Here is a 72,089-nt window from a genome sequence, read left to right as displayed (position 1 = left end):
TCCATCACCAACTCCTGGAGTTGCTCATACTCATGTCCATTGAGTGGTGATGCCATCCAACCATCTCATCCTCTGTCATCCCCTTCTCCTCCTGCCTTCAATCTTTCCCAGCACAGGGTCTTTTCCAATGAGTCAGTTCTTCGCATCAGGTGGCCAAAGTATTGGAGTTTCAGCTTCAGCTTCAGTCCTTCCAATGAACACCCAGGACTGATCTCCCTTAGAATGGACTGGTTGGATCTCCTTGCAGTCCAAGTGACTCTCAAGAGTCTTCTCCAACACCACAGTTCAAAAGCATCAATTCTTTGGCACTCAGCTTTCTTCATAGTCCAACTCTCACTTCCATACATGACTACTGGAAAAACCATAGCTTTGACTAGACAGACTTTTGTTGGCAAAGTAACGTATCTCCTTTTTTAATATGCTGTCTAGGTTGGTCATAGCTTTTCTTCCAAGGAGAAAGGGTCTTTCAATTTCATGGCTGAAATCACCATCTGCAGTGACTTTGGAGCCCCACCCCCACCACCAAAATAAAGTCTATCACTGTTTCCATTGTTTCTCCATCTATTTTCAATGAAGTGATGGGACCGGATGCCATGATTTTTGTTTTTTGAATGTTGATTTTTAAGCCAACTTTTTCACTCTCCTCTTTCACTTTCATCAAGAGGCTCTTTAGTTCTTCTTCACTTTCTGCCATAAGAGTGGTGTCACCTGCATATCTGAGGTTATTGATTTTCTCCCCTGCAATCTTGATTCCAGCTTGTGCTTCATTCAGCCCAGCATTTCTCATGATGTACTCTGCATATAAGTTAAATAAGCAGGGTGACAATATACAGCCCTGACGTATCCCTCTCCCGATTTTGAAACACCCATTGTTCCACGTCCAGTTCTAACTGCTGCTTCTTGACTTGCATACAGGTTTCTCAGGATGCAGGTCAGGTGGTCTGATATTCCTGTCTCTTTCAGAATTTTCCACATTTTGTTTTGATCCATAAAGTCAAAGGCTTTGACATAGTCAAAAATTAGAAGTAGATGTTTTCCTGGAACTCTTGTTTTTTCGATGATAAAACAGATGTTAGCAATTTAATCTCTGGTTCCTCTGCCTTTTCTAAAACCAGCTTGAACATCTGGAAGCTCTCGGTTTATGTACCATTGTAGCCTGGCTTGGAGAATTTTGAGCATTATGTTGCTAGCATGTGAGATAAGTGCAATTGTGCAGTAGTTTGAACATTTTTGGCATTGCCTTTCTTTGGGATTGGGAGGAAGACTGACCTTTACCAGTCCTGTGGCCACTGCTGAGTTTTCCAAATTTGCTGGCATATTGAGTGCAGCACTTTGAAACATTATCTTTTAGGATTTGAACTAGCTCAACTGGAATTCCATCACCTCCACTAGCTTTGTTGGTAGTGATTCTTCCTAAGGCCCACTTGACTTTGCATGCCAGGATGTCTGGCTCTAGGTGAGTGATCACAGCATCATGGTTATCTGGGTCATGAAGATCTTTTTTGTATAGTTCTTCCATGTATTCTTGCCACCTCTTCTTAATACCTTCTGCTTCTGTTAGGTCTATACCATTTCTCTCCTTTATTGTGCCCTTCTTTGCAGGAAATGTTCCCTTGATATCTCTAATTTTTTTGAAGAGATCTCTAGTCTTTCCCATCTATTGTTCCCCCCCCCCCACCATTTCTTTGCATTGATCACCGAGGAAGGCTTTCTTATCTCTCTGTGCTATTCATTGTAACTCTGCATTCAAATGGCTATATCTTTCCTTTTCTCTTGGTCCCCCTTCCTCCCCTCCCCACACCCATTATAAGCTCTTACAGCAACCTGGACCTCTCCTGAGTACGAGCTCTCTCAACAGGAACACAGTCCTTGCATGATTATTTGTCTCCAGACCAGGGTCTGGAGTACTGACCTGGAAGCCCTGTGAGGCAGGGAGAGACTGTGTGTGTCCCAGGATGGCACACACTCAGCATGCTCAGAAGGAAGCCACGGCCCCAGAGGTGGAGCTGAGGCCATGGAAGGGGACCAGGTATGTCCGTGGGCTCCTCAGTTAGGCCTGGGCTGTGATCCCAAAGCCAGCACATCTGTTTTCTAGCTGTAAGTGGGATCCCATTTCCTTCTTCAGGTGATCTTCCTGATCCAGGGATTGAGCACGCATGTCTTGCATTGGTGGTGTTCTTTACCACTGTGCCGAGGAAGCCCTGAAAGTCACTAGATATATAAATAAACAGGTATATTATGACCATGGTTTTGAAAACAGTATTGTAAAGATGTCAATTCTTCTCAAATTAACCTATGGATTTCAGGCAGTTCTCACTGAGAACTGTTGTTGCTGCTGCTATTGTTGAATTTTTGGAGTTAATTCTAAAGTTTTCCTGAAGTGCAAAGAATAATCACTTTCTTGAAGAAAAAGAATATGATTGTTGTGAACTTGTTCTAACAGATATTACGACTCCTTATTGCATTGTATTAGAACAAGTTGAGATACATAGACAAAAGAAATAGCAGAGAGTTTAGAAACAGATCCAATCATATGCAACAGAGATAGTGCTTCAGTTAGGAAAAAAAATGATGGACTTTCAGTTTATTGTGCTGGGGTAACTGAATATTTTTCAAGATGAACAGAAATTATAACCAGCCTCTGATAGCATTTTTGCATTTGTAGAAAAGTCAAATGCAGGTGATTTAAAGTTAAGATTTTAGAATATCCAAGAGGAGAATATAATTATGTACTTGATATATAGAAATAATTCTTTGTTAAGATGTGGAAACCCCTAACCATTACTTTCACTATATTAAAATTAAGAATTTCTTTACATAAAAAGAATAAAGACAATTACTGAGAAAAAGTTGCAGTGTATATTATCAATAAAATACTTATATTCATAATATATTTTCTTACAAATTAATGAGGAAAACTAGACATTTCAATAGAAAAGTGGGTAAAAGGCTTGTATAGAGACTTCACATAAAGGAAATATAAGTGGTCAGTGGTCAAATATAAAGCTGATCAATCTCATTTTTTATTAAAAAAATACAAATTAAAGTCATAACTAGACATCTGAACTACCAGAGGAAGACATGAAATTTAAAAAAATTGTGGAACAAGAATCTAAAATATAGGGCTTTATGGTAAATATTTTGGGTAAGAGTATGACATGGTTAAGAAAAGTTATAAGATGGTTATTCCCTTCCTAATATATTCCCTAGAGAATCTCCTGCATGTTTGTATCAGGAGATAACTGTAAAATATTTTATACTGTTAAGGTTTAAAAACAACTTCAAACTGAGAGCAACACAAATGTTCATCAACAGGAAAATGGATTAAAAAATTGTGGCATACTCATAGACTGGGATGTCATATAGCAATGAAATTGGATGTACAGCTAGATGTAATAATGACCAAACCTGACAAATATAACGATAAACAAGAGAAGTAATTTAATAGTATGCATAATAGTATTTCAATTAAAGTTAAAAAGCACAAAACAAACAACATTATTAAAAGCAAAGAATAATTTTTTAAAAGTAAGAACACTGGCCATCTCCAGGCAGGAGGAGGAAGGCCATGATAGAGCAGACCAAGATGTTGTCAATGTTCTATTTCTTCAATTGATTAAAACAGGTATTTGTATTAATAACATAGCTTATACTGTACAAACAATTTAAAAAATATATGTCAAAGAGCTGTGTTCATAAAAATTACAAACCAAAAGCATGGCAGTGACTCAAATGTAAAATGTAGAGTTAATATATGATATGGAAATTCTACTCCTAGGCGTATAAACAAGAGAAATGAGAACACATGGCCACAAAAAGACTTACACACAAATATTTATAGTAGCATTATTAAAAATAGCTCCAAAGTAGAAGAAACTCAAATATGGATCAACTGATTAAATGGTAAATGTGGTATATTCATACAATAGAATATTATTCAGTAATTGAAATACATGACATACTGATATATGCTATAATTCAGATACATCTTGAAAAATTATGCTAAGGAAGGTAAACCAGTCAAAAAAAAAAAAAACAAGGCCACAGATTGTATGATTCCACATTTATTAAATGTTCAGACTAGATCCTCTACAGGGACAGAAAATCAATTTTTTTTTCTAGGCTCAAGAGACTGGAACAGAGAGATGAGGAGTGATTGCTGAAGGCTACTAAGTTTGCTTTTTGTGATGATTAAAGTATTCTTAGACTGTAAGGATGGCAGCATAGATCCATGATATACTTAAAAGGACTGAATTATACATTTTAAATGGGTGAATCATATGGTATGTGACTCTCAATATAGCTGTTAGAAAAAATGGCCCCCAAATTAGGATAAAGAAGTAGAAGGTACTGGAAAACAGATTGTGGTTCAATATATTTAAAAAAGCTATGGAAATAAATTCCTAGCTGAGGGAATCATCTGCCTGTTTATATGCTGAGTTCTTCCTCACTCCAGATGTTTAAACCTAGATATGATACAGTGTAATTGGATTTTATAATTAATATTGTCAGAACAAATCAATTCCTTTGTGGGATGAGATAGGACTGAAATATATGAATAGAATAGTTAATAAAATATGGAAAGACTATGTGGTCTTTATTAAATTGCATTTGAATCAATTGTCTTTTTAAAAACTTAAGTTATAATGGCCATATTAATATAACATATTATATCATGACTCATCTATTTTATAAACTTGTATCTTTTTGGCCCCATTCACTCTTTTCACCCACCCCACCCCTTCCCCTCTGGCAACCACCAATCTGTTCTCTATATATGAGTTTGGTTTTTGTTTTGTTTTGTTTTTCTTATTTTTTAGATTCCACACATAAGTGAGACCATAGAGCATTTGTTTTTTCAGCCTTATTTCACTTATCATAATGATCTCAAGGTCCATCCATGTTGTTACAGATTTCATTCTTTTTTTATGTCTAAATAATACTCCAGTGTGTGTGTGTGTGTCTATGACATTGTCTTTATCCATTCCCTCATTGATGAACACTCAGGTTATCTCCATATTTTGACTACTGTAAATAATGCTGCAATGAACATGTGGGTGTATATATCTTTTTGAATTAATGTGAAATAAGCCATTTAAACCGTTTGGCTCAGTACTTAACATATGGTATGGGCTCTATAAACATTTATTTTAAAAGCCCAAACAAAAACATATGGCTCTGTCATCAAAATGGGTAGCTTTCAAGCAAAGTTTTAGAAATGCAGTGGAGAGTTAGGAAAGAAAACTGGATTTTATCAGAAGAATGTTTGTGGGATTTATTTATATTTACTTTGATCACAGCGCAATTTTCCTCCTTCCAGCTATCCAACTTGTCCTCAGCTCAGGAGGTGTAGAGGTTGGACTGGCAAACAGGGATTTCTAGGCATGAATAAACATGTCACTTCACATATGTCCCTTGAGGCCAAGGATGCATCTGTTTAGTGGACTGGCAGAAGACAAAAGAATACTGTTTTGCATATTTATCAGAACACATTGCTGTCTTTCTATGGACATATGTAGAACCTTATAGAGCATTATACAGATTAAAGTCTTGAAATAACTGATGGAATCTGTCATTTTATTCTTGATGCTTAAAGAACATCCTGGCAAGATAAATCCAACAAAATAGTGAATATTTCAGCTTCACTGCTCATACTAAAACTGTAAAAACATGAGTAAGTCCTATCTTGGATGCCTGTATACCTTAAATTTTATTCTTGGATTCCTACAACAGATTTTGGCTTTTTGCTGACGAGCAGTCATAATCTGACTTCTGAATTTATAGCTTGGGTGAATGTACAACTCTCATATTCAGATCCTAGTTCAACAATGTTTTCATTGATCTTCAAGTTGAAATAAATTTGAGTTTTAGAGACTAAAGTAATGGTTATGTTAATAAATAGTTGTGATGTCTAGTGATATATTTCTAATTTTTGAAATTTTTGTTACATTCTAAAAATGTGCACAGGGAACAAAATATTTTTAGAATAGCAATAGGCCTCTATCTTTTTAATTGCTTTATTCTGACACTGAAATATATAATTTAAGTATAAAGAAAGCCACCAAGGTTTATAAATATCTTAAAGGATTTCTTCCTTATTATATCTTGCTATAAAAGCATTTATCTCCTCTCATTATTAAAACTGAGCTGTTCAAAAGAGGTAAACACCTATCTACAGAATTTCGTTCTTCTTTTCAGCCTCCACATTCAATAGCTGAGTTCAGGTTCTCAGAATTGCTTATCTTCTTCCCAACCAGTTATCTAGTTTATTTATTTTTTTCTTCTCTCTAGCCTTTGTATTAATATTACTTTCCCTTAAATCTTCTCAACCATCATATATATGGCCATTATCAGAGTGTTTCTGATATAATTCTACCAATTCTGTAAGAAAAAGATGAGAGATTTTTTTTTTAATGGTTGCTTTCTCTCACTACCAAAACCAAAATTAATTTATTTCTTATATGTGTTACTTTGCACTAAAGTACTTTCCTTAAATTTAGCATGTACTGTATGATCTTTCAGTTTAAAAAAATGCATGTGTTGTTCCATGTTGTTAAATTGAGAGCTCTTTGAAAATGAGATTGTGTCTATTTTTTAAAATATATCATCCAAGCTTACCATGATCCTGGTTCCTTGGATGTGAAATGAAATAAATGTATTAGAGATGAAGAGAGGTAAGCAATTTTTGCCAACCAAGGTCCGTCTAGTCAAGGCTATGGTTTTTCCCGTGGTCATGTATGGATGTGAGAGTTGGACTGTGAAGAAAGCTGATCGCCCAAGAATTGATGCTTTTGAATTGTGGTGCTGGAGAAGACTCTTGAGAGTCCCTTGGACTGCAAGGAGATCCAACTAGTTCATTCTAGAGAAGATCAATCCTGGGTGTTCATTGGAAGGACTTATGCTAAAGCTGAAACTCCAATACTTTGGCCACCTCATGCGACAAGTTGACTCATTGGAAAAGACTCTGATGCTGGGAGCGATTGGGGGTAGGAGGAGATGGGGACGAGAGAGAATGAGATGGCTGGATGGCATCACCGACTCTGTGGACGTGAGTTTGAGTGAACTCCGGGAGTCGGTGATGGACAGGGAGGCCTGGCGTGCTGTGGTTCATGGGGTCGCTAAGAGTCAGACACGACTGAGCGACTGAACTGAACTGAACTGAACTGAAAGCAATTTTTAACATATATTAAAGATAAAGCTGTGGAAACTGCTGATGGGTTAGATGTAATGTGAGAGAAACAAATCAAGATAAATGCTTTGTTTCTGTCTTAGAAAACCAGAACTATTTAGTGAGATGTAGAAGCATAAGAAATATTGCATTTATGTGTGTATATGTGTGTGAATGTGTGAATCAAAAACTCTGTTTTGTAAACGTTAAGGGAGCAGTTAATAAGGAATGAAATGTACATTTGAAAGTCATTAAGTTACAGTTAATATTTATTAAAAAAATTTTTTTTATTTATTTTTATTGGAGGCTAATTATTTTACAATATTATATTGGTTGGTTTTGCCATACATTAACATGAATCCACCCCGGGTGTACATGAGTTCCCCCTCCTGAACCCCCCTCCCACCTCCCTCCTCCCTTTATCCTCCCTCTGGGTCATCCCTGCACACCAGCCCCGAGCATCCTGTAACATGCATCGACCCTGAACTGGTGATTTGTTTCACATATGACAACATACATTTCAATGCCATTCTCCCAAGTCATCCCACCCTCACCCTCTCCCACAGAGTCCCAAAGACTGTTCTATACATCTGTGTCTCTATTGCTGTCTCGTATACAGGGTTATCATTTGCATCTTTCTAAATTCCATATATATGAGTTAGTATACTGTACTGGTGTTTTTCTTTCTGGCTTACTTCACTCTGTATAATAGGCTCCAGTTTCATCCACCTCATTACAACTGATTCAAATGCATTCTTTTTAATGGCTGAGTAATACTCCATTGTGTATATGTACTGTTGCTGCTGCTGCTTCTAAGTCACTTCAATCGTGTCCGACTCTGTGTGACTCCATAGACGGCAGTCCACCAGGCTCCCCCGTCCCTGGGATTCTCCAGGCAAGAACACTGGAGTGTCTTGCCATTTCCTTCTCCAATGCATGAAAGTGAAAAGGGAAAGTGAAGTCGCTCAGTCGTGTCCGACTTGGTGACCCCATGAACTGCAGCCTACCAGGCTCCTCTGTCCATGGGATTTTTCCAGGCAAGAGTACTGGAGTGGGTTGCCATTTCCTTCAGCTTTCTTATCCATTCATCTGCAGATGGACATCTAGGTTGTTTCCATGTCCTGGCTATTATAAACAGTGCTGCAATGAACATTGGAGTACATGTGTCTCTTTCAATTCTGGTTTCCTCGGTGTGTATGCCCAGGAGTGCGATTGCTGGATCATATGGCAGTTCTATTTCAAGTTTTTTGAGGAATCTCCACACTGTTCTCCATAGTGGCTGTACTACTTTGCATTCCCACCAACAGTGTAAGAGGGTTCCCTTTTCTCCACACCCTCTCCAGCATTTATTGCATGTAGACTTTTGGATAGCAGCCATTCTGACTGGTGTGAAATGGTATCTCATTGTGGTTTTGATTTGCATCTCTCTGATTATGAGGGATGTTGAGCATTTTTTCATGTGTTTGTTAGCCATCTTAATGTCTTCTTTGGAGAAATGTCTGTTTAGTTCTTTGGCCCATTTTTTGATTGGGTCATTTATTTTTCTGGAATTGAGCTGCAAGAGCTGCTTGTATAATTTGGAGATTAATCCTTTATCAGTTGTTTCATTTGCTATTATTTTCTCCCATTCTGAAGGCTGTCTTTTCACCTTGCTTATAGTTTCCTTTGCTGTGCAGAAGCTTTTGATTTTAATTAGGTCCTATTTGTTTATTTTTGCTTTTATTTCCAATATTCTGGGAGGTGGGTCTTGGAGGATCCTGCTGTGATTTATGTCGGAGAGTGTTTTGCCTACGTTCTCCTCTAGGAGTTTTATAGAATCTGGTCTTACATTTAGCTCTCTAATCCATTTTGAGTTTATTTTGGTGTATGGTGTTAGGAAGTGTTCTAGTTTCATTCTTTTACAAGTGGCTGACCAGTTTTCCCAGCACCACTTGTTAAAGAGACTGTCTTTTCTCCATTTTATTTTCTTGCCTCCTTTGTCAAAGATAAGGTGTCCATAGGTGCGTGGATTTATCTCTGGGCTTTCTATTTTGTTCCATTGATCTATATTTCTGTCTTTATGCCAGTACCATACTGTCTTGATGACTGTGGCTTTGTAGTAGAGCCTGAAGTCCGGCAGGTTAATTCCTCCAGTTCCATTCTTCTTCCTCAAGATTGCTTTGGCTATTCGAGGTTTTTTGTATTTCCATAAAAATTGTGAGATTATATGTTCTAGTTCTGTGAAAAATAGAGTTAATATTTAAATGCCATTGGAATGGGGATGGGGAAACAGTGGAAACAGTGACAGACTTTATTTTTTGGGCTCCAAGATCACTGCAGATGGCGATCGCAGCCATGAAATTAAAAGATGCTTGCTCCTCAGAAGAAAAGTTATGACCAACCTAGAGAGCATATTAAAAAGCAGACACATTACTTTGCCAACAAAGATCCATCTTATTAAAGCTACGGTTTCTCCACTAGTCATGTATGGATGTGAGAGCTGGATTATAAAGAAAGCTGAGTGCCGAAGAATTGATGCTTTTGAACTATGGTGTTGGAGGAGACTCTTAAGAGTCCCTTGAACTGCAAGGAGACCCAACCAGTCCATCCTAAAGGAAATTAGTCCTGAATAGTCATTAGAAGGATTGATGCTGAAGCTAAAACTCCAATAGTTTGGCCACCTGATGCAAAGAACTGACTCATTGGAAAAGACCCCAATGCTGGGAAAGATTGAAGGCAGGAGAAGGGGGTAACAGAGGATGAGATGATTGGATGGCATCACCGACGCAATGGACATGAGTTTGAGTAAACTCTGGGAGTTGGTGATGGACAGGGAGGCCTGGTGTGCTGCAGTCCATGGAGTCGCACAGTCGGACACGACTAAGTGACTGAACTGAAATGGAGTGGTAGAGATAAAGTAGGAATATATTATACATACAGAAGAAAAGTTTGCTCAGAAATAATCTTAGGGATTCTTCAGCATTAAAAAGGAAGAAGTTGAGCAACTGAAAGAAAGAGACTAAGAAAAAGGAGTCAATAAAATGGGAGTTGATACGAAGAGCAAGATATCTCAGAAACTGGTAGGTAGTATCATTGTGAATAGCTGTCTACCCCCTTCCTTATAAAAGGATTAGTCATCTCTCAATTCAGTTCAGTTCAGTCGCTCAGTCGTGTCCGACTCTTAGCGACCCCATGAATCACAGCACGCCAGGCCTCCCTGTCCATCACCAACTCCCAGAGTTCACTCAGACTCATGTCCATCGAGTCGGTGATGCCATCCAGCCATCTCATTCTCTGTCGTCCCCTTCTCCTCCCACCCTCAATCCCTCCCACCTTCAGAGTTTTTCCAGTGAGTCAACTCGTTGCATGAAGTGGCCAAAGTATTGCAGTTTCAGCTTTAGCATCAGTCCTTCCAATGAACACCCAGGATTGATCTCCTTTAGAATGGACTGGTTGGATCTCCTTGCAGTCCAAGGGACTCTCAAGAGTCTTCTCCAGCACCACAGTTCAAAAGCATCAATTCTTCGTCGATAAGCTTTCTTCACAGTCCAACATTCACATCCATACATGACCACGGGAAAAACCATAGCCTTGAATAGACGGACCTTGGTTGGCAAAGTAATGTCTCTGCTTTTTAATATGCTATCAAGGTTGGTCATAACTTTCCTTCCAAGGAGTAAACGTCTCTTAATTTCATGGTTGCTGTCAGCATCCACAATGATTTTGGAGTCACCAAAAATAAAGTCTGACACTGTTTCCACTGTTTCCCCATCTATTTCCATGAAGTGATGGGACCAGATGCCATAATCTTCGTTTTCTGAATGTTGAGCTTCAAGCCAAAGTTTTCACACTCCTCTTTCACTTTCATCAAGAGGCTTTTTAGTTCCTCTTCACTTTCTGCCATAAAGGTGGTGTCATCTGCATATGTGAGGTTATTGATATTTGTCCTGGCAATCTTGATTCCAGCTTGTGCTTCTTCCAGCCCAGCATTCCTCATGATGCACTCTGCATAGAAGTTAAACAAGCAGGGTGACAATATACAGCCTTGACGTACTCCTTTTCCTATTTGGAACCAGTCTGTTGTTCCATGTCCAGTTCTAACTGTTGCTTCCTGACCTGCATACAGGTTCCCAAGAGGCAGGTCAGGTGGTCTGGTATTCCTATCTCTTTCAGAATGTTCCACAGTTTATTGTGATCCACACAGTCAAAGGCTTTGGCATAGTCAATGAAGCAGAAATAGATGTTTTTCTTGAACTCTCTTGTTTTCTCCACGATCCAGCAGATGTTGGCAATTTGATCTCTGGTGCCTCTGCCTTTTCTAAAACCTGCTTGAACATCTGGAAGTTCAGAGTTCACATATTGCTGAAGCCTGGCTTGGAGAATTTTGAGTATGCCTTTACTAGCGTGTGAGATGAGTGCAATTGTGCAGTAGTTTGAGCATTCTTTGGCATTGCCTTTCTTTGGGATTGGAATGAAGACTGACCTTTTCTAGTCCTGTGGCCACTGCTGAGTTTTCCAAATTTGCTGGCATATTGAGTGCAGCACTTTCACAGCATCATCTTTCAGGATTTGAAATAGCTCAACTGGAATTCCATCACCTCCACTAGCTTTGTTTGTAGTCATTCTTTCTAAGACCCACTTGACTTCACATTCCAAGATGTCTGGCTCTAGGTGAGTGATCATGCCATCGTGATTATCTTGGTCGTGAAGATCTTTTTTGTACAGTTATTCTGTGTATTCTTGCCACCTCTTCTTAAAATCTTCTGCTTCTGTTAGGTCTATACCATTTCTGTCCTTAATTGAGCCCATCTTTGCATGAAATGTTCCCCTGGTATCTCTAATTTTCTTGAAGTGATCTCTTGCTTTTCCTATTCTATTGTTTTCCTCTATTTCTTTGCATTGATGCCTGAGGAAGGCTTTCTTATCTCTCCTTGCTATTCTTTGGAACTCTGCATTCAGATGCTTATATCTTTCCTTTTCTCCTTTGCTTTTCACTTCTCTTCTTTTCACAGCTATTTGTAAGGCCTCCTCAGACAGCCATTTTGCTTTTTTATGTTTCTTTTCCATGGGGATGGTCTTGGTCCCTGTCTCCTGTACAATGTCATGAACCTCTGTCCAGAGTTCATCAGGCACTCTATCAGATCTAGTCCCTTAAATCTATTTCTCACTTCCACTGTATAATCATAAGGGATTTGATTTAGGTCATATCTGAATGCTCTAGTGGTTTTCCCCACTTTCTTCAATTTAAGTCTGAACTTGGCAATAAGGAGTTCATGATCTGAGCCACAGTCAGCTCCTCGTCTTGTTTTTGCTAACTGTATAGAGCTTCTCCATCTTTGGCTGCAAGGAATAGAATCAATCTGATTTTGGTGTTGACCATCCGGTGGTGTCCATGTGTAGAGTCTTCTCTTGTGTTGTTGGAAGAGGGTGTTTGCTATGACCAGTGCATTCTTTTGGCAAAACTCTATTAGCCTTTGCCCTGCTTCATTCCGTGCTCCAAGGCCAAATTTGCCTGTTACCCCAGGTGTTCTTGACTTCCTATTTTTGCATTCCAGTCCCCTATAATGAAAAGGACATCTTTTTTAGGTGTTAGTTCTAAAAGGTCTTGTAAGTTTTCATTGAACCGTTCAACTTCGGCCTCTTCGGTGTTACTGCTTGGGGCATAGGCTTGGATTACTGTAATATTGAATGGTTTGCCTTGGAAACGAACAGAGATCATTCTGTCGTTTTTAAGATTGCATCCAAGTACTGCATTTCGGACTCTTTTCTTGACCATGATGGCTACTCCATTTCTTCTAAGGGATTCCTGCCCACAGTAGTAGATATAATGGTCATATGAGTTAAATTCACCCATTCTAGTCCATATTAGTTCACTGATTCCTAGAATGTCTACGTTCACTCTTGCCATCTCCTGTTTGACCACTTCCAATTTGCCTTTATTCGTGGACCTAACATTCCAGGTTCTTATGCAATATTGCTCTTTACAGCATCGGACCTTGCTTCTATCACCAGTCACATCCACAACTGGGTATTGGTTTTGCTTTGGCTCCATCCCTTCATTCTTTCTGGATTTGTTTCTCCACTGATCTCCAGTAGCACACTGGGCACCTACCGACCTGGGGAATGCCTCCTTCAGTATCCTATCATTTCATCTTTTGATATTGTTCATGGGGTTCTCAAGGCAAGTATACTGAAGTGGTTCGCCATTCCCTTCTCCAGTAGACCACATTCTGTCATACCTCTCCACCATGACCTGCCTGTCTTGGGTGGCCCCACACGGCATGGCTTAGTTTCATTGAGTTAGACAGGGCTGTGGTCCATGTGATCAGATTGACTAGTTTTCTGTGATTATGGTTTCAGTGTGTCTGCCCTCTGATGCCCCCTCACAATACCTACCATCTTATTTGGTTTTCTCTGTCTAGTAAAGGCTATGGTTTTCCCAGTGATCATGTATGGATGTGAGAGTTGGACTGTGAAGAAAGCTGATTGCCGAAGAATTGATGCTGTTGAACTGTGGTGCTGGAGAAGACTCTTGAGAGTCCCTTGGACTGCAAGGAGATACAACCAGTCCATTCTAAAGGAGATCAATCCTGGGTGTTCACTGGAAGGACTGATGCTAAAGCTGAAACTCCAATACTTTGGCCACCTCATGCGACAAGTTGACTCACTGGAAAAGACTCTGATGCTGGGAAGGATCCAGGGCTGGAGGAGAAGGGGACGACAGAGAATGAGATGGCTGGATGGCATCACTGACTCGATGGGCATGAGTTTGAGTGAACTCTGGGAGTTGTTGATGGACAGGGAGGCCTGCCGTGCTGTGATTCATGGGGTCGCAAAGAGTCGGACACAACTGAGTGACTGTACTGAAGTGAACTACCTTGGTCATGGGATATCTCTTCACAGCTCTTCCAGCAAAGCGCAGCTGCTGCACCTTACCTTGGACAAGGGGTATCTTCTCAAGGCCACCCCTCTGACCTTGAATGTGGAGTAGCTCCTCCTGGCCCTCCTGCGCCCCATGCTGCCACCACCTCTTGGCCGCCGCCCCTGACCTCGGGCTTGGGGTAGCTCTTCTCGGCCACACTTCTGCGCGTGGTCGGTTGCGCCAGAGCCGGCAGCGCATCTGCACAGTGTCATCTCTACCTCTTGCCATACAAGTCTTGGAGAAGGATCCTTTCACCCTGTACTACTTTGGACTCAGTCATTTGACTTAATTGGCAAATAGGTGTGAGTAGAGGTGATGTATCCACTGTGTCCAAGGAGAAGATTTAGAAGCAGTGCAAGTTTCTACCTGGTCTTCTGTTCTTCAGTCCTCAGACAGGGGAAGGGTATGTCCCAGAAAGAACCTGATCCCTTGATCTGGGTCCCAGAGGGAGAAAACACATGTAGCAGACATGAACTCAAAGTACAACTTTGAGCAGAATCACAGGTTGCAATGCATAGAAGCTGACAGGTAACTAGAATCAAAAATAGTTACTTGTTTTCTTAAATCAATGAAATTTTGCAACATAGCTTAGTATAATGCAACCAAAACAGACTAATATAGAAACAAAGCAAATTTTCAAGGTACATCAGTGATCAATTAAGCTGAATATTATGAAACTGTGTAAAATAGGTATATACTGAAAGGTGTTTGTTAGATATACAACATGAAGCTTTGTTGTGACCTTATAAAGTTTGATTGAAAGGGCGTCAAAAGTGAGCAAAAAGTAAGGAAGAGAAAATGGTGAATGTAAACATTTTCAGACAGTTTGTACGGCAATGAATCTAAAAAGAGAGGTGGTAACTGTGCATGGATGTATGTCAGGGAATGTTTGTTTAAAGACAGGCGATAGTACAGCATGTATGTTGAAGGCAACAGTTAGTGTAGAAGAAAACTGGCAACAAGGAGAAGGAGAGCAGATAGAGGAGGAGAGAAGATAACCTCAGAAGTGAAATCATGAGAACATTAGAGGTCATATGTTCAGAAGCGTAGGGGAAGAACTGGCCTTTAATAAAAGGATGGGCTTTTGGAACAAAGGAAAAAAGTCAGCTGCTTATGCTGTAAGTATTGCTGCGGAAGGCTGATGGATTGGAGTGGGAATGTAGGGGAGTTCTTGCTTGAAGACTGTGAAAGATGTGTTTGTTGGTTGAAAGTGAGGCAGTAAAGGAAGGTGTGAGCAGAGACGGGACAGGACACGATTGCCATCTCCAGAGTGGGAAAGCAGACTCACTAGGAAAAAAGAGTAGGATGACTAGGCAAAGTTGAATGTCTATTTGAGGTTTAGGATCATGACTTTAAAGTGAAACTACTCAGCCCAGGCATGTGCCTTTCTCAGCAACACTGAGCTTCTTGATTTGGCAGTTTGGAGAAGGCAGATACCTGGGCTCAGTCAAAAATATGGAGTTTTGCCAGATGTGTATGCTCATGGGAGGGAAGAATGTCTTCAAGAAGAGATCATAATTATGATCAAGAGATATAAGCTTAGTAAGGAATGAAAGGGAGAATGAAGTGACAGATAATGGAATTGAAGAGGAGTGAATGGACTGCAGGTCTCAATGAATAATTAGTGCCTGTGGAGTCTATATGATGTTGGACACTAAATGAATAATTGGAAATGAAAATGAACTGCTACTGTTGGAGGTTAATGATGTTAGATAGGAAGTATCACAGGTCTAGACAATGTTTTCTTGGACACCAATTAGGATGTGACTCGCTGTGGTAAAAACATTAAAAAAATACACAAATAATAAAAATAAATGAATAACCTTTCTTCTACTCCTAAATTGTGTAGAATGCTGATAATGGGCAGGGAAATTCAGCCACAAAGTATTTTAGATTAAAGAATAAGTGGGCTGCAGCTTTACAAAAGAGGCCAGATGTGACTTTGGAGACTATAATCAAACAAAAAAAGGCCTTTCTTTGAAATCAACTGAAAAAAGATTTAGTACAACAAGTTTGCATCTTGAGAATGTGTATAATCATATTCAAAGGATAAACCTACAGAAGAGACATTTATTTTGCTACAACTTTATGAAGAGGATCAACAGACCTTTAGAAAAGGTAATTAGCCAAATTTTATGTTTTCTCAAAAAAAACAAAACAAAACAAAAAACCAAAACACAATATGAGTGAAAACATCGGATCTAGGGATATATTTTCTGAATAACTTGAACCACTGTATAACTACTATTATAATAGCATCTGATCTCTTTCTCTCATAAAAATCTCAAGAACAAACATGAATAGAAAGCAACTTTCTAACAATTATTGTTAAAAAGTTAAGATACTTAACATCCTATTGCTATTTTCTTAGTTTATTTTTTAAATATATTTTTGTACTTTTAAAAATATATTTTTGGATTTTTGTACAATCTTTTGCCATTTAGCAATATTTTTCTACCAAGGTTTTGGGTTCCTCAATCCTGATATCTCCTATTATGGTTTAAAAAAATTAATGCTAATGTATTTTCAGAAGCCTCATTTGGAATTTGAGCTATAGTTACTATTCACAGCTGTGTGTGGGGTGGAGGGGAAAGGCTGCCAGGTCATATACAGGATACTCAGGTTAATTTGAATTTCAGATAAAATTTGAATTTCAAATATTGCCTGGAACATACTTAGACTCAAAAAGTATTTATTGTTTATCTAAAATGCAAATGTATCTAGGTGTCCTGTATTCTTACTTGCTAAATCTGACAGGCCTAAATGGAAGGAATGCCAACAACCTCTCCCCTTCCTGTCCCTCTCAGTGCTGTTTCACTAAGAGATATGACCAGTGTATCTTAGGACACTCCAGAGTTGCTGTATAAAAAGTTCTGAGTATAGAAGCCATCTTACAAGTGGACTGACACACAATTAAAATGCCAACCAAAGACAAACGGAGAGAAGAAAGTAAACCAATGGGTTGTAATGTGTGATTCAGAGTCCAGGCCCGCAGGGTCAGTCAGGACTGGGTCATATCATGGCTCAGAATTTCACTCTCATGACCTGTGTCTCTGAGAGATTCAGTTTTATCACCAGGTAAAATGGAGATGATAATATAAAACTTTTAGAGTTTTTGCAAGGATTAAGTATGGTTATATCTACAAAACACCTACTACAGCGCCTAGCACACATTGTATCATCGACTGTTAACCAATGATTACTTTCTAGTAACAGCTTTTACAAATTCTACTGTGAGACAGAAACTTATAACAACAACGTGTTCTGCTCAGAGTGAACAGATTAGCTTCAGTGTTGCTTGCCCACTGTATATTTCTGTTTAATCATCAGATTTTAAATTACATCTATGTGTAATAGCCACTGATTTAGCTATTAATATGTATCTACCTATATGAAGTCTCATATTATAAACAAATAAATAAATCATAAATATTTATAAACATGAAATTTGGTAAATCAGTAGAATTATCTCTATTAATTCTTTATTCATATTCTGATGACTTATCCATTAATTAGACTGATAGCTATTAAAGTGATAAGAAGCTGATCAGTTCAGTTCAGTTCAGTACTCAGTCGTGTCCGACTCTTTGCAACCCCATGAATCACAGCACGCCAGGCCTCCCTGTCCATCAACAACTCCCGGAGTACACTCAAACTCATGTCCATTGAGTTGGTGATGCCATCCAGTCATCTCATCCTCTGTTGTCCCCTTCTCCTCCTGCCCCCAATCCCTCCCAGCATCAGAGTCTTTTCCAGTGAGTCAACTCTTCTCATGAGGTGGCCAAAGTATTGGAGTTTCAGCTTTAGCATCAGTCCTTCCAGTGAACACCCAGGATTGATCTCCTTTAGAATGGACTGGTTGTATCTCCTTGCAGTCCAAGGGACTCTCAAGAGTCTTCTCCAACACCACAGTTCAAAAGCATCAACTCTTCGGTGATCAGCTTTCTTTACAGTCCAACTCTCACATCCATACATGACCACTGGAAAAACCATAGCCTTGACTAGATGGACCTTGGTTGGCAAAGCAATGTCTCTGCTTTGTAATATGCTATCTAGGTTGGTCATAACTTTCCTTCCAAGGAGTAAGCATCTTTTAATTTCATGGCTGCAATCAGCATCTGCAGTGATTTTGGAGCCCCCCAAAAATAAAGTCTGACACTGTTTCCCCATTTATTTCCCATGAAGTGATGGGACCAGTTGCCATGATCTTAGTTTTCTGAATGTTGAGCTTCAAGCCAACTTTTTCACCCTCCTCTTTCACTTTCATCAAGAGGATGTGACTGGTGATAGAGGTAAGGTCCCATGCTGTAAAGAGCAATATTGCATAGGAACCTGGAATGTTAGGTCCATGAATCAAGGCAAATTGGAAGTGGTCAAACAGGAGATGGCAAGAGTGAACGTAGACATTCTAGGAATCAGTGAACTAAAATGGACTGCAATGGGTGAATTTAAATCAGATGACCATTGTATCTACTACTGTGGGGAGAAATCCCTTAGAAGAAATGGAGTAGCCATCATGGTCAACAAAAGAGTCCGAAATGCAGTACTTGGATGCAATCTCAAAAACGACAGAGTGATCTCTGTTTGTTTCCAAGGTAAACCATTCAATATCATAGTAATCCATGCCCTAACCAGTAATGCTGAAGAAGCCGAAGTTGAACGGTTCTATGAAGACCTACAAGACCTTTTAGAACTAACACCCAAAAAAGATGTCCTTTACTCAGAGTAAACTGTGGAGAATTCTGAAAGAGATGGGAATACCAGACCACCTGACCTGCCTCTTGAGAAACCTGTATGCAGGTCAGGAAGCAACAGTTAGAACTGTACATGGAACAACAGACCGGTTCCAAATAGGAAAAGGAGTGCGTCAAGGCTGTATATTGTCACCTTGCTTATTTAACTTATATGCAGAGTACATCATGAGGAACGCTGGGCTGGAAGAAGCACAAGCTGGAATCAAGATTGCCGGGAGAAATATCAATAATCTCAGATATGCTGATGACACTACTCTTATGGCAGAAAGTGAAGAGGAACTCAAAATCCTCTTGATGAAAGTGAAAGAGGAGAGTGAAAAGTTTGTCTTGAAGCTCAACATTCAGAAAACTAAGATCATGGCATCTGGTCCCATCACTTCATGGGAAATAGATGGAAAAACAGTGGAAACAGTGTTAGACTTTATATTTGTGGGCTCCAAAATCACTGCAGATGCTGATTGCAGCCAGGAAATTAAAAGAGGCTTACTCCTTGGAAGGAAAGTTATGACCAACCTTGATTATATATTAAAAAGCAGAGACATTGCTTTGCCAACCAAGGTCCGTCTAGTCAAGGCTATGGTTTTTCCCGCGGTCATGTATGGATGTGAGAGTTGGACTGTGAAGAAAGTTGATCGCCGAAGAATTGATGCTTTTGAACTGTGGTGTTGGAGAAGACTCTTGAGAGTCCCTTGTACCGCAAGGAGATCCAACCAGTCCATTCTAAGGGAGATTGATCCTGGGTGTTCATTGGAAGGACTGATGCTAAAGCTGAAACCGCAATACTTTTGCCACCTCATGCGACGAGTTGACTCACTGGAGAAGACCCTGAAGCTGGGAAAGGTTGGGGGTGGGAGGAGAAGGGGACGACCGAGGATGAGATGGCTGGATGGCATCACCAACTCGATGGACATGAGTTTGAGTGAACTCCGGGAGTTGGTGATGGACAGGGAGGCCTGGCGTGCTGTGATTCATGGGGTCGTGGAGAGTCGGACACGACTGAGCGACTGAACTGAACTGAACTGAACTGAACATTATAGGGGACTGGAATGCAAAAGTAGGAAGTCAAGAAACACCTGGAGTAACAGGCAAATTTGACCTTGGAGCAAGGAATGAAGCAGGGCAAAGGCTAATAGAGTTTTGTCAATAGAGTGCACTGGTCATAGCAAACACCCTCTTCCAACAACACAAGAGAAGACTCTACACATGGACATCACCAGATGGTCCACACCTAAATCAGATTGATTATATTCTTTGCAGCCAAAGATGGAGAAGCTCTACACAGTTAGCAAAAACAAGACCAGGAGCTGACTGTGGCTCAGATCATGAACTCCTTATTGCCAAATTCAAACTTAAATTGAAGAAGCTTCTAGTGTGTCTAATTAGATGTGGAAAGGTATTAAACTGGGCTCAACATAACTTTTCCCACTAGTGTTCATTACTGTTAATGTGTTAAACTATATTTGATACATATATTCTCAAAAAGGTTTACAGAGGCGGTCAATTCTAAAAATCTTGGGGAAAGAACAAATGTGCTCAGCAAAAGTGATGTAGAAGCTGGTGTATATAACCAGATAAATGAAAGTTACACAAATGTCTAAAATATTTTTATTGATATTGCCTTCTAACAGTCATGATTGAATGACCTTCACATTCTCTTTTGTTGGGAATGCAAATGAGTAGGCTAAAATACATTATAAACTCTTCAGACGCAATTTTTAGCACCGTGGGATTTTAGAATGATGGAACCTTTGAAGTGATATTGGTGGGGAAATGCTCTGAAAACCAGTACCTGTATTAACACATTTAATAAAAATAATTTTTAAAATTTCTAAAATAGTGTGCAGTATTAGAACCACCAGTCCATTCTAAAGGAGATCAATCCAAGGTGTTCATTGGAAGGACTGATGCTAAAGCTAAAACTCCAATACTTTGGCCACCTCATGTGATGAGTTGACTCTCTGGAAAAGACTCTGATGCTGGGAGGGATTGGGGGCAGGAGGAGAAGGGGACAACAGAGAATGAGATGGCTGAATGGCATCACCGACTCAATGGACATGAGTTTGAGTGAACTCCGGGAGTTGGTGATGGACAGGGAGGCCTGGCATGCTGTGATTCATGGGGTCTCAAAGAGTCAGACACGACTGAGAGACTGAACTGAACTGAACTGAATTAATAAGGAAAGAATGTCCTTTTCTCTATCCTGTGATCCTTTGGCCAAATCCCAACTAATGTTGAACTTTTTTATTGTCATTCAAAATGCCAATTCATAGTTAATTGTTGCCATTTCACCCTCAGTTCTATTTGGCATTGTCAGAGAAATTATTTAAAAGTATTGAAATTCAAGATGCCTGGGGATTAAGTAGAAGAACAAATAATTTCAGTACTCTGTAGGATTTTGCAATTTCTGGCAGATGTTATTTCTAAAAGATGCATTGCTCTAATTGGATATTTTCATTTTAACTGATTTTACAGCTGATTTTGCCCAGTATATTAAATTCTTGAAGAACAAAATATTCTGTTCTCTTGGAAAAAAATAAACCTAATTGAAGTAATGGGCTATTGGATCCATCAGGCTACTTTGTTGTTACGGTAGCTTTAGGTTTTAAAAATAAAAATTAAGATGTGCTGTAAGTTTTGAGAACAATTTTACTATGAAAATTTTATCTCCTATGATGCTTAGAATACAATGTACCTGTCTTTAATGTAACACACTTAATTCCATCGGGCAGACATACTCATGAGATTTCTATTTGCAGACAAGAAACCAGAAAAAAAGAAAGAATATTTGCCAGGATTTAACTAAAATATCAAAGCATATGAAACTTTAAAAATATATATATAATTCCCAGAAAATGTAAGACTGCCATAGAGTGTTGTTTTCAAAACAGATAATTCTTTAATTTGAAAATAATCATAAAATTTTGCCTAGTGTTGAAAGGTACAAGATCTTAAAATCTGCATCTGCTTGTCAAAGATTCCCATCTGAACTAATGGAACATTATGACAGACTATTAAAAAACATTTTCTTAAGCTAATCTGAATTAATTTTAGAGGCATCAAGTTTTTTTTTTTTTTTTAATCAGGTTTCTTTAATTCTCTGCAATTGAAAACTTACCTTTTATTTTTATTCCTTCTGAATTAACTATAATGTCACCTCTTCATGAAGATGCACCTCAGAAGCATTCTGCACAATGCCTAACATTTACTAAAGAGGTCAAAAATTCTATATTTTATGAAAATCTCAACTATCGTCAACTGTCAAGATGATGTATTTAGTAAGTATTAGCAATAGGTCAAATTCCCTTTTAAGTTTCTAAGAGCACATTAATGAATAAATCACAGTTCTTATTCTCATGAAGTTTATGACTTAAGGGGGTAAAAAGCAATTCACCAATTCATGAGCCATTTTAATATAAAATGAGGTGTGATACAGAAATTAGGAGATTTGTAGAATTTTGTGGGAGAAAAAGGCAACTGTTTTAACCTCAAGGGACCATAGGATGTTCCCCAGAGGAGGCAATTTATACTCTGATTTCTAAAATACAATTCAGTTCAGTTCAGTCACTCAGTCGTGTCCAACTCTCTGCGACCCCATGAATCACAGCACGCCAGGCCTCCCTGTCTCTCACCAACTCCCGGAGTACACTCAAACTCATGTCCACAGAGTCGGTGATGCCATCCAGCCATTTCATTCTCCGTCGTCCCCTTCTCCTCCCACCCCCAACCTTTCCCAGCATCAGAGTCTTTTCCAGTGAGTCAACTCGCCGCATGAGGTGGCCAAAGTATTGCAGTTTCAGCTTTAGCATCAGTCCCTCCAATGAACACCCAGGATTGATCTCCTTTAGAATGGACTAGTTGGATCTCCTTGCAGTATAAGGGACTCTCAAAAGTCTTCTCCAACACCACAGTTCAAAAGCATCAATTCTTCGGTGATCAGCTTTCTTCACAGTCCAACTCTCACATCCATACATGACCACGGGAAAAACCATAGCCTTGACTAGACTGACCTTGGTTGGCAAATTAAGAGAAAGGAAAATGGTGTCAATGGAGGCTTGTTAGAAGAAAGAAGCACTTCAGTGAGGAGCTCTCAAGGTGCCTTAACAACTTTACTGCCATATTGGAGTTAATGCTAAATTGTGCCTGTGGAGAGACTATTCATGGGTTTTTTACATTTCTGTACCTCTTGTGAGCAGACACACTGACTGCCGTTTTCCTAGACTATCTTTTCCTGAATGTATGTAAAGTGAACAGCTTTGCAAGATGGACATAGCATTTTCTTCTTGGAGCAAAGGCAGGTTTGTTTATTATTCACTATAGTACTCTCTCCTTCTGAACAAGTCAGACTCACTTACTGCCCATGATCAAAGATTCAAGGTCCTTAAACTTAGGATTTCTCTTCTGTGCAATCTACTTGATGGGTAGGCATCACATGGCCTCCTTCATATTCCTCTTTGGGAATCCAGGCTCAGAGAACTGGCTCAAATGCTGTTACTTTCATCCCTGCCATTTTTGTAGTTATAAAATTCTTTGTCTGTGAATAGAAATCTTGTGTCTTATGTTCAGCATTTATGAAACTGGCAGGCAAACTCATTAGTTAGCAAGTAAGGTAAATTTCAGGTCAATAAAAGTCAAAATCTTAAACTCTTTAAAATAATTAGAAAATAGTTTCTATTTTTCTCCTCAGACATAAATGGAGAAAAAGAAGATTCTGTAACTCTGTTAGTAGGTGAGTGGTTGCTAATTCATTATATGATGATTATGGTGGTTAGAACATAATGATTTTTTTTAGGTAAACAAGTGTTGGTGGTTTAGTCGCTAGGTTGTGTCTGACTCTTGTGATCCCATAGACGGTAGCCTGCCAGGTTCCTCTGTCTATGGGATTCGCCAGGCAATAATACTGGAGTAATTTGCCATTTCCTTCTCCAGGGGAACTTCCTGACCCAGAGATTGATCCCAGGCCTCCTGCACTGCAGTCAGATTCTTTACCAACTGAGCTACCAGGGAAGCCCTTGTTATTAAATGAAAAACACTCCTATTTGTTCAAAGTTTAATAAACATATTTTTTGCTATAAAATGTTTTTTTTTAAATAGATGGACTGTTTTTGGAAAAAGTGATGGGAATTATTATGAAATAAATGGGAACAATTATTATTGTAACTAAAAAATGTCTTTCTGTTCTGATACTCTTAAGATGAATTGTCAGAAATATTGTCTATAAAATACTTAATAGAAATGAGAATTATTGTAGAAAATATGGCTTAACAGCATATTCATCGACTTGTGTCTGTTGTTATCTGTTATGTACTAAGCACTATTCTAGATATGAGGGACACAGAAATGACTATGAGACAAATCATTGCTCTCCTGGAGCCATAGTCTCACTGAGGGAGAAAGATAATAAGGAAGTAGACAGTTGTATATATAATATACCCAGCAGTGATTAATGCTATGAGTAAAGATAAACAGACAGAGGATGAAATGGCTGGATGGCATCACCGACTCAATGGACATGAGTTTGAGTGAACTCTGGGAATTGGTGATGGACAAGGAGGCCTGGCGTGCTGTGATTCATGGGGTCACAAAGAGTCGGACACGACTGAGAATGAACTGAACTGAACTGAAAGATAAAGCATGTTTAATATGGAGAGAATGATAGTAGGAAAGTGTCATTTTTTAAATAGAACAGTCAGAGAGGGCCCCTATGATGAGGTAACATTTGGGCAGAGAACTTTATTAATGTTTCATAATTCTCAGAATACAGACCTTTCACCTCCTTGGTCAGATTTATCCCTAATTATTTTTTTGATGCAATTTTAAGAGATTGTTTTTGCTTTCCTTTCTGATATTTCATTGTTAGTGTAAAGAAATATAACAGATTCCTGATATAAATCTTGTATCCTTCTACCTTGCAGAATTCATTTATCAGTTCTAGTAATTCTTGTGTGGAGTACTAAGAGTTTTCTATATAGTGTGTCTCTGCATATAATGACAACTTTACCTCTTCCCTTCTAATTTAGATAGCTTTTATTTCTTTTTATTGAATGACAAAAGACTTTAAACATCTGATTACACTGTAATCAATAAACAAACTTGGTTACAATAACTAGAATTATGACTGATTATAATCTTTCCTTAAAAACCTTAATCTGTGGCAAAAATCAAGAAGCAAGTAATTGTGAACTGTTTACCATACCCGCATTTCCTGATTGGAAAACTTCTGTTTCACCTTCCTCTCCTAAGAATACAAAGGTATGTAAACTTAGACCTGCCCAGCAATTAATGTTCCAATATTTTATCCTGTTTGAACTGACCCAGTTAGTCAATGAGTTCTCTTCATTTAACTTGGTTTGGTTTCAAGTTAAAATCTGAGGAGACTATTATATTTACTTATAATAAATACAGTTTCCTATGGAGTTTATCTCAAATAATGATCAAAATTCTTCAAGTCAGGCTTCAACAATACGTGAACCATGAACTTCCAGATGTTCAAGCTGGATTTAGAAAAGCCAGAGGAACCAGAGGTCAAATTGCCAACATCCATGAGATCTTTGAAAAAGCAGGAGAGTTCCAGAAAAACATCTATTTCTGCTTTATTGACTATGCCAAAGCCTTTGACTGCGTGGATCACAATAAACACAGTGGAAAATTCTGAAAGAGATAGGAATATCAGACCACCTGACCTGCCTCTTGAGAAACCTATATGCAGGTCAGGAAGCAACAGTTAGAATTGGACAGGGAACAGCAGACTGGTTCCAAATAGGAACAAAAGTACGCCAAGGCTGTATATTGTCACCTTGCTTATTTAATTTATATGCAGAGTACATCATGAGAAATGCTGGGCTGGATGAAGCACAAGCTGGAATCAAGGTTACTGGGAGAAATATCATTAATCTCAGATATGCAGATGATACCACCCTTATGGCAGAAAGTGAAGAAGAACTAAAGAGCCTCTTGATGAATGTGAAAGTAGAGAGTGAAACAGTTGGCTTAAAACTCAACATTCAAAATATGAAGATCATGGCATCTGGTCCCATTAAGTCAGTCAGTCAGTTCAGTCACTCAGTCGTGTCCGACTCTTTGCGACCCCATGAATCACAGCACGCCAGGCCTCCCTGTCCATCACCAACTCCGAGTTCACTCAAACTCATGTCCATCGAGTCGGTGATGACATCCAGCCATCTCATTCTCTGTCATCCCTGTCTCCTCCTGCCCCCAATCCCTCCCAGCATCAGAGTCTTTTCCAGTGAGTCAACTCGTCGCATGAGGTGGCCAAAGTATTGCAGTTTCAGCTTTAGCATCAGTCCTTCCAATGAACACCCAGGATTGATCTCCTTTAGAATGGACTGGTTGGATCTCCTTGCAGTCCAAGGGACTCTCAAGAGTCTTCTCCAACACCACAGTTCAAAAGCGTCGATTCTTTGGCAATCAGCTTTCTTCACAGTCCAACTCTCACATCCATACATGACCATGGGAAAAACCATAGCCTAGACTAGATGGTCTTGGTCCCTGTCTCCTGTACAATGTCACGAACCTCCGTCCAGAGTTCATCAGGCACTCTATCTATCAGATCTTGTCCCTTAAATCTATTTCTCACTTCCACTGTATAATCATAAGGGATTTGATTGAGGTCATATCTGAATGGTCTAGTGGTTTTTCCTACTTTCTTCAATTTAAGTCTGAATTTCACAATAAGGAGTTCATGATCTGAGCCACAGTCAGCTCCTCGTCTTGTTTTCGCTAACTGTATACCGCTTCTCCATCTTTGGCTGCAAAGAATAGAATCAGTCTGATTTCGGTGTTGACCATCTGGTGATGTCCATGTGTAGAGTCTTCTCTTGTGTTGTTGGAAGAGGGTGTTTGCTATGACCAGTGCATTCTCTTGACAAAACTCTACTAGCCTTTGCCCTGCTTCATTCCGTGCTCCAAGGCCAAATTTGCCAGTTACTCCAGGTGTTTCTTGACTTCCTACTTTTGCATTCCAGTCCCCTATAATGAAAAGGACATCTGTTTTGGGTGTTAGTTCTAAAAGGTCTTGTAGGTCTTCATAGAACCGATTAACTTTGGCTTCTTCAGCATTACTGGTTTGGGCATAGGCCTGGATTACTGTAATACTGAATGGTTTGCCTTGGAAACAAACAGAAATCATTCTGTCATTTTTAAGATTGCATCCAAGTACTGCATTTCGGACTCTTTTGTTGACCATGATGGCTACTCCATTTCTTCTAACGGATTCCTGCCTACAGTAGTAGATATAATGGTCATCCGAGCTAAATTCACCCATTCCAGTCCATTTTAATTCACTGATTCCTAGAATGTCGACGTTCACTCTTGCCATCTCCCGTTTGACCACTTCCAATTTGCCTTGATTCATGGACCTAACATTCCAGGTTCCTATGCAATATTGCTCTTTACAGCATGGGACCTTGCTTCTATCACTGGTCACAAAGATCATGGCATCTGGTCCCATCACTTCATGGGAAATAGATGGAAAAACAGTGGAAACAGTGTCAGACTTTATATTTTTGGGCTCCAAACTCACTGCAGATGCTGATTGCAGCCATGAAATTAAAAGACGCTTGCTCCTTGGAAGGAAAGTTATGACCAACCTTGATAGTATATTAAAAAGCAGAGACATTACTTTGCCAACCAAGGTCCGTCTAGTCAAGGCTATGGTTTTTCCCATGGTCATGTATGGATGTGAGAGTTGGACTGTGAAGAAAGCTGATCACCGAAGAATTGATGCTTTTGAACTGTGGTGTTGGAGAAGACTCTTGAGAGTCCCTTATACTGCAAGGAGATCCAACCAGTCCATTCTAAAGGAGATCAATCCTGGATGTTCATTGGAGGGACTGATGCTAAAGCTGAAACTGCAATACTTTGGCCACCTCATGTGACGAGTTGACTCACTGGAAAAGACTCTGATAGTGGGAAAGGTTGGGGGCGGGAGGAGAAGGGGACGACAGACAATGAGATGGCTGGATGGCATCACCGAGTCTGTGGACATGAGCTTGAGTGTACTCCGGGAGTTGGTGATGGACAGGGAGGCCTGGCGTGCTTGATTCATAGGGTCGCGGAGAGTCGGACACGACTGAGAGACTGAACTGAACTGAACTGACTAGATGGACCTTTGTTGGCAAAGTAATGTCTCTGCTTTTTAATATGCTATCTAGGTTGGTCATAACTTTTCTTCCAAGGAGCAGGCGTCTTTTAATTTCATTGCTGCAATCACCATCTGCAGTGATTTTGGAGCCCCCCTCCCCCAAATAAAATCTGTCACTGTTTCCATTGTTTCCCCATCTATTTGCCATGGAGTTCTTGTAGGAAGGGGACCGCTTCCAGGGCCCGAAACTGGGCTCTTGTCTAACACTCAGAAATGAATTGTCTGAGGAGACACATATGCTGACAAAGCAAGAGATTTTATAGGGAAAGGGCACCCGGGTGGAGAGCAGTAGGATAAGGGAACCCAGGAGAACTGCTCTGCCAGGTGGCTCACAGTCTCTGGTTTTATGGTGATGGGATTAGTTTCCGGGTTGTCCTTAGCCAGTCATTCTGTCAGAGCCCTTCCTGGTGGTGCACGCCTTGTTCAGCCAAGATTGATGCCAGAGAGAAGGATTCTGCGAGGTGGTAGGACATGTGTTGTCTCCTTTTGACCTTTCCCAAACTCTTCTGGTTGGTGGAGGCTTATTAGTTCCCTGTTCCTTACCAGGACCTCCTGTCGTAAAACAACTCGTGCAAATGGTTACTATGTAGCCTGGCCAGGGTGGGTGGTTTCAATCAGCATGTTTCCCCTAACAACTCCCCCCTGAGAGACTTCATACTCAAGATACTTCTTGGGAATTGGGGCGGAGGTCTCTTTCTTCTGTAACTCCTTCCTTCTGTGCATGGGTATAGGGCTGCCTAGCAGAGCAGAAGTCTCTGTCTACCTAATCTAAGTCAAGGTATTTTTTTGCCTGAAACCAGCATTCACCCTGGTAATGACAGCAATTTAGTTTGAAACTGTTGGCTCCTCTCAGAGATGAAATAGAAAAGGGCAAAACAGGAAACCTAACAGGATGGTCATCACTGGTCCCCAGGAACAGGAGGAAACATTTGGGGTGAGGGCTGCAGGGTTTGTGACTGTTTTTTATTTTTTTGATTGGTTGGTGGTGAAGCAACAGAGCTATGCTCCAGGAATCTTGTGTTTATTCTGAAGTCACCATCCTCCACCTGGGTAGGGGCTCCAGTTCTGTAGAGGAACTCAAAGACATTGCTATGCATATTTCTTTGAGTAGGAACCAGGAGCCCTTCTCAAGGCTTTACCACCATTTGATTGTTTCTCCTCTGTTTCTGTATCCCCTCCCTTCCCTGATTACCACTTGTTTGAAACCACCCACTGGAACTCAGGGAAGGTCAAGGAGGCTGAATGAAGCCTATATCCTACAGATAAGAAATGGAGAACACACAGCAGATCTGTACTCCAGAGCCCCAAAGAGTCCTCAGTTCAGTTCAGTTCAGTCACTCAGTCGTGTCCGACTCTTTGCGACCCCATGAATCACAACACGCCAGGCCTCCCTGTCCATCACCAACACCCGGAGCTCACTCAAACTCATGTCCATTGAGTCGGTGATGTCATCCAGCCATCTCATTCTCTGTCGTTCCCGTCTCCTCCAAACCCCAATCCCTCCTAGCATCAGAGTCTTTTCCAGTGAGTCAACTCTTCGCATGAGGTGGCCAAAGTATTGCAGTTTCAGCTTTAGCATCAGTCCTTCCAATGAACACCCAGGATTGATCTCCTTTAGAATGGACTGGTTGGATCTCCTTGCAGTCCAAGGGACTCTCAAAAATCTTCTCCAGCACCACAGTTCAAAACCATCAATTCTTCTGCGATCAGCTTTCTTCACAGTTCAACCCGCACATCCATACATGACCATGGGAAAAACCGTAGCCTTGACTAGACAGACCTTGGTTGGCAAAGTAATGTCTCTGCTTTTTAATATGCTATTTAGGTTGGTCATAACTTTCCTTCCAAGGAGTAAGCGTCTTTTAATTTCCTGGCTGCAATCAGCATCTGCAGTGATTTTGGAGCCCAAAAATATAAAGTCTGACACTGTTTCCACTGTTTCCCCATCTATTTCCCATGAAGTGATGGGACCAGATGCCATGATCTTCGTTTTCTGAATGTTGAGCTTCAAGCCAACATTTTCACTCTCCTCTTTCACTTTCATCAAGAGGCCTTTGAGTTCCTCTTCACTTTCTGCCATAAGGGTGGTGTCATCTGCATATCTGAGACAGAGGAACCAGAGATCAAATTGCCAACATCCGCTGGATCATGGAGAAAGCAAGAGAGTTCCAGAAAAACATATATTTCTGCTTCATTGACTATGCTAAAGCCTTTGACTGTGTGGATCACAATAAACTGGAACATTCTGAAAGAGATGGGAATACCAGACCACCTGATCTGCCTCTTGAGAAACCTGTATGCAGGTCAGGAAGCAACAGTTAGAACTGGACATGGAACAACAGACTGGTTTCAAATAGGAAAAGGAGTACGTCAGGCTGTATATTGTCACCCTGCTTATTTAACTTATATGCAGAGTACATCAGGAGGAACGCTGGGCTGGAAGAAGCACAAGCTGGAATCAAGATTGCTGGGAGAAATATCAATAACCTCAGATATGCAGATGATACCACAGAGTCCTGCTCAGTTTTAATTTAGGGAACTGGGCAACTATGACTGTGATAACTTCCTGTCAAAATGGGGCATAGGACTGCCTCAGCTTGGAGAAGAGACAGTGAAGTGGAAGTATTCCTGAGTTCCAAGTTAGATCTGAGCCTTTTATGATTAAAATCTCAATCCCTTGGTCTGCCATTTTGTTATAACAGACCCAATTAGAAGTAGCTGGAGGAGGGATAACTGGAATTTTTTTTTTTAATGTTAACATTTTATTTTCTAAACACATTGGGGACATCTTTTCATATTGTTACAAATTCTTCCACCATATTATTTTACATTTTAATCATTGTTCTGTTTTCCATTATGTGCCTATATGGTCACTTATTTAACCAGTCTCATTGTATCAGTTTCTTCTAGGAGCCATTTCAAAGTGTCAAAGACTTGGTGGCTTAGAACAAAAGACCTGTATTTTCTCACAATTTTGGAGGCCAGAAGTCTGAAATCGAGGACTGATTCCTTCTTGGGGATTTAAAATGAGAATCTGTTCCATGCATGTCTCTCTGATAGATTCTGGTGGCTGCAGGCAGTCCCTGGGATTCCTTGGCTTGTGGCAGCAGAACCCCAATCTCTGCCTCTGTCACAACATGGCTTTCTTCCCTGTGTGTCTCTGTGCCTCTCTCTTCTCCTCTTCTCGTGAGGACACCAGTCATATAGGATGAAGGATCTCTACTCTTCCCACATCATCTTAACTTAGCTAATTCTATCAGTGCTTACCAAGTCCAAATTCATATTCTGCAGTTTAAAGAGTTAGAACTTCAGCTTATCTTTTTGGGGGAGAGAAATCAATCACACTGGTGGGCTTTTAAAGCTCATTTGCTTTACTTTTTCATTTTGCTATCACTAATGTCTCAAATTTTTGAACACATCTATGATTATTTTCTTTTTTTTTTTAATTGGAGACTAATTACTTTACAACATTATATTGGTTGGTTTTGCCATACACTGACATGAATCTGCCCTGGGTGTACATGTGTTCCCATCTTGAACCCCCCTCCTCCTCCCTCCCCATCCCATCCCTCTGGGTCATCCCAATGCACCAGCCCCGAGCATCCTGTCTCATGCATTGAACCTGGACTGGTGATTCATTTCACATATGATAATGTACATGTTTCAATGCCATTCTCCCAAATCATCCCACCCTCGCCCTCTCCCACAGAGTCCAAAAGACTGTTCTATACACCTGTGTCTCTTTTGCTGTCTCGTATACAGGGTTATCGTTATCATCTTTCTAAATTCCATATATATGTGTTAGTATACTGTATTGGTGTTTTTCTTTCTGGCTTACTTCACTCTATATAATAGGCTCCAGTTTCATCCACCTCATTAAAACTGACAAAATAAATCTCATTTCTTTTTAGAAGAATAGGCCTGAAACCCAGTCTGGACCTGGCACTTCAGGGAGATTTGTAGCCAGGTAGCCAGTTGCCTAGTTTTATAAAAAGTAAGATTGCAGTTACAAGCTTCCAGCGGACAATTGTTTTGAGAATGGTGGCATCTAAGCCTGACATGACTCAGAAAACTCAAGTGTTTAGCAATGCAACGTCTAATCTGAAATTACACCCATAGTATCACCTAGTTATTTCCCAGGATGTCTGAACCATAGCTACTCTATTTTGACTTTTAATTGTAAAATTTTCTTTAATAGCCAAAGTTGCTGTTGCTAAGTCACTTCAGTCGTGTCCGACTCTGTGCGACCCCATAGATGGCAGCCTACCAGGCTCCCCTGTCCCTGGGATTCTCCAGGCAAGAACACTGGCAGATGTCACCATTAATGACGTCAGTGCTTCTCTAGGTATGAGAAGATGCAAGAATTGGAACTCGTAAAATCTTCTCCTGAAAAGATCTAATTATCTGAAGGCCTGTTCTGCCAGTTTTTCCCAGAGCACAGAGTGCCTCATTCCTGATTTTCACCCTGAACTCCTTTCAGGGGCGTTGAAAGTCAGCAGTTGCGGTGGCCATGATTTAATCTCTATAGATGTAGATGGCAAGTGTCAGTCTTCAGTTGGCAGAGCCCCTTTTTGCTCATAAACTTGACCATGATTTTGAGGGGGCATTTCATGACCATTTTATCCCATGGTGCTGAGAATGTCCATTCTCAGGTTTGGCAAAGATTTTGTTGACAGGCCACTCAATGTGCTGTTACTGGACTAGGCCATAAAACAGTATCCAGAATCCTCTGGACCACCTGTCTTACTAGCCTCTTGGTCCAGGAAAATATTCCCTCTTGTTGCTTCTTCCCATATCTAGAGTTACACTGTTACTATCATCGACCTCATATGCGACTATATATTATTCTATTAGAGGCCTCAGACACACATTTGACAGTGTAAGAAACAGCAATTTTGTAAAACAGATGAAATACAAATAACATAGCCAGCAGTATTAGTAAAATCACAAGTAAGACTTAAGAGCTTCCATTAGATGTAGCCCAGTATATCTCAGGTCATCTGACATAGTCTACTCTGTAGAATCTTTATCTTCCAGGGAAATTATATATTAGCACCTATAAGGCATATAGCCCAGTTTTCTGGTGATACTAGACTGATTGTCCTTAGTATGATTTAATTTTTTCCAACACTGAGGAGACTTTAAACCTAAATTACCATAGCCTGGTGTTATCTATATAAATCCATCCCATAACTGTGGGAGATGTTTTCCTCCTTTGCTGAAACTTTTCTTGTTGCTCTGATTGAGCTTGAGTAATAGAAAAAGGCTCAAATTTATGGCCAGAGTCAGAGCAGGCATTATTAATTGGCCCAGTGAGGGGATCCCATCTAGAAATATCACAGTGACCTGAATATGACTATAATTATTTTTTAAGTAAATTTTCTCAGGGCCAACAGGTTAGAGTCTTGTAGTAGAGAAATACACCAGGGTAACCCAGAACTATACACAGGTAATTTGCCACAAACCCAACAATTGGATTGACTTCTAAAACTAGCATAGGATCATGCCTATGATAGAAAAGCATTTGATTTATATGCAAAGTTGTAAGAAGTCAAGAAAACATTATAAATGATCATACCAATCAGGTCCAGCATCTTGGGCAAGCTGTCTACCTCTGATGTCACCTTCTCATCCTGGTGTAGTGTAGTTTCTCCTCTGTTTGAGCCTCATTTTAAGGTGAGATTAGGTCAGCTGTCTTCGCTATAGGCCAATCCAGTGTAGGGGCTTTGGAAGTGGGAATTAATCTAAGAGTTAATTTCCCTTCAGTTTCATTGTGCATGAGCTAGTTAAGAGTACCTGATAAAAAAGTCCTTCCATTCAGGTTGGAGACAGTCCCTTAAATTGTGTCTTTTTCCAGTCCTGGTTGCAGGGCATGAGGCATCTGATCTTCATCCAAAGATAGATTACTGAGATAAGCTCAGAAACAAACTTAGGGTGTTCTTTAAGAATTCAATTAAATTTTACATTAATATCACATAATAGCAAAGAACTATCCAAGAAATGAGTCTTATTACCTCCATTGGTAGACCTTCATTAATAAACTTGGCTTTAACATTTATTGAAACATCTTTTTCTCCCTAAAATTACCCTCATTTTTATCAAATATAACCAAATTAAGGCTAGCTTGTTTGCAAAATAGGTCTGTTCTCACTAATTTTGGTCTGATGATTTATATAACCATAATTGATCATAGATTTTTTTATTTTGCTGAAACATTTATAGAATCTCAGACTGAACTTTTTAAAATAAAACAGAGCTGGGAAACTCACACCAAAGGCTTATCACAGATTTTGCCTAAAATATCTAGGTGAATTCTTCCCTTTTTAAGGTCTCAAAAATTCCTTGAGATTTTTGTACCTGTTAGTGAGATAACATTCCTAGCTCATTTGATAAACTTACTGGAAACCTAAGAGTTTCAAATTTCTGGAGGAGTCAGATAGAGAAAAAATATAATTGTTTTGTTTATAACATATAATTACCAAATTATTTCCATAATTAGTTTGAGAGGAAGGTTTTCCCTACTTCCAGAAAACACAAGATTCAAACCTGTAATTTTTCAGATAGAAGCCATGAAAGTTATAAGCATATTTGCTGGTTCATTCAGTGTTTTGTTAACTTTTGTGATGTCATTGGGTTTTTCATTAGAATACCAGGACATATCAAAATGTTAAGAACTCCAAATAATTTATAGGATATCTGTATTAGTAATTTTACCATACATTATAACATAAGCGGATTATCTTTTTCATGTAATTTAACCAACCAAATGAACAGTTTAATATCTCTCTTTGGGATGTTTCAGGGACCCTCTGAAGCACCCCAAAGTTAGCTAGAGGTCAAAGGAACTTCAAAAGAATTCGATTTAGGAAGTTTTATCGAAAAGATCAATTAAAAGCGTTTAGAACATTTGGTAAGATTTAGTCAATGTTGAAGGGTGTATCATTTAGCTTGTTGATATGTCACAATGGGCATAAACACCAAGGCTCCAAGGTCTTGTGAAAGTCAGCTCTGCCATCTTGGACCTAGTTGGCTCTAACCAGTTTTCTTATGGCTGTGTCATTCCTAACAAAATCCATTTAACTAACATCTTGGAATGCGAAGTCAAGTGGGCCTTAGAGAGCATCACTACAAATAAAACTAGTGGAGGTGATGGAATTCCAATTGAGCTATTTCAAATCCTGAAAGATGATGCTGTGAAAGTGCCGCACTCAATATGCCAGCAAATTTGGAAAAATCAGCAGTGGCCTCAGGACTGGAAAAGGTCAGTCTTCATTCCAATCCCAAAGAAAGGCAATGCCAAGGAATGCTCAAACTACCGCACAATTGCACTCATCTCACATGCTGGTAAAGTCATGCTCAAAATTCTCCAAGCCAGGCTTCAGCAATATGTGAACCGTGAACTCCCAGATGTTCAAGCAGGTTTTAGAAAAGGCAGAGGCACCAGATTTCAAGTTGCCAACATCCACTGGATCATGGAGAAAGCAAGCGAGTTCCAGAAAAACATCTATTTCTGCTTCATTGACTATGCCAAGGCCTTTGACTGTGTGGATCACAATAAACTGTGGAACATTCTGAAAGAGATGGGAATCCCAGACCACCTGACCTGCCTCTTGAGAAACCTGTATGCAGGTCAGGAAGCAACAGTTAGAACTGGACATGGAACAACACATTGGTTCCAAATAAGAAAAGGAGTACGTCAAGGTTGTATATTGTCACCCTGCTTATTTAACTTATATTCAGAGTACATCATGAGGAACACTGGGCTGGAAGAAGCACAAGCTGGAATCAAGATTGCTGGGAGAAATATCAATAACCTCAGATATGCAGATGACACCACCCTTACGGCAGAAAGTGAAGAGGAACTCAAAGGCCTCTTGATGAAAGTGAAAGAGGAGAGTGAAAAGGTTGGCTTGAAGCTTAACATTCAGAAAACGAAGATCATGGCATCTGGTCCCATCACTTCATGGGAAATAGATGGGGAAACAGTTGAAACAGTGTCAGACTTTATTTTTTTGGGCTCCAAAATCACTGCGGATGCTGATTACAGCCATGAAATTAAAAGACACTTACTCCTTGGAAGGAAAGTTATGACCAGCCTAGATAGCATATTAAAAAGCAGAGTCATTACTTTGTCAACCAAGGTCCGTCTAGTCAAGGCTATGGTTTTTCCCGTGGTCATGTATGGATGTGAGAGTTGGACTGTGAAGAAAGCTGATCGCCCAAGAATTGTTGTTTTTGACCTGTGGTGCTGGAGAAGACTCTTGAGAGTCCCTTGGATTGCAAGGAGATCCAACCAGTCCATTCTAGAGGAGATCAATCCTGGGTGTTCATTGGAAGGACTGATGCTAAAGCTGAAACTGCAATACTTTGGCCACCTCATGCGACGAGTTGACTCACTGGAAAAGACTCTGATGCAGGGAGCGATTGGGGGTAGGAGGTGATGGGGACGACAGAGAATGAGGTGGCTGGAAGACATCACCGACTCGATGGACATGAGTTTGAGTGAACTCCGGGAGTTGGTGATGGACAGGGAGGCCTGGCATGCTGTGGTTCATGGGGTCGCTAAGAGTCGGACACGACTGAGCGACTGAACTGAACTCAACTGAACTGAAGGTAAGAGAAACCCAAATAAGATGGTAGGTATTGCGAGGGGGCATCAGAGGGCAGACACACTGAAACCGTAATTACAGAAAACTAGTTATATGATCACACGGACCACAGCCTTGTCTAACTCAATGAAACTAAGCCATGCCATGTGGGGCCACCCAAGATGGGCGGGTCATGGTGGAGAGGTCTGACAGAATGTGGCCACTGGAGAAGGGAATGGCAAACCACTTCAGTATACTTGCCTTGAGAACCCCATGAACAGTATGAAAAGGCAAAATGATAGGATACTGAAAGAGGAATTCCCCAGGCCGGTAGGTGCCCAGTATGCTGCTGGAGATCAGTGGAGAAGTAACTCCAGAAAGAATGAAGGGATGGAGCCAAAGCAAAAACAATACCCGGTTGTGGATGTGACTGGTGATAGAAGCAAGGTCCAATGCTGTAAAGAGCAATATTGCATTGGAATGTGGAATGTTAGGTCCATGAATCAAGACAAATTGGAAGTGGTCAAACAGGAGATGGCAAGAGTGAACGTAGACATTCTAGGAATCAGTGAACTAAAATGGACTGCAGTGGGTGAATTTAACTCAGATGACCATTATATCTGATTTCGGTGTTGACCATCTGGTGATGTCCATGTGTATCCATCTACTACTGTGGGCAGGAATCCCTTAGAAGAAATAGAGTAGCCATCAGGGTCAACAAAAGACTCCGAAATGCAGTACTTGGATGCAATCTTAAAAACGACAGAATGATTTCTTTTCGTTTCCAAGGCAAACCATTCAATATTACAGTACTATGCCCCAACCAGTAACGCTGAAGAAGCTGAAGTTGAATGGTTCTATGAAGACCTGCAAGACCTTTTAGGACTAACACCCAAAAAAGATGTCGTTTTCATTATAGGGGACTGGAATGCAAAAGTAGGAAGTCAAGAAACACCTGGAGTAACAGGCAAATTTGGCCTTGGAGTATGGAATGAAGCAGGGCAAAGCTAATAGAGTTCTGCCAAGAGAATGCACTGGTCATAGCAAACACCCTCTTCCAACAACACAAGGGAAGACTCTACACATGGACATCACCAGATGGTCCACACCGAAATCAGATTGATTATATTCTTTGCAGCCAAAGATGGAGAAGCTCTATACAGTTAGCAAAAACAAGACTGGGAGCTGACTGTGGCTCAGATCATGAACTCCTTATTGTAATACATTCTGTTCAGTTTAGTTCAGTTCAGTTCAGTTCAGTCGCTCAGTCGTGTCCGACTCTCCACGACCCCATAAATCACAGCACGCCAGGCCTCCCTGTCCATCACCAACTCCCGGAGTTCACTCAAACTCATGTCCACAGAGTCGTTGATGCCATCCAGCCATCTCATTCTCTGTCGTCCCCTTCTCCTCCCGCTCCCAACCTTTCCCAGCATCAGAGTCTTTTAAAGAGTCAACTCGTCCCATGAGGTGGCCAAAGTATTGCAGTTTCAGCTTCAGCATCAGTCCTTCCAATGAACACCCAGGATTGATCTCCTTTAGAATGGACTGGTTGGATCTCCTTGCAGTACATTGCCATATGCTAAATGACACATGACAGTTTAAAGGCCATCATAAAAGGCCAAAATGTAGGCAGCAGCCCAATTTCTGGAAATTCTTGCTCCTCCTCCATAATAGATATTTATCCTATTCATTAGCATATGAAGTTACCCAGCCTATAAAAACTAACCCCCACAGCCCAGGGCCACTCTCACCTTCTGAGACAGACTACATTCTGCCATAATGTACGTCTCCAAATATAAGTTACTTACTTATATTAAACATAAGTTGCTTTCACTTTACTGTGGCTCTCTCAAGGACCCTCACTTGGCAGCCTGTCCCAGGGACTCATTCAAGACTCGAGACATGCCTGTTCCCTTGTGTCCCATTTTTCTGCAGCACTTACTTCCTGACAACTCAGTGCTCACAGAAGTTTCCTCAATCTCCTAGCTGGCTTCACCAACTGTTGGGCTGCACATTGCAGGCCTGCAAGCTCTGAACTTGTACTTCAGTCTAGAAAGATATCCAATTTCTAGACTGAAGAAAGAGCCCAGAGTCAGCAACATCAATGGTTTAATGGATTGTGGCGGGGGGGGCTTACTTGCTTGAAGAAAGGTCTGGAGTAACATCCCACCATGTGGCAAGAAAGATGTGGCATCAGTGTTCACTGTCAAGGGAGGGGAGATCACCTGTTATAGCAGAAATTGACATCAGGAGAAGGAAACAGCAATCCACTCCAGTATTTTTGTTTGGCAAATCCCATGGAAGAGGAGCCTGGTGGGCTACAGTCTATGGGGTTGCAAAGAGTCAGACACAACTGAATGACTTTTACTTCACTTCGCTTACCTCATTCGTTACCAGAGAAACCAGCAGAGCAGCATGCCCCTCACTGCCCTCATGATAAGCTATAATAGTGGAGATACTCTGATCTAAAGCAAGAATGATCGTTAGCTGGAGACAGGGCAAGTGTGTAGGAAGCAAACAGTGAAGTTATTTAGTGGTTTATAGTTTTATTTTTTTCTTGGTAAAATTTTAGGAACTAACAACTAAGTCAGGTTGACATAAGTGATCTGCAGTCTCTTCTAAGTCATAGTGACACAGATGCCTTCAATTCTTAGTTCTTAATTGCTGTCATTCATCATCCAAGGCTGGAGGATAGATCATTATTTTATGGGAAAACAATTGGTCCAGTTCTATACCATCTTTTTGTAAAGTCACGGCAAGTTGCTGGTGGTAGTTATTTCAACTACTACACATATTAGGTTTTCTTGTTCTTTTTGTAAGATGATCAGTTTTGTGGATCACTTAATGGATGGTGAGTGTAAAATAGGGTGTAAGGTGTTGGAGTGAACTGTGCCACTCAGACAAATATTAGAGGTATGATTTTAGAGTTTGTAGACTTTTAACCCTAAATATGAGAGTGCTTAAAGTAAACCAAGAAAACAAATCCCAGTTTCATTCTGAAGAGCCTACACAACCAGATATGAAGATCTTAGCCAAGTCAATTACTTTAGTGATTTCTTCGTTGGTTTTTCAGATCGTCTTGGTAATTTTAAATGCCTCATAAAGTCTGTAGAGATGAAAGTACAACAATTTATTTTTCCCCCTCAAATGGCATTTCAACAACCTCAAGAGGCCAATATTCTGTCTAGGGCTCTTCTGTTCTAAATCGTCATATTTCCAATCTCATGTACTTTCTAGTGAGATTGTCTAGCTCCATGGCAGGTAGGAGCTTCTTCATATTCTGTGTCTCCTTTAAAGCATGAAATGCAAACTGCTGATGACAGAACAGAGTTATCTGGAATTTCTATTGAATGATAAGTTTGAACTTCAAACTGAGGCCCAGTTTGTTTTCTTTTCTCCTTCTTGTACCACGTTAAGAAGTGAGCTCTTTTTCAAAGAAGGAGAAATAGTGAGTCAAAATGGATCCTGCATTATGTCAGAGATCACTTTACTGAGACAACTAGACCATGTCTAGTTTTTTGAAAGTAGCCAACAGGTTGTTGTTTTTATTATTATCACTATATATTTAATATCAGGTTTGAAGTCTATCCAATGATGTGGTCTTGGGTAAAATATCCCTAAGGGGTATCTCAATTTCATTGCATGGTCTCAGCCCCATTAAGAAGTAGTTGGGTGCTAGGCAGAAGATTATGGGCTTCCCAAGAACCCACCTGCCAATGCAAGAGACATGATACTTGGGTTCAATCCCTGGGTTGGGAAGATCCCCCAGAGAAGGGAACAACTGCCCATTTCAGTATTCTTGCCTGGAAAATCTCATGGACAGAGGAGTCTGGCAGGCTACAGTCCATGGGGTTGCAAAGAGTCGAATATGACTGAAGCGACATAGCATACACAGATTATAAAGTGGAGACATGATTGAATAGGTAAATGGTTAGATCTGATAGGGAAACAGACTTATATAATAATCCTTTTTTGTAAGGTCTATAAATGTGATAGAGGTAAAACACAAGCCATCTATTTCCTGTTTTCTTTCTGAAGCAAATAGTGAAAGTTTGGTTACAGAGTTCTTTTATTACAAATGAATCTTGAGTGTTGTTTCAGTGGAAGCAGAAAGCAGAAATATCTTCCTTTATAGATATGTGGGCTCCCTGGTGGCTCAGACAGTAAAGCGTTTGCCCGCAATGCGGGAGACCTGGGTTCGATCCCTGGGTCAGGAAGATCCCCAGGAGAAGGAAATGACAACCCACGCCAGTACTCTTCCCTGGAAAATTCCATGGACGGAGGAGCCTGGTAGGCTACAGCCCATGGGGTCTCAGAGAGTCGGACACGACTGAACGACTTCCCTAAGGAATGTTGTGGCTGGTTTGATCTTCTATACAGACCACTAAAACTTTCTCCATAGTAGAAAGTCTGCTGGCTTTCTTATCATTCTTATCTTATCATAGGTATTTTATGATGGGGTTTTACATTTTTTAATTTATTTATGGGACTATTATGTTATCTATTAGATTAAAAAATCACACAGTTGAGTCCAATTACTGACGAAAACAATGGTGTTTTTACAAGGGATTTATACTTAAGGGAACTGGTTGGCACTCAGAGATAAATGTACAACAATCCAACAGTCAGTTTAATTGTACATTTTTTTTGAATCATGAAAAGAGTACAACCAGGGATTGGACTCACACCAAAGAGTATATGAGGATTCAAAAAGAAATGTGAAGTGTAGAGTCTATAAATATTAAGCTTAAGGAAAAAGAAAACACATTTTTGTAAAAATCTAAAACCTTATTACAGTAGAGGATTGAAATCATTCAGGAAGATAAAGAAGAGAGACATGAAGATTAAAGTAAGGCAATCTGTAGCCTTGGTGGATTGCATTTTGTTCTGCAGGTTTTGGTTAAATGTTGTCTTCATCCTACAGTTTGTTCCTTGGTATGAAGCCTTATATTGATGAAATCTCCTTCTTATGACTATCTCCTTCTGAAGTATTCTCAAATCACTCTTTGGAATGGCAGTCCAGATATTGAAATATGATGGAGCCAAAGCAAAAACAACACCCAGCTGTGGATGCGACTGGTGATAGAAGCAAGGTCCAATGCTGTAAAGAGCAATACTGCATAGGAACCTGGAATCAAGGCAAATGGAAGTGTTAAAGCAGGAGATGGCAAGAGTGAATGTTGACATTATAGGAATCAGCGAATTAAAATGGTCTAGAATGGGTGAATTTAACTCAGATGACCATTATATCTACTACTGTGGGCGGGAATCCCTTAGAAGAAATGGAGTAGCCATCATAGTCAACAAAAGAGTCCAAAATGCAGTACTTGGATGCAATCTCATAAACGACAGAATAATCTCTGTTCGTTTCGAAGCAAACCATTCAATATCATGGTAACCCAAATTTTTGCCCCTACCAGTAACGCTGAAGAAGCTGAAGTTGAATGGTTCTATGAAGACCTACAAGATCTTTTAGAACTAACACCCCAAAAAAGATATCCTTTTCATTATGGGGGACTGGAATGCAAAGGTAGGAATTCAAGAAACACCTGGAGTAACAGGCAAATTTGGCCTTGGAGTAAGGAATGAAGCAGAGCAAAAGCTAATAGAGTTTTGCCAAGAGAATGCACTGGTCATAACAAACACCCTCTTCCAAAACACAAGAGAAGACTCTACACATGGATATCACCAGATAGCAAACACCAAAATCAGATTGATTATATTCTTGGAGCCAATGATGAAGAAACTCTATACAGTTAGCAGAAACAAGACTGGGAGCTGACTGTGGCTCAGATCATGAACTCCTTATTGCCAAGTTCAGACTTAAATTGAAGAAAGTAGGGAAAACCACTAGGCTATTCAAATATGATCTAAATCAAATCCCTTATGATTATACAGTGGAAGTGAGAAATAGACTTAAGGGACTAGATCTGACAGGGTGTCTGATGAACTCTGGATGGAGGTTCGTGACTTTGTACAGGAGACAGGGATCAAGACCATTCCCATGGAAAAGAAATGCAAAAAAGCAAAATGGCTGTCTGAGGAGGCCTTACAAATAGCTGTGAAAAGAAGAGAAGCAAAAAACAAAGGAGGAAAGGAAAGATATACCCATTTGAATACAGTGTTCCAAAGAATAGCAAGAAGAGATAAGAAAGTCTTCCTCAGCAATCAATGAAAAGAATAGAGGAAAACAATAGAATCGGAAAGACTAGAGATCTCTTCAAGAAAATTAGAGATACCAAGGGAACATTTTATAAGATGGGCTCAATAAAGGACAGAAATGGTGTGGACCTAACAGAAACAGAAGATATTAAGAAAAGGTGGCAAGAATGTACAGAAGAACTGTACAAAAAAGATCTTCACGACCAAGATAATCACGATTGCATGATCACTCACCTAGAGCCAGACATTTTGGAATGTGAAGTCAAGTGGGCCTTAGGAAGCATCACTATGAACAAAACCAGTGGCGGTGATGGAATTCCAGTTGAACTGTTTCAAATCCTGAAAGATGATGCTGTGAAAGTGCTGCACTCAATATGCCAGCAAATTTGGAAAACTCAGGAGTAGAAAGGCAATGCCAAGGAATGCTCAAACTACCTCAGAATTGCACTCATCTCAAACACTAGTAAAGTCATGCTCAAAATTCTCCAAGCCAGGCTTCAGCAATACCTGAACCGTGAACTTCCAGATGTTCAAGCTGGTTTTAGAAAGGCGGAGGAACCAGAGATCAAATTGCCAACATCCACTGGATTGTTGTAAAAGCAAGAGAGTTCCAGAAAAGCATCTATTTCTGCTTCATTGACTATGCCAAAGCCTTTGGCTGTGTGGATCACAATAAACTGTGGAACATTCTGAAAGGGATGGGAATACCAGACCACCTGACCTGCCTCTTGAGAAACCTGTATGCAGGTCAGGAAGCAACAGTTAGAACTGGCCATGGAACAACAGACTGGTTTTAAATAGAAAAAGGAGTACGTCAAGGCTGTATATTGTCACCCTGCTTATTTAACTTCTATGCAGAGTACATCATGAGAAACGCTGGGCTGGAAGAAGCACAAGCTGAAATTAAGATTGCCAGGAATAATACTGATAACCTCAGATATGCAGGTGACACCACCCTTATGGCAGAAAGTGAAGAGGAACTAAAAAACCTCTTGATCAAAGTGAAAGAGGGGAGTGAAAAAGTTGGCTTAAAGCTCAACATTCAGAAAACAAAGATCATGGCATCTGGTCCCATCACTTCATGGCAAAAAGATGGGAAAACAGTGGAAACAGTGGCTGACTTTATTTTCTGGGCTCCAAAATCAATGCAGATGCTGATTGCAGCCATGAAATTAAAAGACACTTACTCCTTGGAAGGAAAGTTATGACCAACCTAGATAGCATATTAAAAAGCAGAGACATTACTTTGGCAACAAATGTGCATTTAGTCAAGGCCATGGTTTTTCTGTAGTCGTGTATGGATGTGAGAGTTGGACTATAAAGAATGCTGAGCACCAAAGAGTTGATGCTTTTGAACTGTGGTGTTGGAGAAGACTCTTGAGAGTCCCTTTGACTGCAAGGATATCCAACCAGTCCATCCTAAAGGAGATCAGTCCTGGGTGTTCATTGGAAGGACTGATGTTGAAGCTGAAACTCCAAAACTTTGGCCACCTGTTGGGAAGAGCTGACTCATTTGAAAAAGACCCTGATATGGAAAAAGATTGAAGGCAGGAGGAGAAGGAGACAACAGAGGATGAGACGGTTGGATGGCATCACTGACTCAATGGACATGAGTTTGGGTGAACTCTGGGAGTTGGTGATGAACAGGGAGGCCTGGCGTGCTGCGGTCTCAAACAGTTGGAGACAACTGAGCAACTGAACTGAACTGAACATCTATAGCCATTTATTTTATTATTTTTAAGTCATTTTTATTTTGGAATACATCATGTTGGTGGCAATGATATTAAAAAAATATATGTATAATGAAAACTTATAATCTTGTTGTTTCATTCAAAAAGTTGATGCTGCTGCTGCTAAGTCACTTCAGTTGTGTCCAACTCTGTGGGACCCCATAGATGGCAGCCCACCAGGTTTCAGTGTCTTTTGGAATCTCCAGGCAAGAACACTGGAGTGGGTTGGCATTTCCTTCTCCAATGGGCGAAAATGAAAAGTGAAAGTGAAGTTGCTCATTGCCTTCTCTGAAAAAGTTGATGAGGAATTTGTAAATCAAACAAAATTTTGGTGAACATTTATTATTCACTATGAAGACCATAATGATATACAATCTTCTAAAGAAGCATAAATCATTACCTATTTTGAAACCTACCAGATATTTATGGCCTGTGGAGGACACATTTACGTTAAATCATTACTATCTCAAGTTAATTTTGCTCATTCTTAATCGTTCAGTTCAGTTCAGTCACTCAGTCGTGTCCGACTCTTTGCGACCCCATGAATCACAGCACTCCAGGCCTCCCTGTCCATCACCAACTCCCGGAGTTCACCCAAACTCACACCCATCGAGTCAGTGATGCCATCCAGCCATCTCATTCTCTGTTGTCTCCTTCTCCTCCTACCTCCAATCCCTCCCAGCATCAGAGTCTTTCCAGTGAATCAACTCATCTTATGAGGTGGCCAAAGTATTGTAGTTTCAGCTTTAGCATCAGTCCTTCCAATGAACACCCAGGATTGATATCCTTTAGGATGGACTGGTTGGATCTCCTTGCAGTCCAAGGGACTCTCAAGAGTCTTCTCCAGCACCATAGTTCAAAAACATCAATTCTTCAGCACTCAGCTTTCTTCACAGTCCAACTCTCACATTCATACATGACCATGGGAAAAACCATAGCCTTGACTAATCATAGATTTTCTTTTTCATGTACAAAAAATGGCATGATAGGCTTTAGTGAATTGGATCCATTAGCAACAGAGGAATTTAGCCAATAAATGATGCCAGTTATACCAAAATGTCATTTGACACTTAAAATAGGAAATCAATTAAAGTTTTATAATGGTTTGCTTTTAAACAAAATACTCTTTTCATGGAATCAAAGTAAATCTTTGGAATCTCATCCTGCAAAAGGAGATATATTTAGCGTTATTAAATTGCTACTGTAAATTAAGTCTAAAAGTTAAGAACTAAGTTTAAAGCTTTTGGGTTGATAATGCTAGTAAAAGCATATGGGTATAGTACAGTGTTGTTATAAGAACATGGCTATCAACTCAAGAAAGCTACAAAATATGGAAATGCATTTGGGATTGTCCTGTTATATACAAATGTCAAAGTATATAATTTTCTAAAATATATACATACTTTAATTGAATAACTAATTGTCTGTGACAAAACTGATGTCAAGTAGAATTAAATGCTGAAGCATGGCAATGAGTACTTTTCTTTATTGCCCAGTATCATTCAGAGCTTTGAAATGTTTGAGCCTTTGAAAAACTATTTGGAATTAACTGTATCTTACCATGATATTGAATTTTCAAATAAGTGTTATTTCCAAATCTTGGTTGTACTTACCGAAGATCAATGAGGAATCTTTAAATATTTAATAAACAGAACACTAAGAGTCTCTGTTTTTTGAAACTTTTAAGAATTGCAGTTATTTAAAACAAAGCTAACAAAAATAAAGACTTGGAAATGTATCCATAAAAAACAAATTAAGAAGAGAACAAATTAAATGATAGGAGTTCAAACAGCAGGTAACACTTAGTTTGAAATTCTATAATTGCATTTGGAATAAGCTGATTTTGATAGAGCTCTCAGTTTTCATTGGCTAATTTAGATTCTATACAAGAATGGAATGATGCTAAGAAGGCCTATAGTTTTGCAAGACCTAAATTTGGTAAAACATCTAAAGCAATCGTAAATATAGATAACTTACTTGACAACATTTTCATATTAAAATTTTTTCCAGAGATACATTTTTTGATTGCAGGTAAAAATGATTTGCTTAAGCAAATATTTACCATGAAATATTTACTCATTTAAATATCAGAATTGAGAATATCCTCTATTTAGCAGAACTGCTTTGAGCTTATCAGTTTTCCTATTTCTGTAGAGAGAATATTCCTTAGTGAAAAGTATTGTGATTATAGAAAATATTCTATTGAAGATATCAACAGTATCAACTTTATTAGCCCTCTATTTGGTTTTGAAGAAGATTACAGAGAATTTCAAAAAATATTATATAAGGAGGTAATTAAAAATATATTTTTAAGAAAAGAAAAACAGTGATATGATATTGGGACAGATAACAACTAAAAACTGATTAAAAATATTTGCTTATGTACCAGTAGCATTGTTGTTGTTGACATTTTTTTGTATTCTGATAATCAAGATAAGGTAGCTTCTCCCTTTATGAAACACTTGTATATGCTATCTCTGTTTTCCAAATAGAATTTTAACTTTGAAAATATTTTTAAACAGAATTTTATACATCACTAGCACAATAAAGCCAAACTTTCAAAGAGCAAATAATATCTCAAAAATTTATAGTGGTATAATTATTTTAGAGACTTACATTCACTCTTAAAATTGTTTCAGTTTGAACAGTAGATGACATGGTCTCTCCAGGAAATGGTAGGAAACAAAGTTAAAACGCAGCATGTGTGTGACCGTGAAGTCGCTTCAGTCATGTCCAATTCTTTGCAACCCTATGGACCATAGCCCACCAGGATCCCCTGCCCATGGGGTTCTCCAGGCAAGAATGCTGGAGTGTTACCATGCCCCACTCCAGGGAATCTTCCCCACGGGGGCCAGGGATCAAATCTGCATCTCTTATGTCTCCTGCATTGGCAGGTGGGTTCTTTATTGTTAGCATCACCTGGGAAGCCTAAAAAGGCAGGCAGGGGTGACAAATTATGAAGGACACCGAAGGTAAGGGTAAGGAGTTTGGATTCTATGGGAAAGAAGACTCGGAAAGGATTATTTCTGTCACATATTTTAGGTGCAGGAAATTGAGCTAAAATTGATTTACCCTATGCCTTGAATAGACTTTTAATATCATAAGGTTATATTTTTGAACATGAGGATAATAGTAATCATGATGCTTTTCCAACTTTTAATTGGTTGTAGAATCACATACTTTTAAGAAAAATAAACTTTTCCTGAAAGCTTATTGTATTTTATAAGTTTAGTTTGTCACAATGGTGAATTGCCAACACCTTTTCAGTAAACATAATTTTAATCTTATACCATGTCTCTACAGTCTGGAAAGAGCTTCCATGTATTTAGTCAAAATGTGGTATCCAGACCTGAATTCAATTCACCGTTTTCCATCCTCCCTACCTGGCTGAGTGGATTTAAGGTTTGGAAAATTCTTTTCTTTATTCTTTGTCTGAATAATCTTCTCCTTCAGGTGTTTATTTCACTCAGGTGTGTGGCCTCAACATAAATATTGTGTTCATTCTTATCCAGCAAATTCTCCAATAGTCTTTTGCTTAATGTTTTTTACTACATGTTTGATCCATAAGAAATTATCAATACTTGAGCTACAAAAATAACAATTTCAAAAGTTTTAACCTGCTGCATCTCCCCTTGCTTCTTATCCTCCTTCTCTCAGATACCTAGATCATCTATCTCTTTTCCTTCTTCTTCTCCAGGTAGTTCTATGGCATCATTTCATCCAAATAGTTTTTATTATTTTAACATCCTAGGGATTTCATATTATATTAGATTATTAGTAAGAGTTGGACTGTGAAGAAAGCTGAGCGCCGAAGAATTGATGCTTTTGAACTGTGGTGCTGGAGAAGACTCTTGAGAGTCCCTTGGACTGCAAGGAGATCCAACCAGCCCATCCTAAAGGAGATCAATCCTGGGTGTTCATTGGAAGGACTGATGCTAAAGCTGAAACTCCAATACTTTGGCCACCTCATGCATCGAGTTGACTCACTGGAAAAGACTCTGATGCTAGGAAGGATTAGGGGTGTGAGGAGACGGGGACGACAGAGAATGAGATGGCTGGATGGCATCACCGACTCGATGGACATGAGTTTGAGTGAACTCCGGGAGATGGTGATGGACAGGGAGGCCTGGCGTGCTGTGATTCATGGGGTCGCGGAGAGTCGGACACGATTGAGTGACTGAACTGAACTGAACTGAACTGAAGAACATTACTGAGCACTTTCTACATGCCACGTATTTTCTATGAGCTTTCCAAGTATCAACTCATTTACTTCTTAAAAACACCTGATGAAGTAGATGCTGTTATTATCTTCATTTTGTATATGATGAAACTGTTACTGATGGTTAATGCAATGCTTCCACAATCAGACAGATATTAAATATCCAAGTTGGAATTTGAACCCAGGCAGTCCTTATTACTATTGCCCTACTACTTTTTGTAATTAATAAAGGTGGAGAAGGGGATTGGGAATTAACACAATATAGGATGCAATAGGGCAAAAGCAGTTAATTCTAGTGAATGGGGATAAAAATAAGCTACTTTTAAAAAAAACTGAGATGTCTCAACTTTACCTTATTTCTGGCAAACATAATGATCATAGAGGAGTTTTTAAATGCTGGAGAACTTTGGGGACCTGCCTTCTGCAGTACGTTGTGGAGGTACTGCAGTATGTTGAAGCATACTTTTGAAAACAGCTCCAGCCAGTGATATTTTGGAAACTGTGTAGGAAAGAGTCGGGGCACTGAAGTAAAGGACTAAGAGGAAGAAGCAAAGAGAATGTGTACAATTCAGTAACCTGAGGTACTTTTCAGGGACGTTCTCGCTCAGAGTACCAAGGATCCAGGGGACAAGAATTGAGGAAGGTTCTTAAGTAACAAAAGCCCACACAGGAGGGAGTCACATGGATGTGCCAAGTTCCTCATAGAGACATTCCAGGGGAACTCCCACTTACTTTCTAGGTTCTATATTTGCTGGTGAGCAGGAAGTTTCTACATTGTTGTTGCTTACTGATGCTCATCACGATCAGCTGGGGTGACGTTCTAACTGTGATCATTATGGCATTGCTAAGGAAATCTTATCACACTTTCAAAATAATCATATTGCAAAGATCCCCAATTTATTCATTATGTTGTTAATATAAGATAATGTAAAATTCTAAGAAACTAGTTGAGATGGCTGGATGGCATCACCAGCTTGATGGACATGAGTTTTAGTGAACTCTGGGAGTTGGTGATGGACAGGGAGGCCTGGGGTGCTGTGATTCATGGGGTCGCAGGGAATCGGACACGACTGAGTGAAAAAAAAGAAAAAAGAAACTAGTAATACTCCTAATAGATAATTTCATATATTTACAGGGCATGCTAGAAAACAGGTTTGACATGAATGTTGACTCTTTCAATGTGGGTAAATTGAATATGTATGATAACTGATTGTGCAAAAGTTAAATTTCTTGTGGCCTTATAGCATATAAATCAGTTGTAATCTTTTATTTTTTAATCTTATGTATTGCATATATATTATCTTATATATTGTAATATATATTGTATATATATTGTATATCTTATATATTGTAATCTTATATATTTTCAGTTCATATATAACTAGCAAAAGTGAGATAAAGATTCTTAAAGAGTTTTTTTTTCATGATCCAATTAGATAAAAAGTAGATGCTCTGTAATAAGAAAATATTCCACTTTTAGCCGAGTCTGTAGGAGCTTAAAATCCTAACAATGATAGATGCACCAAATAATAATAACTTAAATTTTTTTCTATTTGAGCAAGATCAAGAGAAGGTAAGTTCTCACGTTATGTAGAGTCCTAAATTCCTTGAAAATTTGGGGGTCTTTTACAGGCAAAATTTATTCATTGACTTTAAATCACATATTTCCTACTGTCTAAGACAAGTTGTATATATTATACCTATTATGCAAACTGTGGGCTTCTCTGGTGACTCAGATGGTAAAGAATCTGCCTGCAGAGCAGAACTGGGTTTGATCCTTGGGTCAGGAAGATCCCCTGGAGAAGGGAATGGCTATCCACTCTAGTATTCTTGCCTGGAGAATTTCATGGACAGAGGAGCCTGGTGGGCTACAGTCCATGGGGTCACAAAGAGTTGGACATGACTGAGAAACTAATACTTTCACTTCATTTTATATAAACTATATAATAGGTAACTGCACAGTGGTAGGTTATAAATATTATCATTACAGCTTATAAACAAATCAACATAATTTAAGTTATTTTAAAAAAATTCTTTTTTTGACTGATGCTATATCCTGGCAGGGGCTGACAGCTTTAGGACATGGCACATAGGAAGTATGTGTATCTGCTTGTAGTGATCAGAGTGAATTCAAATTATAGGAAACAGATCACACTTCTTAGCAGCATTGTGCAGAACTGCAGAAATTTGTAGGCTTATTCCAATTTTTATAGAAAGAAATTTGAGTAGTTAATAGCTCATAACTTGAGTTTGGAGTTGAGAGTAGTGGTGAAGGTGTCATGGTCACAGAAACCACTGTCTCCTTTATGCCTGGAGAATTCTGAAATCTGGAAGTTGGCTGATGGTAGGGAAGGCTCACAATCCAATCCATTCCAGTTATGTTTAATATTGAGAATGTTAAGCTAGACTTGCATGGTCCAATATGGTAGCCTGTAGTCACGTGCCTTTACTGAGCATTTGAACTATGACTGGTCCTAATTCAAATGTGCTCAAAGTGCTAACTACAAATAGGATTTTTAAGATTTAGTATTTAAAAAGAGTGCTATGGATCAGTTTAAAATACTGATTACAGGATAGAGTGGTAATATTTTAGAATATTGGGTTAAAGTATATTAATAAAATTAGTTTTTTAATGTGGTTACTGAACAATTTAAACTGTATATGTGACTAACATTTGTGGCTCATCATATTTCTATTGGACAGCACTGACCTCCTTAAAGTCTTGCTTCTCTGTTCGTTACTCACTCATTTCATATTTGGAAACAGGACAGTTTATCTGTTAGGTCTGAGAAAGGGGGCCGATGATGCCGACTCGGTCTTTTTCCGTTTCTCCATTCTCCGGGAAGCAGCCTGTCCAGCAGAAGCATGCCTCAGCATCACCCACTTTTCTGTCAAGGATCAAGGAGCCTGCTCATGGGGGTGAGAGGCAGTACTACAGTTTTCCAGCCATGCCTATGACTGGATAGGTAATTCCATATCACTTGAGGCCATGTGTTGATATGAGCAAGCACTGCTTGCACCGTTCTAAGGCATTTCCTGTAAACAGGTGTTTTGTTTTGTTTCTTAAATAATGCCCATAGCTGATCTTCTCTGTGTTTTTGATTCCTGTATCTAGTATGTAGTTTGACTTTATCTCAGATAGGGAAAGGATTACCCTTTATGCAGACCTCCCAAACTCTTAACAGCTGGAAAAGAGAAGGGACCGCACAGGAACTGTCTGTATGCCCAGCAATCAGAATGATACAGATGGAAGAGTTTATTGTGTATTAATTGACCACTGTGGAATGCCACAAGGTTTGAGCCATCTCAACCTAATATCAGTCAAGAGGGTGGATTTTAGGGTCTAGAAGATTCTAGCAAAAAGAGGCTGATCAGTAGCCTGCGAAGGGCAGGGGCTAGAGAGACAGAGGAGGGGCTTTGGTGGAGTGGGAGGCCACAGAGGCCTTTCAGAGAGTGCACCATCCCTTCCCTGGAACTGTGCAAATTAGAGATGCCTGTAGAGGTCTTCCAGAAAATCTATATTTGAATGCCTGCCTCATCAAGGATCCTAATATCTGGGTAAATAGTTTCTTGTTCAGTTGATAAGCTGTGTCTAGCTCTTTGTGCCCCATGGACTGTAGCCTGCCAGGCTCCTCTGTCCACGGGTTTTTTTCAGGCAATGATACTGGAGTGGGTTGTCATTTCCTCCTGTAGGGGAATCGTCCTAATCCAGGGATTGAAACCTCATCTCCTGCGTTGACAGATGGATTCTTTACCATTAAGTGACCTGGGAAGCCCAATAGCTGGATTACAATGCACTCATCTCACATGCTAGTAAAGTCATGCTCAGAATTCTCCAAGCCAGGCTTCAGCAGTACATGAACCATGAACTTCCAGATGTTCAAGCAGGTTTTAGAAAAGGCAGAGGCACCAGAGATCAAGTTGCCAACATCCGCTGGATCGTGGAGAAAACAAGAGAGTTCCAGGAAAACATCTATTTTTGCTTCATTGACTATGCCAAAGCCTTTGACTGCATGGATCACAATAAACTGTGGAATATTCTGAAAGAGATGGGAATCCCAGACCACCTGACCTGCCTCTTGAGAAACCTGTATGCAGGTCAGGAAGCAACAGTTAGAACTGGACATGGAACAACAGACTGGTTCCAAATAGGAAAAGGTGTACGTCAAGACTGTATATTGTCACCTTGCTTATTTGACTTATATGCAGAGTACATCATGAGGAACGCTGGGCTGGAAGAAGCACAGGCTGGGATCAAGATTGCTGGGAGAAATATCAATAACCTCAGATATGCAGATGACACCACCCTTATGCAGAAAGTGAAGAAAAACTAAGAAGCCTCTTGATGAAAGTGAAAGAGGAGAGTGAAAAGATTGTCTTGAAGCTCAACATTCAGAAAACAAAGATCATGGCATCTGGTCCCATCACTTCATGGGAAATAGATGGGGAAACAGTAGAAACAGTGTCAGACTTTATATTTGTGGGCTCCAAAATCACTGCAGATGCTGATTGCAGCCATGAAATTAAAAGACAGTTTATCATGGTCAACAAAAGAGCCCGAAATGCAGTACTTGGATGCAATCTTAAAAACGACAGAATGATTTCTGTTCGTTTCCAAGGCAAACCATTCAATATTACAGTAATCCAGGCCTATGCCCCAACCAGTAATGCTGAAGAAGCCGAAGTTAATCGGTTCTATGAAGACCTACAAGACCTTTCAGAACTAACACCTAAAACAGATGTCCTTTTCATTATAGGGGACTGGAATGCAAAAGTAGGAAGTCAAGAAACACCTGGAGTAACAGGCAAATTTGGCCATGGAGCACAGAATGAAGCAGGGCAAAGGCTAATAGAGTTTTGCCAAGAGAACACACTGGTCATAGCAAACACCCTCTTCCAACAACACAAGAGAGGACTCTACACATGAACATCACCAGATGGTCAACACCGAAATCAGATTGATTATATTCTTTGCAACCAAAGATGGAGAAGCTCTATACAGTTAGCAAAAACAAGACTGGGAGCTGGCTGTGGCTCAGATCATGAACTCCTTATTGCCAAATTCAGACTTAAATTGAAGAAAGTAGGGAAAACCACTAGACCATTCAGATATGACCTCAATCAAATCCCTTATGATTATACAGTGGAAGTGAGAAATAGATTTAAGGGACTAGATCTGATTGATAGAGTGCCTGATGAACTCTGGACGGAGGTTCATGACATTGTACAGGAGACAGGGACCAAGATCATCCCCATGGAAAAGAAATGCAAAAGAGCGAAATGGCTGTCTGAGGAGGACTTACAAATAGCTGTGAAAAGAAGAGAGGCGAAAAGCAAAGGAGAAAAGTTAAGATATAAGCATCTGAATGCAGAGTTTCAAAGAACAGCAAGGAGAGATAAGAAAGCCTTCCTCAGTGATCAATGCAAAGAAATAGAGGAAAACAACAGAATGGGAAGGACAAGAGACCTCTTCAAGAAAATTAGAGATTCCAAGGGAACATTTCATGCAAAGATGGACTCGATAAAGGACAGAAATGGTATGGACCTAACAGAAGCAGAAGATATTAAGAAGAGGTGGCAGGAATACACAGAAGAACTGTACAAAAAAGATCTTCACGACCAAGATAGTCACGATAACGTGATCACTGACCTAGAGCCAGCCATCTTGGAATGTGAAGTCAAGTGGGCCTTAGAAAGCATCACTACGAACAAGGCTAGTGGAGGTGATGGAATTCCAGTTGAGCTATTTCAAGTCTTGAAAGATGATGCTGTGAAAGTGCTGCACTCAATATGCCAGCAGATTTGGAAAACTCAGCTGTGGCCACAGGACTGGAAGAGGTCAGTCTTAATTCCAATCCCAAAGAAAGGCAATGCCAAAGAATGCTCAAACTACCGCACAATTGCACTCATCTCACACACTAGTAAAGTCATGCTCAAAATTCTCCAAGACAGGCTTCAGCAGTATGTAAACCGTGAACTCCCAGATGTTCAAGCAGGTTTTAGAAAAGGCAGAGGCACCAAAGATCAAATTGCCAACATCCGCTGGATCATGGAGAAAGCAAGAGAGTTTCAGAAAAACATCTATTTCTGCTTCATTGACTATACCAAAGCCTTTGACTGTGTGGATCACAATAAACTGTGGACTATTCTGAAAGAGATGGGAATCCCAGACCACCTGACCTGCCTCTTGAGAAACCTGTATGCAGGTCAGGAAGCAACAGTCAGAACTGGACATGGAACAACAGACTGGTTCCAAATAGGAAAATGTGTACGTCAAGGTTGTATATTGTCACCCTGCTTATTTAACTTCTATGCAGAGTACATCATGAGGAACGCTGGGCTGGAAGAAGCACAAGCTGGAATCAAGATTGCTGGGAAAAATATCAATAACCTCAGATATGCAGATGACACTACCCTTATGGCAGAAAGTGAAGAGGAACTCAAAAGCCTCTTGATGAAAGGGAAAGAGGAGAGTGAATAGGTTGGCTTGAAGCTCAACATTCAGAAAGCAAAGATCATGGCATCTGGTCCCATCACTTCATGGGAAATAGATGGAAAAACAGTGGAAACAGTGTCAGACTTTATTTTTTGGGGCTCCAAAATCACTGCAGATGCTGATTGCAGCCATGAAATTAAAAGACGCTTGCTCCTTGGAAGGAAAGTTATGACCAACCTTGATAGTATATTAAAAAGCAGAGACATTACTTTGCCAACCAAGGTCCGTCTAGTCAAGGCAATGGTTTTTCCCGTGGTCATGTATGGATGTGAGAGTTGGACTGTGAAGAAAGCTGATTGCCGAAGAATCGATGCTTTTGAACTGTGGTGTTGGAGAAGACTCTTGAGAGTCCCTTGGACTGCAAGGAGATCCAACCAGTCCATTCTAAAGGAGATCAATCCTGGATGTTCATTGGAGGTAATGATGCTAAAGCTGAGACTGCAATACTTTGGCAACCTCATGCGACGAGTTGACTCACTGGAAAAGACTCTGATGCTAGGAAAGGTTGGGGGCGGGAGGAGAAGGGGACGACGGAGAATGAGATGGCTGGATGGCATCACCGACTCTGTGAACATGAGTTTGAGTGTACTCCGGGAGTTGGTGATGGACAGGGAGGCCTGGCGTGCTGTGATTCATGGGATCGCGGAGAGTCGGACACGACTGAGCGACTGAACTGAACTCCTTGGAAGGAAAGTTATGACCAACTTAGATAGCATATTGCAAAGCAGAGACATTACTTTCCCAACCAAGGTCCATCTAGTCAAGGCTATGGTTTTTCCAGTGGTCATGTATGGATGTGAGAGTTGGACTGTGAAGAAAGCTGATCATCGAAGAATTGATGCTTTTGAACTGTGGTGTTGGAGAAGACTCTTGAGAGTCCCTTGGACTGCAAGGAGATGCACCCAGTCCATTCTAAAGGAAATCAATCCTGGGTGTTCATTGGAAGGACTTATGCTAAAGCTGAAGCTGCAATACTTTGGCCACCTCATGCAATAAGTTGACTCACTGGAAAAGACTCTGATGCTGGGAGGGATTGGGGGCAGGAGGAGAAGGGGACGACAGAGAATCAGTTGGCTGGATGGCATCACCGACTCTATGGACATGAGTTTGAGTGAACTCCAGGAGTTGGTGATGGACAGGGAGGCCTGGCGTGCTGTTTTTCATGGGGCGGCAAAGAGTCGGACATGACTGAGCTACTGAACTGAACTGAACTGAATCATTTAAGACATGGATTTTCCTTTTTCCCAACTATCCTCCAGGTCTTAGAATTTCAGAGAAGAGAGATCCTAAAGTAGCAGAATGAGATGGGATTGCAAATGAGAAAAGTACAAGAATAGACAATCTCATTTCCCACACCGTCATGAATCAGGCTTTGAACTGATTTGGAAATCACCCTCTCTGTTTAAATTCTGAGATATTTTAATACCTGAAAACACTTAGCAAAATGGAATGATATGAGAAAGCTAAGAGATGTACCTGAGGAGTGCTCAAGGACTCAGAATGGGAGAGGTACCAGAGCAGGGATTATGAGATGTTACTCTGTATCACAAGCACATGGAGGGTTTGCAGTCCAATCTCCAGAGTTTTTATATTTAGTAGATCTGAGAGGGTCTCTGGGAACTGAGAAGTTGCATTTCTAAATTTCAAGGTGATAAAATTTCCCATCCATTAGTGAAATATGAAGAAGTCATCTTGGCTTACACACGTTAAGTTTTATACTAACTAGAACAGTCTGTTTGTGGCCTATCGAACATACATTGGACATCTGCTTTAATTACTAAAGAAAAGGGCACATTCATGAGAAGTAAAGAAAGTCTATGTTAAAAATAAAGATTAAATGGCTCTCTCCCTGGGATGCCAATGCTAGTACTCTTTTGACGATAAGGCTCCCTTCCCAGGTTCCAAGGCCACACTGACTTGCTGTGTAAGTGCTGGTCTATTTTCTTTTTTTTTTTTAACCTTGAAGAAATGTACTCCTGACTTGTTTAATGTTCTTTGTTCTAATAAGAGTTAAAACTGTGCTGAAAGCCAAGTTTCTACGTAGTAGTTTCTTAGAGTAATCTGGGAAACTGGTTCCATGCTATATAGTCCTCAGTTTGGCTCAAACAAAACTCTTTTCTATTCTTATTATTGACTGTTTATTGATTATTTTTATTGACATAGGTGATATTAATATTAATATTGACAGGGAAGAGGCCATACTTTGAGAATCACTGTCAAAGGCAGTAGTAAAACATAATAAAACAACAATAACAAAAGAATCTTTCTGTTTGTAGCCATTGTTTATTTACCATTTAGCTGCTAAATTGTGTCTGACTCTTTCGTGACCCCATGGATTATAACTCTGTAGACTGTTTTGTCCATAGGATTTTCCAGGCAAGAATACTAGAGTGGGTTGCCATTTCTTTCTTCAGGGTATCTTCCTGACCCAGGGATTGAACCTATGTCTCCTGCTTAGGAGGCAGATTCTTTACCACTGAGTCACTAGGGAAACCTTGCATCCATTCAGTTCAGTAGCTCAGTTGTGTCCGACTCTTTGCAACCCCATGAACTGCAACACGCCAGACCTCCCTGTCCATCACTAACTTCCGAAGTCTACCCAAACCCATGTCCATTGAGTCAGTGATGCCATCCAATCATCTCCTCCTCTGTCGTCCCCTTCTCCTCCTGCCCTCAATCTTTCTCAACATCAGGGTCTTTTTCAATGAGTCAAATCTTTGCATCAGGTGACCAAAGTATTGGAGTTTCAGCTTCAACATCAGTCCTTCCAATGAGCACCCAGGACTGATCTCCTTTAGGATGGACTGGTTGGACATCCTTGCAGTCCAAGGGACTCTCAAGAGTCTTCTTCAACACCACAGTTCAAAAGCATCAATTCCTCAGCGCTCAGCTTTCTTTATAGTCCAACTCTCACATCTGTACATGACCACTGGAAAAACCATAGCCTTGACTAGACAGACCTTTGTTGACAAAGTAATGTCTCTGCTTTTTAACATGCTGTCTATTAAGTTCAGTCTATTTCAAAACCAGTTTACAGACAAAGCTGGGTGTAAAAGAAGGTTTAGTTCAGTTCAGTCGCTCAGTCGTGTCCGACTCTCCGCGACCCCAAAAATCACAGCACGCCAGGCCTCCCTGTCCATCACCAACTCCCAGAGTTCACTCAAACTCATGTCCACAGAGTCGGTGATGCCATCCAGCCATCTCATTCTCGGTCGTCCCCTTCTCCTCCCGCCCCCAACCTTTCCCAGCATCAGAGTCTTTTCCAGTAAGTCAATTCGTCGCATGAGGTGGCCAAAGTATTGCAGTTTCAGCTTAAGCATCAGTCCTTCCAATGAACACCCAGGATCGATCTCCCTTAGAATGGATTGGTTGGATCTCCTTGCAGTCCAAGGGACTCTCAAGAGTCTTCTCCAACACCACAGTTCAAAAGCATCAATTCTTCGGCGATCAGCTTTCTTCACAGTCCAGCTCTCACATCCATACATGACCACAGGAAAAACCATAGTCTTGACTAGACGGACCTTGGTTGGCAAAGTAATGTCTCTGCTTTTTAGTATATTATCAAGGTTGGTCATAACTTTCCTTCAAAGGAGAAAGTGTCTTTTAATTTCATGGCTGCAATCAGCATCTGCAGTGATTCTGGAGCCCAAAAAAATAAAGTCTGACACTGTTTCCACTGTTTTTCCATCTATTTCCCATGAAGTGATGGGACCAGATGCCATGATCTTTGTTTTCTGAATGTTGAGCTTCAAGCCAACCTTTTCACTCTCCTCTTTCCCTTTCATCAAGAGGCTTTTGAGTTCCTCTTCACTTTTTATAAACAGGGGACTGGAAAGTCATGGTATATCCCTAAAATGGAATATTTTATAGTTACTAAAATTATATAAATATATAACTTGTAAATATTTTCAAATTATAAAAATCAAGTAGCCCAGCAATTTGCTTTTTTTTTGGTAAATAAACACATGCTGTATTTAAATTTAAATCACATGGAAGAAAATATAAGAACAGGTTCAGTCAGTTCAGTTCAGTTCAGTAGCTCAGTCGTGTCCGACTCTCTTTGACCCCATGAATCACAGCACACCAGGCCTCCCTGTCCATCACCAACTCCCGGAGTTCACTCAAACTCATGTCCACAGAGTCGGTGATGCCATCCAGCCATCTCATTCTCTGTTGTCCCCTTCTCCTCCCGCCCCCAACCTTTCCCAGCATCAGAGTCTTTTCCAGTGAGTCAACTCACCGCATGAGGTTGCCAAAGTATTGGAGTTTCAGTTTTAGCATCAGTCCTTCCAATGAACACCCAGGATTGATCTCCTTTAGAATGGACTGGTTGGATCTCCTTGCAGTCCAAGGGACTCTCAAGAGTCTTCTCCAGCACCACAGTTCAAAAGCATCAGTTCTTTGGTGATCAGCTTTCCTCACAACAGTGGTTATATCCTATTATATCCTGAAGTCAGATGTTAGAATCTGTAGAGGGAATTCGAAACTTTGAAATTTATATTCTCTCAGAACTCTTTGATCAACTTATTTGTATTAAAGAAAGAGCAGTATAAAAACTCTGGGCCTTTGTGTATGGTAGTCCACCTAAACCTAATGCTCTTCTACCTCTTCTTTGCCTGAAAAATAGCAACCTGCTCAAGTATCTAATCTTCTTTGTGGAATTTTCTCTAAGCTTTTTCTCATTCAGGAATCCCACTATTGTGGGTTGAATTGTGTCCCTCCCAAATTCCTATATCAGTCTTAACCCTTAGGATGCATTTGGAGATGGGACCTTTAAGAGGGAATTAAAGTAAAATGAGGTTACATGGGTGGATCCTAATCTGACTGGGCTCCCAAGAAGAAGAGCTTAGGACACAGAGAAAAAGTTACGTGAGGCAAGAGGGAGAAGGCAGCTATCTGTAAGCCAACAGAGAGAGGCCTCAGAAAACACATTTGCTGACCCCTTGATCTTGGACTTGGAGCCTCCAGAACTATGAGAAAATCAGTTTCTATTGTTCAGCTTACCCAGTTTGTGGTACTTTCCTATGGCAGTCCCAGGAAATAATACCCCCACAGTGCTTGGTTCATATCACTCCTGAAATATTTGCCATATCACTTTTTAATATGCTTATATTTCCTGTTATCCAGTAGATTATAACACCTTTGATGAGTTCTCTATTGCTGTCATAGCAAAGTGCCACAAACTTAGTGGCTAAAAACAACTCATTTATTTTCTTAGTGGTCCAATGTCATTCTCATAGAGCTAAATTCAAGGGGTCAGCGTATTTCTGAAGGCTCTTGGGGATGATCCATATCCTTGCCCATACAGAATTTATTTCCATGTAGTTGTCGGACTGAGATGTCTTGTCTTTGCTGGTTGTCAGCTGAAAGCTACCTTTAGTTCCTAAGCACCCCCTTCATCTCAGAACTAACAACACAGAGGGGACTTCTTCTCATTGCCATTTCTTTGATGTCATTGCATTTCTAACTGTAGCCAAAAGGTTCTCTGCCTTTGAAAAGTGATTAGATTGGGTCCACCGAAATAATCAAGAATAGTTTCTTCATCTCAAGGTTTGTTATACTAACTGCATTTACAAAGTTGTGCGGTGTTTTATTTACTATGTCAAGTAGCATATTCACAGGTTACAGGAACTCAGCTATGGATACCTCAAAATTTAAGGGCAGATTTCATTCACTGTTTGCGTCCTTAACCTTTACCAAAGGTTGGCAAATAGATTTTAAACCAAATTTCTTACCTTGGACATGTAAATGAAAGCCAGGAAGAAAGAGAGGGTGGGACTGAAGAGAGAACAAAAAGGAAAAAAAGAAGGAAAAACAGAAGAAAGGAAATAATATCTACCTAAGAGAACTTCTGGAGAAGGCAATGGCAAGCCACTCCAGTACTCTTGCCTAGAAAATCCCGTGGATGGAGGAGCCTGGTAGGCTGCAGTCCGTGGGGTCGCTAAAGGTCGGACACGACTGAGCGACTTCACTTTCACTTTTCACTTTCACACTTTGGAGAAGGAAATGGCAACCCACTGCAGTGTTCTTGCCTGGAGAATCCCAGGGACGGGGGAGCCTGGTGGGCTTCCGTCTATGGGGTCACACAGAGTCGGACACGACTGAAGTGACTTGGCAGCAGCAGCAGCAGCAGCAGCAAGAGAACTTCACCTTATCAGGTAGAAGTCCTAGAATAATGTACAGAACATAATGTTCCATTCAGTTAGCTATGTACTATATTAGAGCAGGCATATAAAAGGCATTTAATAAATGTTTTGAACAGATCTGAATCATAACAGTTATGAATTTAACTATTAATCACCTCACCAATGACTAAACTACAGAGGTAATTATAATCAATTCCAGTAAACTGTATTATGTATCATGGTTGGAAACAAAATGTCTTTCTAATCAATTATCCTGTTTGTGTTATAAACCATATGATTCTTTGTAATTTTAAAGTACTAGAATAAAATAAAATACTCTTTAAAAAGTAAGTTTATTTTACAGTAAAGAAAACCCTGAAGTTCTTGAACTGAGTCATATTATAAATATCTTTCAGAGCAATGTCACCTTCTAGAGAGACTGCTTTTAACCAAATTCCAGAGAAACCAAAATCTGTATGCTTTCTTGGAAAAATTGACCTACTCTACAGATGCTATTTGACCTTGGCGATGCCACAGTAATTTTTAGATTTAGGTATAATCTCCCTGGGTGGGGGAGATTGGACTGGTATTTGTTATGCATTACTTTCAAAGCATATTGATGAGAAGATAATCTGTTTTAGCCATTTTCATTGGGTTTTTAAGGGGACACCCTTGAATAAAATGCAAAGGACTTACTCATCAACAGATAATTACCAGAGTGGGACAGTTCATAGAATGTCCTTGATGAAAGCATTGCAGAAAATCTCAGCAAGACAGGGATTATGATCATAAAGTTGCTTTCTTGACAGTTTTACATTTTCTTCAACTAACTAAACGCTCACAGATTTCTTAGTAGATGTCTTATAAGTGCGTGGGTTTTTCTGTCAGTTTTCTTCATGGCAGGCTATCTAAACACTTTCACTTTAAGCTAAGCCTGGCAGCTATATATCTATTCAGTTCAATCATGCAGTTGTGTCCAACTCTTTGTGACCCCATGGACTGCAGCACCCCAGGCTTCCCTGTCCATCACCAACTCCTGGAGCTTGCTCAAACTCATGTCCATCGAGTTGGTGATGCCATCTAACCATCTCATCCTCTGTCGCCCCCTCCTCCTCCTGCCTTCAGTCTTTCTGAACATCAAGGTCTTTCCCAGTGAGTCAGTTCTTCACATCAGGTGGCCAAAGTATTAATTAGAGTACCAGCTTCAGCATCAGTCCTTCCAATGAATATTCAGGACTGATTTCCTTTAGGAAACATATCTATTAGCAAGCCTTTTTTTTTTTTTTAATGTGAGAGAAACAGCATTACATTCTTTAGGTTAATATTCCAACTCCGAACACATTACATCAGTACACCTGAAGTGCTTTGCTACTATGGTAACCCATAATACTGAAGTGCACAGATGATATTTATCATGCTCTATTTCTCACTTTGTGTACAGGAGAAAGCTTGGCGCAGCCTCCTAAGAGTGAAGGTGGTGGGGCCGGGCCAGAGAAGGGAGTGGGAAGACTGGAGAGGGATTGCCTGACTTTCAAGTTCCTCAGTTCTCTCTACTCCTTCAATTGACTATCCAATTAAGAGCATGTTTTCTTAATGCCATAAAGATAGATCTCAGTTATCGATGATAATTGAGTTTAGAGTTAGAAAAAATGAAATCCACTGGTAATCAAAAGCACTAATTTAATTAAAGCTTCAATTTCCCCTCCTAACAATATTTAACAAATTTGATGCAAAGAAGCTAAGTGGAATTCTTTCCTTTTCCTACTGTCACTTCTTCCCTTTTTTGGTTTTTATTATACTAGAAGTGTCAAAGAAAATAAGGAGGGAGTTTTTTTTGATAATTCCTAAATTGGAAAATCAACATCTGAATAGTCTAGGTTGAGAATAAGTTAAATAATTTTTCTATACCAAAAGATATGTGCACCACACAGTATTTTATTGTAATGCTATATTTTCTTCTCATAAACTTTATTTTTTATGTTGCATGTTTTGTGTTCATCAATTTGGTGTGTGTGTGTTTAAGCGAGGTATTGATGGTGATTATTATGATATACTATAATTCTATATATAATTATTACATATATATATATAATTCTATCTATAATTCTTAACAATAACCCAACATTCATAGCATTTCTTTGCTGTTAATTTTTTATCTGGATGAAACATCCTTGGTGGTGTTGTATTATCAAAGAACAAATAGAATTATGATTTCATATTGCAGTTGGGTTACTGAATTCATGGGTTGTGTTCTGGTTCCAGTAGCTACAATCTGGCTTCTCTGTGAGTTGGGGTCTAATGCTGAGTTATTTCCTTCTGCAACTTTCTGATTTTATATTTAATGCTAGAAACAGCAAACAAGAAATAAGTCCAGTTTCATACACATGCTGGCTGAAGAAAACTTTGACTGTGTTCTTTTTCCAATTCTTTCAAAAACCATTAGAGATTTATTATCAATGCTGAAGGTGTCATTTCTATGACTGCAAAATAAAAGCAAACATATAAACTCTGCAGTTCTTAGAAAAGTCTTGATAATCTATTAATCAAAACATCACTGGAGAGCTAAATTGCTACTTTAAAACTTATTTGTCCTTAGGAAATGGAACTTTATTTTTAAAAATTCCTTTCATAACAGTGATCTTTCTATAAGCTTAAAAGAGTGCTGCATGGATGGAAAATTCTTATTATCGTGTTTTCACCATGTACCAGTATTCCAGTATTTAAAACCAAAACAGAACTTGATTTGCTTATATTTTACAGATACTCATTCTTTTCACAACTAGTTGTTAATTGATCAGTGCATGTGAAAATTAATCATGTGTAAACCCCGTTCTAAAGAAATCATATGTGATGGACACAGGGCATTCACAAAAAATAAATAATATACTATCACATCAGTTCAGTTCAGTTTAGTTGCTCAGTTGTGTCCAACTCTTTGCGACCTCATGGACTGCAGCATGCCAGGCTTCCCAGTCCATCATTAACTCCCAAAGCTTGTTCAAACTCATGTCCATCAGGTCGGTGATGTCCATCAAGTTGGTGATGTCTATATTATCATATAAGAAGTGAAAGAAAAGGAGGGTATAGATAAAATACAACGGAAATTTAGAGGAAGAGATTTGGGATGATTCATTAATCAATCAATCAATTAATTAATTCATCAAATACTATGTACCTACTATATGCGAGTAGCTGTTTATTTTTTTTGGAAACAGTGGCTGACTTTATTTTGGGGGGCTCCAAAATCACTGTGGATGCTGATTGCAGCCATGAAATTAAAAGATGCTTACTTCTTGGAAGGAAAGTTATGACCAACCTAGACAGCATATTAAAAAGCAGAGACATTATTTTGTCAACAAAGGTCCATCTAGTCAAGGCTATGCTTTGTCCAGTGGTCACGTATGGATGTGAGAGTTGGACTATAAAGAAAGCTGAGCACCGAAGAATTGATGCTTTTGAACTGTGGTGTTGGAGAAGACTCTTGAGAGTCCCTTGGACTGCAGGGAGATCCAACCAGTCCATCCTAAAGGAGATCAGTCCTGGGTGCTCATTGGAAGGACTGATGTTGAAGCTGAAACTCCAATACTTCGGCCACCTGATGCGAAGAGTTGACTCATTTGACAAGTACCTGAGCTGGGAAAGATTGAGGGCAGGAGATGAAGGAGATGACAGAGGATGAGATAGTTGGATGGCATCATTGACTCAATGGACATGAGTTTGAGTAAACTCCGGGAGTTGGTGATGGACAGGGAGGCCTGGCGTGCTGCGATTAATGGGGTTGCAAAGAGTTGGACATGACTGATAGACTGAACTGAACTGACTATATATCAGGGAAGGCAGATAAAATTCTTTCCACTTACAATTAGATGGGAGCTAGTAGTTGAGCTGGACCTTGAAAATCAAGTAGGACTTAGAAGCATAAATAAAAACACGGTTCTTTGCTCTATGGTTCATGTATTCTATCTACTACTATCTCCATCTATCTACTATTTCCAAAATTGCAATGCCTGACTTTGGAGCTTCAATTTGATTTTATGAATATTTAAAAAAATACTGACTTGAAATGACAAATAGAAAAGCCTCTTTTCTCTGTCCCCAAATGTATGGATGTGTGATCCATCTTCAGTAGAATCACAGTGGTATCAGGAAACACTTTTGACTCCAAGAATTGGTTGCTTGAATTATAAGTTCTGGGGGGATGAGTGATCTATACGGTTCCCCCCTGTCCTGCATATTCTGAGGTCACATGTTGTAGAGCTCAGGACTACCTGCTTGCTACCTTGTCTTCCCTGACATTAACTGTCAGTAGCAGGGGCATATATTTTTGTCACCTGACTCTTAACCTGAAATATGTCTTGCCATAAAAAAATGAATGAGGGTTTCATGGAGTTGAATCGATGCTATTAGTATTTGTTTTAGACACATTGTGGTGAAATTTCAGGTGGAGACAAACATTAGTTCTCTGAGGAAAGAAGGTTCCAAATGGGCATGTTATAAGCAAGATTTTGGAAAACATTAATACTTGTACTCACAAATGGTGGGCTGTATGTATTTGTTAAGAAAATATTAAGTTTTGGTAAACTTACTTGTTTGGTATTTTGCTCAGAATAAAGAATGTATCTTGAACAGCAGGAAAATGTCTAAATATAAACCATAAGCATCTTCGTTCATCCTTGACAGAGACTTGTATTCAGTAGGTGAAGAAAACAATGACATTTATTTATTGTGATAGTTGTTTTGGCAGCCTCAAGGTTGAGGTAGTTCTTTTTTTTCTTTCTTTTTTTCCACTATGTATGACTCAATATATTTCTCCTTGAGGCTCACACAGAACTATAAAGGATGACTAATACACGGAGAAGGTGATTATAATTTCTTCCTTTAGGACAATTACTTTCATCAATTTTTAAGGGCTGATAATCACTATTGATTATCTGAAAATAGTCTAAGAAAATTAGAAACTTGGTAGATACATAAGCAACTTCTATACTGAGGAAGATTAGTATAAATGAAGGAGGAAGTTAAAAGATTTAAAAAGGGCTTTGAGGCTCATTTATAATTTCAGCGAACCTTTGATGTTTGAGATAGGGATGCTGTCAGAGCAGGCTGTGGGACAGATAAGCAGAGAGTGAGCTAGAAGATTAGTGAACTGCAAGTTAAGCTAGGATAGCCAGAGATGCTGGCAAGACCAGAAATGAAGACATGATCAGTAACATCATGAACCATGTAGGGATGTGGCAAAACCTAAGTTGCTAGAGGACTGAGAGGATTTAGACTAACATTTAGGGGCAGATGGCCCAAAGCGAAAGCATTCAGTCTTGAGACTGCTTGCACAACAAAAAAGCAAGAGGGGAGTTTTAGGGAAACTGTATCCAACACAAGGTGGTTTCAGTTAACAACGTGGTGTTGAAAGAGAAACACAGAAGCGGCAGAAATAATAGCAATAGTAAGACCTGGAATGTCAAAAATATTACTAGTAAGGACTAGTAGTGAAAAAAAATCAACCCCTTAAAGATAAACATTTATGTAAAAGTTGTAAGCACAGTGTAGGATATATGGCAAGCATTCAACAAATATTTGAAGTTGAAGCTGAAATTCAGAAGGATTCCAGCAATCTGTAGTAGCCAGCTTGTAAGGACTACTGTCACATTAAATAAGACGACAGCAAGAAGATATGTGAGAATCCTAAAGGATCAGGAAAGAGAATTCATTTCCAGTCATGAAAATGACTGCCTAGACAAAGACCTAGAATATCCTGAGAATGATTGGATAGTAAATTGCATTTGGGTAATCCCCTTAAGAAATGAAGTTTATTTATGACAGATTATTATGTGAGACACGACTGAGTGACTGGACAACACAGACACACACAGACACTGCGTATGTAAACGTTTCCCCATGTCTCTACAGTTTTTTCTCAAAAATATCAAATCCCCTTTTTTTTTTTTAATTTCCAAAGTCTACTTTATAGACTATGTGTCGAAAATCAGATCATCCTAAAATAGATGCACCATTATTTATTCATTCACTTACTTGGCAATTATTTTTTTCAGCGTTTTTTAAGTGTCAGATATTATAAAACTTGTTCGCAAAGAGGGACATTAAAACCTAGAAACAGATAACAAACAATGTACACTAAGAGTGCTGGAAGCATCAAAGATGCAAGTAACCCTACTTGGAGGAGCTACTTCACATATGAGTTGTAATTGTCAAGATAAAGATGGTGGGGAAGGACCATCCATGGTAATAGGATTAGTTTGCAAGAGACATGGAGATATAAAAGGGTCTGATGTGTTTGAAGAAATGATGAGAAAAAAGTCATGTGGCTGGAGCATTCACCGAGATGAAATTCATTGGCATAGATTGGGAAGCCCCTGAGATGTCAAGCTAAGAAGCCAGATCTCATTCTTTACCCTGTCAGACTAACAGATGTTTTGAACTACAGGACTGGCTTAACCTGAATTATGTTCTAAAATTTGTTAGCTCCAGAAGCAGTTGAAAGATAGATTGTTGGGAAGAAAAACTAGGTCTAGGAGAGAGAAGACAGTGATAGTTATTGCAATTTTTCAAAAAGGAAAAAAATGCTTAAATGTAAAGGCAGTGAGGATGAAAAATAGAAACCAGATTCAAAGGTATTTCTTAAATAAAATTCATGGGCTTTGTATCTAGCTAGATATGGCAGGTGAGCGAGAAGTAATTTGAAACTGGTTGGAATGCATTCATTCTGAGAAAAAGAGTCAATGGTAATGTAAAGGAAAATTAAGAGTATCGGGGTCCAGCCTCGATATGACCCAGGGTATCCTCGGGATGAACGGCGTTGGCGTCAGAGAGAGAGAGAGAAAGAGAGAGAGAGAGAGAGAGAGAGAGACAGGGGCTGATGATTCCTTGGTTTACGCTGGAAACCAATAAAACCCCAGCAAGGGGCTTGCTCTGTTTACGTAGGCCGCAGGCGCCCTCTCGAATCACTGGAGGCACCCCACCAGGGTACCCCCTCGAGTGGGTCTTAGAAGCCCAGGCAGATAAGTAAACTCAGAGGGCCCAGTGCTCCTAGGATCTCAACCAGAAAAAGGAGAATAGAGAAAAGGATGGAAAAAGAGAAAGAACGACACGGGGAGACCAAGCTTCAGTGAGCAAGGCCCAAAACTTTATTTTCCAGTGCTGCTTTTATACCCTAAGTTATGCGCATAAGAAACAGAGAAAGGGAGGTATAGAGTCACGCCAAAATCGCGTGGGGTCAGCAGTCTTGACCCTTATCAGGATCAGGGCTTATTTTTGTGTGTCTTGTGATAAAAGTTTTTAGGTGGTTTACATTATCTTCTGGCCAGGGGGCCTGCTAACAGTTTTATGGCCCTCTTCTCCTGACAATAGGTTAGTTAGCAAGTAAAAGACCCTTTTTTAAAGGTGACTTTCCTAAAGTTAGACACATAACAAAGTTACATTCCTATAAGGCACCGGTGTAGTGAGCTGCAAGAAAGGAACTTATTAACTTAAGATCTGATGTGGTTAAATCAAAGGTTACTACTTATATTCTCTATATGTGATTAATATATTTCCAAGGATACAATAGATAGAGGGAACTTTGCAGCAAGCATTGATTCAACAATGAAATCTTTTTTAGTACTACTCTAATGATTTTAACTTCTTCAACAGATTCCTGTATATTAGAATATTAGGCTTTCTGTCCTTGCATGGCTGGGAGGCTATAAACAGTCACACTCATAGTTGTAAGAGCCCGGACAAACTTGTCATGCAAGTTAGAAAGCTAACAGAGGGGCTTGGATCAGAACACTCCTATTAAGCCGAGGAGAACTTTTAAACTACAGCTCTGAATTAATGTTTTCAGAGAAAGGTGGTTGGGGGGAAGCCCCCGTAAGTATTAGAGGACTTGGTAAGAGGCATAAGATAGTAAAGCAGTCAGATTCCGGTTTTCTTTGGGGTAGATGCTCAGGTAAGTTCAGGGAGTTCCTCGAGCCCTGATTAGCCTTTGCCCATCAGGCCTCTTCCCCAATTGACCTTTGCCATGGGTAGGATTTCCCTCGCTGGCTCCCGGCATAAGAGTAGAAGAGGCTGTTCAAGGTGGGACGTAGAGAACATTCTGGATTCCTGTGCTAGATCATTGCATTTATAGAAAAACGTTTCTATCCAAGTGGCATCCAAACAGGGACTAACACTGGCAGGGTACTGCTTGGTAACCCAGACTTAAACATAAAATAGAAATCACACATAAGAGATATGTTCAACTACTTATGCTTTGGCACGAGTGGCAAGCAACTTTCTTATGCAGTGGTATGAGCAATGGCAGCATCTCTTGTTTCCATATTTTTCCTTTAATGTTTTCCCATGCATGGCAAGTTTTCCATATGCTCTGCTGGGTAGATTCTTGTTGCCATATGGCAGCATATAATATGAGAAAAAAATAATAAAGAAGATGTTTCTAATTGTCTAAAGGGATTACTCCTGGCAAATCCTAATTGCTTGCTGGTGGCAGAATGATTCTCAGTAGGCAGAACATCTAAGTTAAGAAATTGGCCAATGCAGGAGCCATTAAGGTATGGATGCTGAAGATCTAGTATGTTTCCGATACTTTTCTACAAAAACGGATAGACAAATTGAACACAAAATCACAAGAAAATTGGTCACAGCTTGATACTCTTGAAATAATTTTACTCTTGCTGTAGGGGAATGTAAGACAAAGAGGTACAGTGGCTGCTTTTGCTTACTTATCCCTTGTGGAACTGAGTATCTGTTCCTTCTCAGTTCAGCTCAGCAAGCATTTTTATGAATATTTATGTATTCGGAGTATTAAAAATGAGTGACTTTAAGATATTGCGTGACTAGCACTGTGGTTATGGCATTCTCTCTCTCTGCAGTCGCTCTGTCCGACTCTTGCGACCCCATGGACTGTAGCCTGCCAGGCTCCTCTGTCCCTGGGATTCTCCAAGCAAGAACACTGGCGTGGGTTGCCATTTCCTTCTCCAGGTTATGGTATTAGACAAATGTTTTTTATCTGAAACCTGGTTTAGTGGCTCTGCATTCTCAGGCAGATTTTACTTGAGCCTCAGTATTCTTATCTCTAGGATGGATATAATAGTGCCTACCGTACAAAGGTATCAAGCACTTTAGAAATAATAAATGTTTCATGATACTATCTGTCACAGTAAAATGGAAGTCATCGCTATTTTGGTTTTCACCTCTATACCTACACCAAGTCTGATAATTACCTTCAGTGATAAACAACTTCCAAATATTTTATTGGATTTTATTCTTTTATTTTGTATGTATTGGTCAAATACATTTAATATGAATTTAGAAAGTTCCAGACTGCTGTTTTCACTAAATTTGGGGATCCACATGACGTTTTACTCATTGGTGCTTATGATAAAACAAAGTAGTTTAAAAGGTAGACATTGTACGATGACTCCAAATGCTTCTTACTCTTCAAAATGATATGGATTGCAATGATTTTCCAGTGGCAAGGCAGTTTTATTAACAGGGAGACTGTGACTTGCTTTTAAAAATCAGTTTGCAAATTCTTTAACAAATTAATTCACCAAAGTTAAAGATAAATGTTCAGCTATTTAACATTTCTGGCAGCACGGGAAGAATACATGGATGTTTTACTTGTTACTGATGATTTCACAACACAGCTTGGCACTATGCAGTTTTGTTTTGCTTTGTTCACACTGAGGTAACGCTGATAACAAGGAACCACAAAGATCTCCACAGGTTCCAACAATAAACATGTACTTTTCTCCCTCACGGGTTTCCAGGTCAACTATTGTTTCACTGATCCTGACTGGGCTCCTCTGTTTGAGCCGGTGTAGGCTAAACTCCCAGCTTTGGTTTGGATTCAAGTCTATTCTATGTGCTCTCTTCCAGGTTTCAGCAAGGAAAGGGCCCCATTGGGCACATTTTTCTGGCAGAGGCTGAAAATTCCAGGAGGCCAAGTCAAATGACAAAATCACCTTTTGCAGTCCTCCATGGCATGTGGTGTATGTATCCTCACTTATACTCTATCTGCAGAGGCAGGTAAAATATGAATACCTCAGCCAAATGTTATTGGGTGGGGACTTAGGTACCATGTCAAAGGAAGGTACTTCGAAAACAGTTGCCAAATGGTATGGATGTAACTCTATCAGAAGGAAGTAATGAATAATTAAAGGATGCTTGCTCAGGAAGAAAAGCTATGACCAACCTAGACAGCATATTTAAAAGCAGAGACATTACTTTGCCCACAAAGGTCTGTGTAATCAAAGCTGTGGTTTTTCCAGTGGTCATGTATGGGTGTGAGAGTTGGACTATAAAGAAAGCTGAGCGCTGAAGAATTGATGCTTTTGAACTGTGGTGTTGGAGAAGACTCTTGAGAGTCCCTTGTTCTGCAAGGAGATCCAACCAGTGTATCCTAAAGGAAATCAGTCCTGAATATTCAGTGGAAGGACTGATGCTGAAGCTGAAACTCCAATACTTTGGCCACCTGATGTGAAGAATTGACTGATTTGAAAAGACCCTGATGCTGGGAAAGATTGAGGGCAGGAGGAGAAGGGGACGACAGAAGATGAGATGGTTGGATGGCATCACCGACTTGATGGACATGAATTTGAGCAAGTTCCGGGAGCTGGTGATAGACAGGGAAGACTAGAATGCTGCAGTCCATTGGGTTGCAAAGAGTCGGACACGATTGAGTGACTTAACTGAATTGAGTGAAGAACTGAACAAAGACCCAATATACCACATTAAAATAATAAAAACAATGCTGACTCAACCACACAATGAATCAAATAAGATT

This window comes from Moschus berezovskii, chromosome 6, assembly GCF_049115385.1.
Source record: "Moschus berezovskii isolate FMDL1 chromosome 6, NW_MosBer_1.0, whole genome shotgun sequence".
NCBI classification, from domain to species: Eukaryota; Metazoa; Chordata; class Mammalia; order Artiodactyla; family Moschidae; genus Moschus; species Moschus berezovskii.
This window is presented reverse-complemented; position numbering follows the sequence as displayed.